Source organism: Pelobates fuscus, chromosome 4 (genome assembly GCF_036172605.1).
Source record: "Pelobates fuscus isolate aPelFus1 chromosome 4, aPelFus1.pri, whole genome shotgun sequence".
NCBI lineage: Eukaryota > Metazoa > Chordata > Amphibia > Anura > Pelobatidae > Pelobates > Pelobates fuscus.
This window is the reverse complement of record NC_086320.1, coordinates 36,401,223-36,462,170: the sequence shown is the minus strand read 5'-3', so window position 1 is coordinate 36,462,170 and position 60,948 is coordinate 36,401,223. Positions and strand designations below refer to the sequence as shown.

At 39.5% G+C, this 60,948-nt stretch overlaps 4 protein-coding genes and 1 long non-coding RNA gene across 7 annotated transcripts in view; 2 read left to right on the top strand and 3 right to left on the bottom strand.

The window, feature by feature from the left end:
• Positions 1 to 859: 859 nt before the first annotated feature.
• On the top strand, positions 860 to 14,789 carry RNF139 (ring finger protein 139). The gene is made up of 2 exons (XM_063451073.1): positions 860 to 1,188; positions 12,733 to 14,789. Exons 1-2 carry the CDS (start codon positions 1,041 to 1,043, stop codon positions 14,556 to 14,558), a joined length of 1,974 nt encoding a protein of 657 aa, XP_063307143.1. The 5' UTR covers positions 860 to 1,040; the 3' UTR covers positions 14,559 to 14,789.
• Positions 14,790 to 19,771: 4,982 nt separating this feature from the next.
• On the bottom strand, positions 19,772 to 38,245 carry TATDN1 (TatD DNase domain containing 1). The gene is made up of 12 exons (XM_063451072.1): positions 38,040 to 38,245; positions 34,692 to 34,757; positions 33,696 to 33,745; positions 31,921 to 31,984; positions 30,849 to 30,992; positions 30,333 to 30,375; positions 29,194 to 29,279; positions 28,345 to 28,385; positions 27,283 to 27,359; positions 27,077 to 27,147; positions 22,739 to 22,865; positions 19,772 to 19,969 (listed from the first exon to the last, which is right to left on the bottom strand). The coding sequence occupies exons 1-12, from the start codon at positions 38,059 to 38,061 to the stop codon at positions 19,867 to 19,869; spliced, it is 894 nt and encodes a 297-aa protein (XP_063307142.1). The 5' UTR covers positions 38,062 to 38,245; the 3' UTR covers positions 19,772 to 19,866.
• Positions 38,246 to 38,368: 123 nt separating this feature from the next.
• On the top strand, positions 38,369 to 46,926 carry NDUFB9 (NADH:ubiquinone oxidoreductase subunit B9). The gene is made up of 4 exons (XM_063450260.1): positions 38,369 to 38,516; positions 39,412 to 39,604; positions 41,649 to 41,762; positions 46,702 to 46,926. Exons 1-4 carry the CDS (start codon positions 38,428 to 38,430, stop codon positions 46,831 to 46,833), a joined length of 528 nt encoding a protein of 175 aa, XP_063306330.1. The 5' UTR covers positions 38,369 to 38,427; the 3' UTR covers positions 46,834 to 46,926.
• A 3,749-nt stretch (positions 46,927 to 50,675) lies between these two features.
• LOC134608347 (uncharacterized) lies at positions 50,676 to 52,330 on the bottom strand. The gene is made up of 2 exons (XR_010090736.1): positions 52,204 to 52,330; positions 50,676 to 52,171 (listed from the first exon to the last, which is right to left on the bottom strand). It is a non-coding gene; the product is annotated as an uncharacterized LOC134608347 (long non-coding RNA).
• Positions 52,331 to 54,157: 1,827 nt separating this feature from the next.
• Positions 54,158 to 60,948, bottom strand: part of MTSS1 (MTSS I-BAR domain containing 1) — a 172,584-nt gene continuing 165,793 nt past the window's right edge. For 2 of the 3 annotated variants that reach the window (XM_063451082.1, XM_063451083.1), the window contains exons 12-15: positions 60,067 to 60,252; positions 56,562 to 56,720; positions 55,694 to 55,856; positions 54,158 to 54,895 (exon numbers count right to left, since the gene is read on the bottom strand). In XM_063451082.1, the coding sequence (XP_063307152.1) occupies positions 54,207 to 54,895; positions 55,694 to 55,856; positions 56,562 to 56,720; positions 60,067 to 60,252 (1,197 nt within the window). In that variant the 3' untranslated portion in view covers positions 54,158 to 54,206. The remainder of the gene's footprint in view (positions 54,896 to 55,693; positions 55,857 to 56,561; positions 56,721 to 60,066; positions 60,253 to 60,948) is intronic. The other variant, XM_063451084.1, reaches the window with a different exon arrangement.

Here is a 60,948-nt window from a genome sequence, read left to right as displayed (position 1 = left end):
GAAGTAACTGAACACATAATAAAACTTTGTACAGGAATAGCACACACCAACTTTACAAAATACACATGAGAAGTTCTTTGTTATAAGTTTGTGTGCGAAAACCCCAAAAAACACAATTTTACTCCAATATTTAGCAGAGGTTGGCGGTAAAATGGCTACGTAGAAAGTGTCAAAACAACCTTAGGTAAATAGCCTGTGGTGTCTACTTTATATAAATATATACTTTTGTGTGGCAATTTTGTTTTCTTTTATGGCTATTAAGCTTACAAGACAAACATACCAAATTCTAAAATCGTTCCACATTAAAAGTTTATTTTACTCCTTGTGCTTTGTGACCTGTAACTACCAAAAAAAACCTTAAAATCCCAGACACATTATATATTCTGTAAATCAGAACAACTAAATGAATTTATTTTTCATTACTTTCCTTAACCTGCACTAATTGTGCACACATTATTACTGCAAAAACTGTAAAAAAAAATCAAGATTTTTCATTTTTTTTGCATTTTTCTGTATTTTTTTTTTTTATAATAAATAAGCATTTATGTAAATATATGTTACATCAAATTAAAGCCCTTTCTGTCCTTTAAAAAAACGGTATATAATATGCGTCGGTGCAATAAATTAGTAAAATGCAAATTGCAGTTGAACGCAAACAGCAAAAAATGCAAAAAATGCTTGTGTCATTAAGTGAAAGACAAGCTTCTGAAGCTCTGTCCTTAAGTTGTTTGTTTGTGTATTTATTTATTTATTTGCTGTGTATGTGCAGCAGGCTCAGCAGGCTGCTGTCTGTTTTGTTTCCTTTTGGATAAAGTTAGAACAAAAAAAAAAACCACATACAGAGTTCGCGTGACGCACGCGCAGCCGCCGTGACACGTGATAGGTCGGCCGCTGGCCTGAAGGCTCTCCCCGCATTGTGACGCAGGCGACGTCTGCCTGGCAACCGCGCCGCAGGTGCGATCAAGGGGCGGAGCATGGCTGCGGAACGCCGGTGGCGGTGACGGAGTGACCCCGAGCTGGGGAGCCGCTCTCCTCCCTCCATGGCGGCCCCACAGCGGGTGCGGGCCGTGCTGGACGTGTCCCTGCGGGTGCCCTCGGTGTTTGTCATCGACGCCATCTTGAACTCGTCCCACGATGACTCTGCCGGCCTCCTGGCCTTCCTCCTGCATGCCAGCCTCAGGCTGCTGGGTAAGAGCCCGCACTAACTGACTGACAGCCGCACAACTACAACTCCCAGCATGCTCTGCCAGCCTCAGGCTGCTGGGTAAGAGCCCGCACTGACTCACTGACTGACAGCCGCACAACTACAACTCCCAGCATGCTCTGCCAGCCTCAGGCTGCTGGGTAAGAGCCCGCACTGACTGACAGCCGCACAACTACAACTCCCAGCATGCTCTGCCAGCCTCAGGCTGCTGGGTAAGAGCCCGCACTGACTCACTGACAGCCGCACAACTACAACTCCCAGCATGCTCTGCCAGCCTCAGGCTGCTGGGTGAGAGCCCGCACTCACTCACTGACTGACAGCCGCACAACTACAACTCCCAGCATGCTCTGCCAGCATTCATTCTTAACCCACTGGGTGACACAAGTCTTATGGGGCAGAGCATGATGGGAGTTGTAGCTGGGGAACCTACCATATACTGTCTCCACCAGTCTTGGCTACCCCTTAGTCTAGCTTACTAGCAAGTGTAGAACTACAACTCCCAGGATGCTTTGCCAGCATTCATTCTGAACCCACTGGGGAACCTACCATATACTGTCTCCACCAGCCTTAGCTGGCTAAAGCCCAGATTACTAGTAATTGTAGAACTACAACTCCCAGCATTCATTCTATACCCACTGGGTGACTCAAGTCTTATGGTGCAGAGCATGATGGGAGTTGTAGTTGTGAAGCAGCTGGCGAACCTATCATATACTGTCTCCATCAGTTTTAGCTACCCAAAGCCTAGATTACTGTACCCACTGGGTGACATGCACGAGTCTTATGGTGCAGAGCATGATGGGAGTTTTAGTTGTTATACAGCTGGGGAACCTACCATATACTGTCTCCACAAGCTTAAGCTACCCCTTAGCCTAGATTACTAGCAACTGCAGAACTACAACTCCCAGGATGCTTTGCCAGCATTTATTTTGTACCTACAGGGTGACAAGCACAGGTCGCATGATGGGAGTTGTAGTTTTTAAACAGCTGGCGAACCTACCATATACTGTCTCCACCAGCTCTAGCTACCCAAAGCCTAGATTAGTTGCAAGTGTAGAACTGCAACTCCCATGATTTTATGTTAGCATTTATTTTGGCTGAGGATATTTGGCATTATATCACAGCACATTGAGGTGTGTGTGTGTGTGTGTGTATATATATATATATATATATATATATATATCTATCTCTAATGTACTTGATAATGTGAAAAGGGACTGCCTGGATTATTAAGTATAGAGGATATACCTTTTATTTTTTTTTATTATTATTAAATATATCAAAGCTTAAGAGTAGTTGCCAAAAAAAAAAAGTTATGCTATTTTGCAATTTCATGTTTTCTTTTAGGTTATTCATTAACACTTAAAATGTCATAGGTGCAAAGTGAATTTCATATTCTAGGCCAAAATAGTTTAACTTAAATCATAGCTGACATTTTATTTGAGATTTACTTTGAATTTAGACTAGATTCTGTGAGTTTATTACAATGAATTGTACCCGCGGGTAAGCTTAGCCAATATTGTGAATGACATTTGCCTTTCTGCATAAAAAGTTTTTTTCATTTCATGAGAAATGCAATCAACAATGGCTTTAGTTTCAAAGGTTAGACATCCAAATGCTATCTGATCTTTGAAAGCTGTCTGATACATGGCAGGCAGGAAGATAGTATGGACTCTGCACGTGTGAGTACCTGTGAAGCTGTTCTGGAATATTCCACAGGTTTTCTTAAGTGTACAATATAAATGTTTGACCACTCCTCTGTGATAGAGGCTGTTTTCTTCACATAAGGAGTCCTCCAGGCACAGCGTGAACCTATATGCGTTGTGTGACTCGGGGCTTGACAAACTTTGCTTTGAATCTCGGAGCCAGATATTGTATTTTATTTTTTTACTAACAAAGCTCTATCAACAATATAAATGCAATTCGTAAAGGCACACTAGTCACCAGAACCACTACAGTTTAATGTAGTGGTTCTGGTGTCTATGGCCTGTCTCTGAATGCTTTTCAATGTAAACACTACCTTTTCATGCTTAGTAACACCTCTAGTGGTAGTCACTTTGCCTCTAGAGGTTCTCCCTAGTCCAGGTGAGTTAAGTAGTATGCAGCACCTGCATTCAGCGTCTCCACGCTTTGCACGGAGGTGCTGATTGTTTCAATGCATCTCTATGAGGAGATGTCAATTGACGCGATATGGCGTTTTGCTGCACATGCACAATACCCTACCTTTCCTATGGCAAAGCATTGGATTGGTTGAGCTCATCAAGCTTGATGCTCTCAGGCAATGGAGATCAGCGCAGCATGGGGGGGGAAATGGGGAGTAAACACCTTTTCTATGCTATCGGAGGGGGACCAGTCATTTAAAAAAAGAAAAAAAAAAAGATTTTGTTTTTTTAGTATGCAATAACCTCATCTCTAGCTTTTAGTATATGATAGGATCCTTCCGCCTTATACCTGTACCTGGCTGAAGAATCCTGTCATATACTAAACGTAGGGATGAGTTTTTCATTTTTTTTACATATACCGTATATACTCGTGTATAAGTCGAGTGCAGTTTTGTGACCAACAATTGTGAAATATGCTATGCCTCGTGGATAAGTCGAGGGTAAAAATTCTGTCAGATTTTATCTAGGTAAGATCCTGGAACATAATCCTGTATGTATTATATTTTATTCTTGTCCCCCCTCCCTGCTTGTTACCTGGTCAGGGAGGGGAGGAGGGGGGGGCTATCCTAATCCCTGGTGGTCCAGTGGATGTGCTGTGCAGACTCGAGTATAAGTAGAGTGGTGCTTTTTCAGCACAAAAAATTTGCTGAAAACTCGACTTCTACTCGAGTATATACGGTACTTAATTTACAGAAATCTAGTTCCTTTAAAAGCTTGATGAAATGAGTATATTAAAGAGATGCTCCACTGCAAAAATGGGCGATAAATAAATCACTGTTTCGTAAATACAGCTCAATAAATACATGCATGTGTTCATTGGGGTATATCTTAATTGCTCCGGAACACTGCAGCCTTTCAGTCTCTTCATGGGGAAATAAAGGCTCTGAATTGGTGCCCTCGCGTGCATGCACGCATATTTGGTATGAGGTCTGGGTGAGCTGATCTGAAGTCTGTGTGGGAGGAAGTAGAGCACGCCTGCTACTTCTGTTAGCTCAAGGTAGCTAGCGGAAGGAGGATGCAATCATCCCTGGATGTTCCATAGTTTATTATAAAAGGACAGATCTCTCTTAGAACTAGTGTTTAAATAGAATACTCCTCACCCATGAAGCAATTGCAAGCTCTATGTGAAAGAGGACTTTTAATACATTTAGCCAAGTTGACATATGTTTCAATTGCAGATGTGAATCACAATTTTAATGCTGACAAAAAAAAAACACTACTGCATTCAATATATTATAGCCCTGAAATTAATGTGTTTGTTGCAGATTTAGACTCACCAGAGAACAATGGCACTCTGGTTAAAACTGGTTTAGTGAGTAAACCCCTATGTTTTGTTTTTTTTTCTTCTATTTTATCATGGTTTAACATAAAAATGCTGAAGTTTATAAAGTTTACCAGTCTATATCTACGAAGTTATGAAAAAGCATGGGGGAAAGTTTCTCTTACGTTAAGGTGTGGGCAATAAACCAGTCTTTCTTGTTTATGTTTAACCTTTGTGGCTTCAGCCTGGCTTATGTATAGTGGTAAGTGATCAATGCAAATTTATCTGAAAATCGTGTCGGTGAAGAAAGGAAAGGACTGCTCCAATATTTCTTATAAAAAGATAATGTACTGCTCTGATCGTTTGACAGAGTATATTTTCCTCATCATATAAGCCCATCGTTGTCAACCATTTGCAGAGTTTAAAAGCTTACTTGACATCATATAAGATCTACCCAGATTGATTTGTAATTTAGAAAGCTGCTCAAGCCCTGTTTGTATATAAATGATGGTGAGAATGCACCGACTTTTGTAGGGTTTGTGTGGGAGTTACTCTTTTTAAAGGGAATCTATAGTCCCAAAAATACTATAGGTATCATATAAACATAGAATGTGACGGCAGATAAGAACCATTCGGCCCATCTAGTCTGCCCAGTTTTCTAAATACTTTCATTAGTCCCTGGCCTTATGTTATAGTTAGGATAGCCTTATGCCTATCCCACGCATGCTTAAACTCCTTTACTGTGTTAACCTCTACCACTTCAGCTGGAAGGCTATTCCATGCATCCACTACCCTCTCAGTAAAGTAATACTTCCTGATATTATTTTTAAACCTTTGTCCCTCTAATTTAAGACTATGTCCTCTTGTTGTGGTAGTTTTTCTTCTTTTAAATATAGTCTCCTCCTTTACTGTGTTGATTCCCTTTATGTATTTAAATGTTTCTATCATATCCCCCCTGTCTCGTCTTTCCACCAAGCTATACATGTTAAGATCCTTTAACCTTTCCTGGTAAGTTTTATCCTGCAATCCATGAACCAGTTTAGTAGCCCTTCTTTGAACTCTCTCTAAGGTATCAATATCCTTCTGAAGATAGGGTCTCCAGTACTGTGTACAGTACTCCAAGTGAGGTCTCACCAGTGTTCTGTACAATGGCATGAGCACTTCCCTCTTTCTACTGCTAATACCTCTCCCTATACAACCAAGCATTCTGCTAGCATTTCCTGCTGCTCTATTACATTGTCTGCCTACCTTTAAGTCATCAGAAATAATCACCCCTAAATCCCTTTCCTCAGATGTTGAGGTTAGGACTCTATCAAATATTTTGTACTCTACCCGTGGGTTTTTACGTCCAAGATGCATTATCTTGCACTTATCCACATTAAATGTCAGTTGCCACAACTCTGACCATTTTTCTAGTTTACCTAAATCATTTTCCATTTGGCTTATCCCTCCTGGAACATCAACCCTGTTACATATCTTGGTATCATCCGCAAAAAGACACACCTTACCATCAAGACCTTCTGCAATATCACTAATAAAAATATTAAAGAGAATGGGTCCAAGTACAGATCCCTGAGGTACCCCACTGGTGACAAGCCCAAGCTTCGAATATACTCCATTGACTACAACCCTCTGTTGCCTGTCACTCAGCCACTGCCTTACCCATTCTGTCGTATCCCTTCTGTCCACACCTCCTTGCCCTGTAAAAATGACCTAAATAAATATTACTCCTCTCGTTTCCAGCTCTAGGACACTTTGGCTGCAGCACCAACTTCTGGTGATTTCAACAAGCCTGCTGAATTCACCTGTGGTGTCTTCCAGTTCAATGCTTCTCATAGAGAAGGATTGGATAGAATAGCACATGTGCAGTAAAACGCATTGCAGCCAGTTTTTTGTTTTTTTTCGGTTCCTTCAGGCAGCAAGCATCGGGCCAGGAGATCGGCTGCCTCTTCCCCCTCTCCCACAACCCGCTAGGCCTCGTCCACAAGCGGCATGGATCACCACACACGATCGCTGGAAGCACCTTGGTGCTGGTCTGTTAATGCAGGATAACAGACTGTCTCTGTCGGCTCAAGATATAATGCCCAAGATACTGGTGACTGATCTAAATACAAGCATCATGAAGGGCTCATAGAAAACACGTCCAGTCGCCATTAGCCAGTTCCTCTTCCCCCCCCCCCCCCCCCCCCACCACGGAATTCTTAATTACTATGTTTAAACTTAAAATATTATTATTTTTTTTTTTTTTTGGGTCAATCAATTTTTGTACTTAATGTACAGTAAACATTTTCAGCAAGGCAATATAAATCAAAGCGCTATTAAGGATTTCACAAGTGCATAGAACGTTGAAAATAAAGGATCCGAGCACTTCAGTTAGAAGAAATGTGGTCTTTATCAAGCTGCTGCTGTAGACTTTAAAGATAATTTAAATAATTTTTGCTTGGATATCTTGGTTTTCTGTTGTATTTTTGTTTGTGAGAGGTAGAATTGGCCTTGGGTGCTGCAAAAAGGAACATTTTAGCTGCATATTAAGTTTGTAGCAACTGTTTACGAAATGTACTGAAATGTAATTAAGACGTTCAGCGCAATATCCGTACTGATTGAATCAAGGGTGCTGTATTCTTATTATTTACACCTTCTCTGCATCCTGTTAAAGGAACACTTCATACACCATAACAATTACAGTCCTGCAGGACAAGTCTTAACTGCGCTGAGCCTGGCCAATCCTGCACTGTGCTAATTGGCTGCAAGTGCTAAGTGACATTCTCAGCCAGTGAGCGTGGCCCTGCTTAGCTCAGAGTAGATCATGGGATTTTCCTGAAAGGGGGCCTGAGAAGTTTATGGTTATACTAGGAAGGCACTAGGGCGCATTATTGGCGGCAGTGGTTAGTGCTTGGAGTGTTCCTTTAAAGACGACCTTTCTTTTTAAATGATATTTGATTTTATCACCCGCTTATATAGCAGGCTAGGTGTGTCTCTCCTCCCAGGGTCCTGTACTATACAAATATTTAACAAACACATGTAATGGGGTATTGCATGTGATTTGCTATTATTTTATTGCTAGGTTGATCTCAGGGCTCTGAAGTGATGCATTGACAAATTGTACTATAGAACACTTTCTGAATTTCCACTCGCCAATGGTCTCTGATAAAAATCCATTAACAAAATGGTGGTCAACTTCAGCTTGGTGTGTACTTTTAAACAGACGTCATCCTAGCCGTCATCTGCATCCATTTAACAACCATACACTTATTTTCTCAAATCAATCTGTGCAAGTTCTTATTATGCCTCTAGAACAGTGCTGCCCAACAGGTAGATCCCCAGATGTTGTAGAACTACAACTCCCATGATGCTTTGTCATTCTAAAGGCATGCAAAGCATCATGGGAGTTGTAGTTCTACAACATCTGGGGATCTACCTGTTGGGCAGCCCTGCTTTAGAAAGTATCACATGATTTCAGGTTGATAGGCACGAATACAATATTAGGTTAAAATGATATGTTATGTTTGTAACACCATCTTCTGTTAAATACCAGATCGTTTGTAGTTGTAAGTAATCTTTATGGAAATGTATGCTTTATTCCGCTGTATATAATTGTAGCAGCAAAGCAAGACCCTCGACGGTGGGATGGGGGGGGATGCGTCAGGCAAAGGTAAATTCTATTTATCTGAATCTGTCCACGTGTGTGCTGCTGTCAACTTCAGGCGGATCCTCTTCAGCTCCTGGTGCTTTTGCACCAAGAGCCGAAGTCACCGCTGAACTCTTGCGCATGTATGAAACTGCATGATCCTCCATTGATAAAGCCAATTCTCTGCAGCTGTCATTGGCGATGGCTGGGGAACTTTACACTTTTAGACACTGGTCGGAGCTACTGCTGTCTAGAATTGACAGGTGTAGAAATTCTACAGAGAGTAGTCTCTCAGCTTTTCTCTTGACTGGGTTGGAATTTTAGTTAACACACTTAATGAGTATTTCATAAACATTATATCTTTATGAATGCTAATTTCTTAGGGGGCAAGGTGGGGAATGACAGTCCCGCTTTAAAGCATGAAAATTAATCAAAAATCGAGGCATTTTGATTATTGGCTCTCGGCACACATACGCTGACCTGGATTCACTTACAGACAATGCTGCTTGGGAGCAAGAACCTACAAGTGTAGACTTGGCTCAGTCTGTTAGATTGGTGCTGAATACCCAGAGCCACACAATGCTCCAACAGACATCACAGAGACAGACAATATTTGGTCTTTGGGACAAGTGCCTGCAAGTCCATCTATGTTGGCAATGACATTCTAGTTCATACGTTGGCATGCATGCCAGGAATTGTAATTCATGGTTCCCCTCTTCAAATCCTATTTTATTAGTTTGATAAATTGGTCAAGTAAAAGGGTGCATGGTGACATTCTAGCACAGGGGTAGGCAACCTTCGGCACTCCATATGTTGTGGACATATCCCATAATGTCCTTAAATCCACAATGCTGACAAAGCATCAGGGGAGATGTAGTCCACAACATAAAGTGTCGAAGATTTCCTGCCTCTGCTCTAGCACCATAACTTCTCCAGTAAACTGAAGTGGTTTGATTGCATTGAATGTCTCTAAGTTTGCCAGATATTTAAGCTGTGTACATTTTAACCAGCTAGTGCAGTATGCAGCCAAACCTGAATTATATAGTGCTCCTGTCACTCAAATTATGAACATTAGACCAATCCCACCCACAAGGCCAGTACTCATGAGAGTTACAGCATCCTCATATGATCTGTTTAACCTTCATTGGATATTATCACTGAAGTGTAAGTTATTCCCCTCTATATGTAGTAAGCCTTGGGTTCCTTTTCGGAATTACCTTACTGTATTGAGTTAGGAAGACCTAGTTATACGAAAATGAGACATTCAGAGAATTTGCAAGCACTTAGATTGTGGAATTTCCTTATAGTCGAGATCAGTCTGATGCAAATGCTTAACCCCTTAAGGACACATGACGTGTGTGACATGTCATGATTCCCTTTTATTCCAGAAGCTTGGTCCTTAAGGGGTTAAATGGCACATGTGAGCTAAAAATCAGTTTGAGGAGACAAATCAAAGGACAAAGCTAATTATGTTTTTGCTCATTCGCATGTATTCTGGTTTTGTCCTGTATGCTTTGCATAGGAATCCCTGCCAAGCATTACTTTGCAAAGTCCAATTAGAAACATGCCTGTTTCAAAATTCCATAAACCTGGGAAATTAATAGACTGTCTTGTAGGACACGCCACAAAACTATTATGATAAATGATTAAAGTGTATTTGATGCCAAGTAAGCTGACTCCAGTATGTTCATCAGGTGTCACTTATCTACATTGAACAGCATTACTTTCCAGCATTTCTGTAATTAAAACATATATTCTTTCTTGAGTAAGATGGTGTTGTGTATAAATGGTGATTATAGGTGAAATGCTGTCCCAAAGTAGTGAATAACTTTAAATTGAATTTCCTACTTTATTTTTGGCTTATATATATATTTTTTTTCATATATGCAAATACTTTTTGGTATACAGGTAGTTCCCGACTTTACGAACTAATTGTGTCTATGGGAAATTAGTTCTCACTTTATGAGGCTTTGGAACCAATGTAATAAACACGTGTTCTGTTCCTGACCAAAACATTTTACCATTGAAAACCTAAATGATTCAGTACAAATAGAAAATGAAAGCATAGCAAATACATGTATGTTAAAGGTATACATATCATCATATTAAAATACCTTCATCAAATTATCATCAATCCTCATACAATTCAATGAAGAGACATGCTGCACTTGTTGAATGGGGGCACCTCTCTTAAGCCCTCAGATTTATTCATTTTCTTCATTATCAGCTTCCCCCTCTCCTTTATCACTATTCTTTTACTCCTTTTATTTTTACATCTCTCAAACTTTATTCCTGCTCCTTACTATTGCTGCCTGCAAAAACATGGCACGATGGCAAACATGCACACACAGACAAATAAGTCAAATCTATACTCAATAGCACACAGTGCAAAAATATTAATGGATTAATATTCGGATTGGCTGAGACTATCAAGGAGGCAGATCAGGGGCAGAACCAGTATGATTCAAACACAGCCCTGGCCAATCCGCATCTCCTCATAGAGATGAATTGAATCAATGCATATCTATGAGGAAATTTCAGTTTCTGCATGCAGAGGGAGGAGACACTGAATGGCCGTGCTGCCATTATACAAAATGCATTTTTAATTCAGGAAATTAAATGAATGTGCTTTAGCTTCATCCCCAAGGAACAATAATTACCCTTTTTAATAGAGTTGCAAGGCATTTTTGTGGTTATAAGGCCAAACTTAAAGGGACTCTATAGGCACCCAGGCTACTTCATCTTAATGATTGGCACCCATCAGAGGCATTTCTGTTCAAATAGATTTAAAGTCTATTTTTATCAGATGGTCTAAGATTGGTTCAGCATTGGATTGGCAGAGATAATAGATCTATATGATCTCGACCATGGAGGTCGAGCAACCCATGGGGACCGGCGCTACTAAGCATAAATAGTACGTAAAATATGCCCGGCAACCCTTTACAAGTGGGTCATTGCTGTTCATTGGGGATATAGCTAAACACGTTCAATTAATTTCCTGAATATATACATTTTGCAGTACCCATACAATGCTGTGTATAAGAAAGATAAATGCAAAAATACCACGTTAGAAGAGATTGGTTTAAAAAAAAAAAATGTAAATGCGCCTCTGCTTTTTCTTGAATACCGGTTTCCTTTTATTGCTTGTTACCTTTTTATGTTTATATTTTTATTTTTTAGAATTCACAGCTCTGTTTTACTGATGTATTCTTGGTCATTTGTCAACTGTTTCCCATGTTTTGTCTTCAGCTAAAAGGGACACTATAGTCACCAGAACAATTACAGCTTATTGTAGTTGTTCTGGTGTCTAGAATGTACCTGCAGGCATTTTAATGTAAATACTGCTGTTTCAAAGAAAAGGCAGTGTTTGCATTATTGCCTAAGGACTTCTCCAGTGGCGGTCACTCAGGCGGGTACTAGAAGTGCTTCCATTCTTTGCATGGAGACACTGAACATTCCCCATAGAGAGAGATTGATACAATGCATCTTTATGAGGAGATGCTGATTCTCAGAGCGGTGTCTTGCTGCGCATGCGTAATGGCCTCCCAATGTTCTCCTATGGGAAAGCAATTTTGATGACCTTAAGGAGCCAATGCCAACAGACCCGCACAGACCTGGAATAAAGGTAAGTAAACTCACCTTTCAAATAGCTGACAGGGGCTAAACATTGCTTTCAGAGCTATAGTGACATGAATACAGATTTGTGTTCCTTTAATATATTGCATTGCTTGAAATTGACATTTACATATTTTTGCATAGATCTGTTGCTTCTACTGTTACCTTTCATTTGAAAAAACAACTCTTAAAGAATGATTTTAAAAAAAAAAAATACCCTTATCTAAATGCCTTTTGAACGTCTGCATTTCAAAAAGATACTCTCATGTGTGGTCAAACCGGTTCCATGACAGCTAATAAAATGTAAAGACCAGAATATGAAATTCAATTGCTCTAGCTTCCCAGAGGCAGTATCACTGGTGGGATAGGGAGATTAGGTGGTGGTTGCATTTCTCTTCTGCACATATATCAAACTGCTTCACCAATTTCAGGTGTCATAACCGCATATACTTAATTGTATCAAGCGGTAAGAGAGGTACTGCTTCAGAAAAATGCACACATTGCTTGCTCCTACATTTGAACTGACCGAGAAAAACTATTCTGGTTAAATACACGCAAAGACGAAGTTTACTCTCTTGAGCCATTCCATTAGACATGTTGTATTATTTTGACCCTTTTAAGGTCCAGATGCTACACTAGGTTGTCAGTGTTCTGAAATGGAATGCTGTATATAATAGAGTGGTTTATTCTTTTGAAATAGGATTACTAAAGAAATATAACCTTAAATGCTTAAAGCTGTATGTCTATACAATAGTCATGGTAACGTGAGAAGTTTTTGCATGTTGTGGTTGGATCAGTATTTATTAAGGATATTTGTAATTTAAGAGTATTTTTGTAGTAAATATTTTTTCTTTTGCCTTTTTAGGTGTCTTGGCATCCACGGTTGTGCTGATGTTATCACGAAGAGCACTTTTCAAGGTTTATATGATCACCATGGCCCTCATAGTGGCTGCAAGTTCGGTGTTGGTGAATTACTATGCCACAATGCACCTTAACTTTCACCGTGCCTATCACTCGGTGGCATTTGGGGTGGACTTCCTTCCACAAAATGGACCCTCATTGTGGATGACACTCACTATCTTGCAACTGTTTTTTGGGATTGGATTCCTTACACTGCTGGAGGTCCAGTCAGTCTACTCTCAACTAATAATACTGGATCTTTTAATCCCTGTTGTTGGTTTAATATTGGAACTTCCAATCCTAGTGCAACAAGTGCTAGTGTCCATTTCTGGCCTAGTTGTGGTCGGTTTCACTATAGTATGCTTGTCCAGCCGATTTAAATGGTTCTACTATTCAACTCGCTATACTGTCCTTCTGTTAAAGCAAATGTACAGGATTTATGGACTACAGCTGATGATTGAAGATGCATGGAAAAAGATTCACTTCCCCGATGTCCTCAGAGTCTTCTGGCTCAGCAGACTAGCCACCCAGGCAGTATTTTTAATCTACTTGTTCAGGATGTCAGCCAGTGAAACGGGAGAAGCCACTTACTTCATACACTGGCATGACATTTGGGAACTTTTCTGCAACCTTATAATCAGTGGCTGCGACTCCACACTAACTGTTTTAGGGATGAGTGCTGTAATCTCTTCCATAGCACATTACCTGGGACTTGGAATACTTGCTTTCATAGGTTCAACAGAAGAAGAGGATAAACGGCTTGGCTTTGTAGCCCCGGTTCTTTTTTTCATTTTGGCCCTACAAACTGGTTTGAGTGGCTTAAAACCAGAAGATCGACTTGTACGCCTTTGTCGGAACATGTGCCTTTTGTTGACTGCCATTTTACATTTTATTCATGGAATGACTGACCCAGTGTTGATGTCACTCAGTGCCTCTCATGTGTCCTCTTTTCGTAGGCATTTTCCAGTATTGTTTGTGTCTGTCTGTCTTTTCATGTTTTCTGTTCTTCTCAGCTGCTTCTTGTGGCACTACTATGCACTAAACACATGGCTGTTTGCAGTGACCGCCTTCTGTGTAGAGCTGTGTTTAAAAGTAATTGTGTCTCTCACAGTATACACACTCTTTATGATTGATGGTTACTACAGTGTACTGTGGGAAAGACTTGATGACTATGTCTACCATGTGCGATCAACTGGTAACATAATAGAGTTTATCTTTGGAGTAATCATGTTTGGAAATGGAGCTTATACAATGATGTTTGAGTCAGGTAGCAAAATCCGTGCTTGTATGATGTGTCTGCATGCCTATTTCAACATTTATCTGCAAGCTAGGAATGGATGGAAGACCTTCATCAACAGGAGGACAGCTGTGAAAAAAATCAATTCTCTTCCAGAAGTTAAATTATCGGAATTGAGGGAGATAGACGATGTCTGTGCAATCTGCTATCAAGAATTCCAAACTTCTGCTCGTGTTACGCCATGTCACCATTACTTTCATGCCCTCTGCCTACGGAAGTGGCTGTATATCCAAGACACTTGTCCGATGTGCCATCAAAAAGTATACGTGGAAGAAGACTTGAAAGACACTGCTTCATTTTCTAACAATAATGGGTTTATTGTGCTAAATGAGGAGCCTGTTCAGGTTCCCGTAGAAGAAGGTGCAGAGCCTGAATTGGAGAACAGCCTTAGCGAAGACGAGAGTTCAGAGGGTGATGAAGAAGAGTGGAATAGTCAGCCGCGCACTTCCACTGCCGAAGAATCTGTCAATGACACTGACTCCATGGGGGATTAAATATTATTTGTATTTAACATTAATTTTGCTGTTGTCTAAATCATTGAGCGGGTTATTTTGGGCTCCAGAGCAGAGACTAAGCTTCCGCTGTTTAATTCTGAAAGCACAAGTTTTTTTGAATCTTGACGCAAGAGTTTGAACGGAACATTTCTGTTAAGTGCTACTGTAAATATCTCTTGGTCTCTTTTGTGACCTGATTAAATGTGTACATTCTTGTACATGGAATAAAAAGTTGATTTTGCATCACTTGTTTAAGACCCCTTTTCAGCCGTGTGCATCAGTCTCAGGGTCTTAACGTCCTATAACTAAAAAATATCCTTTTTGGGTTTTTTTTGCAGCAGAGTATTTCACAAATGAGCCTTGGTCTCAAAAATGATTAACACCACGGTGTTAATTAATAGTGTGTTAACTACAGAGTTTTAAAGCGTAAAAAGAAAAATTGGCCATTTCATATCTGTTAAATTACTGTTAGATTAGTGAACCACTTAACCTATGGTGTCCTAAAAATAGACCCAAATCTGGAACCTTGGGAAAAGTGTAAATGAAGTCGCACATTGCTAGCCCAATGAGAAACATCAGTCAATTCACTGCACTGACTGAAAGTCTGTACTAGAGAAAGAAGGGAGGGCTGGCAGTACTATAGTTACTGAAAGATGATTTTTCATATATGACCTAAATAAATGTACATGGGTGTGAAATTCCTATTGCAGTTCCGGGTGCGAGGCAGATTACATCTTTTCGCCCTGCCGCAGGAAAGTGGCTAGACAGCTCCTGGGAGAATGGGGTCTGAGCAGGGAGTGTGAGGTCTTTACCTCCATAATCGCTACCTTGAGGTCTGACCCTCTCAAGTGAGCCAGAATGCAGCTGTCAGAACTATCAGCACACACTCTGAATCACTGAATGCTGAACTGCAAGGGAGAGATTCTGAAAAATTCAGTCCACAATAACCCCCTAAATCCCTCATGGACCACTAGATTAAAACCTCACACATTGCATGCAAAAAAAAGACCATCCATAAAATCCAAGTATATAGAAAAAGCAGATTGCTCACTTGCATGTGACTGTTTTGCTTAGGATTGTTCGGTACTGCTATTCCACACAGCACATGATCCAAATGAAAAATCCTACACTCTTGAAGAATATCTCCCCAACCCCCCCCCCCCCCCCCCCAAAAATATTTCCTGTTGAATTATTTAGTGTGTCAGAACAAGTAGATAGGGCTACTTTTTTTTGCCATCCATGCTGTAATCTGTTATTGACACCAGGACTGCATTTGTGAACCACTGTCTGTAGACTGGATAAGCTGCAGTCTATATCTTAGTATTTGCTCTTAACTGAATGTTAAATTTTACCTTCTCTAATGCCATAATCGGTTCCATTTTATTTTATACATTTTTGAAATTGGATAAAATGGTACTGGTTTGGTTTCTTTCTATGCCAATATATAAAAGTTTACTAAAAAAAAAAATGTGATGGGAGCAACATAAAAAGATCTTTTTCATTAATAGTGGAAACATGAAATTTTAAAGTGGCACTCTATGTAGGACTCCCCTGGTGCTGTCGCACTCCATGGATCAAACCATGTTCTAGCAGTTTTATATTTACCTGCGTCCCCCATGTGTCTATGGTCATGTCTGTCTGACAAATATTGCTAGATCCGCAGTTCCACTTTCTCATTAGCTATATCATTTTTGTTCAACAATGGATGCAATACACTGGCTGATACTGAAATTGATACTGCTAATACAGAAGTAGGAGCTTGCGTACAGAGATGGATGTCTGAGAAGAAGGGCAGAACCTGGCCACCTACAGGACCCAGCTTATTGTTAAACTGTTCAAAAATGATTTGACACTTAACAATGGGACAGTTCCAGGAAACTGCTGGCACCATAACCATCACACCATGCTCAGCCCATGTAACCATTTGTGGGCGATCACTTCATCAATTGGAATCAATGACTGTTGGGTTCCAAAACCGCCTCAAGGTACATCAACAGTCTTGGATTTAGACATTTCACAAACCCCTTCCAATGAGGATAATGACCATATATGGACTTGTTCATGTGCCTTGAGGACTGGCTTGGGAACCTCTGTAGTAGTAGCAAAATCATGATGACTATTGGTATTCCTGTTTCTAAAATAAACACATGGGTTTTGTACAATAACTGCTACTGTGGGAAAGTGTCTGTCATTAGATGCATACGTGAGAACCACTGCTTTTAAGGTATTTTGAACTGCACAGAGTGTTTTAGGATTTTTTGGGTGGAGTAGGAGTGAGTGAGTTAAGCATGTTAGTCTTGACTATGAGTTGCGGGGTGGGGGGAGCACACACAAAAGCACTTTTTCATATCGCCAAAGCAATGAGTAATAAATCTGTTGCTTACAACTCAAAGTCACAGTTGTTGGGTGTGCACATTCTGTATCTTTCTTTGACTGTCACTTTGAGTTTACCCTCAACCTGTCTAGAAAAAAATGTCTCCGATCCCTTCTAGATTAAGAAGAGATGCAGAACGCTCCTGGTGTTGACCACTTTGTATTGGTAGTTCACAGCTAAACAGAAATTTGTAGTGAAGTAATAAATGTAAAGTCACATGGATAGAACTTACTGACTCGCTGCATAGACTACTGTGCCATTACCAAAATAACATTATATTGTGAGGTGCTGTATAACGTTTACCTGGTTTGAAGGGTTTTAATAATGCCATTATCATGAAATTACTTTATTATATTGGGAATATATCTCAAATTTCACAGCACACATCTATTATATAAAAGGGACAACTTGGTCCATGGAAGCAACATTAGATGGCAATTCATATCATGTCCTCATACTGTTAGCCATCATTGTTTTGCTACACAATAAGTGTATCAGTCATGAAAGAGCATTGTTTGGAATTAAAACTGAATTGTAATGTTCAGTCTTAACATAACCAAGCTGTGAAACTGAGAGACTTTTTAAAATGGCAGTTTTGGCAGACGTGTGTAGGTATGTATACGCTTTTTTTATTTTTAGTAAACAGACTTGAGCAAGCGAAAGCAAAAAAAACAGCAATAACACATTTGTGACGAGTCTGCTTTAAGATGCATTCTTTCTTGGTAACGTCCCATTTAAGTAAGATGAGGAAAATGTGTCACTAGTCGAAGCTATGACACTGGAACAAATTGCTGGTGACCTATGTGAACGTATCAGGACTGTGAATGGATGAGGTATACCAGGGATTACTGTCCACCGCCAGCCTGTAGGCCTTTTGTGTGCTTCTACTCCAAGACAATCTGTTGACATTCTAAGTGAAGGTTAAAGGCAAGTTTCAATAAGCCCACATGCAAAAACCCATAAACTGTTTTGACTAAATACATACGTTATAAATAGACTCTATTTGGACAAACAGCCCTACAGGGTAAACAAGGGTATGGAACTTTTAATTTTTGCTTCTTCCTTCTTTCATACAGGGCTGTTTATTGGAGTGAATCTCAAAGTTAAGGCCAGAGTAGTCCAAATAAAAGCAATGCGAACTTAGAGCTTTTTTCCAGTTTTCTATATTGACCTTCATTTTAAAACACACTTTGAAGTCTCACTTTAGTCGAACACCCAGTTAGTAGAGATTTTGATACATACCTGCTGCTGAGCTCTATGAATACTGGATTCTGTGTCGTTCTAGCTATTGCTTGGCTTCCTTCACAAACACTGCCACATGGCGACTAGCATGCTAATTGATTACAGTATCAGGTTCATTGAAAATAACAGACCCACTGCTGATTGATAGTGTAGAGAAACTCAGAAATTGTGAATACATTCATAGGTAAGTTTTGTTAGGATAGAGATTATAATATTTATGACGACATAAATGGGAGCAAGCTAATGTGATAAATGAGTAATTTAGCTACATATATGTAATCGCAGTTACTGGCGGTACAGTTGCCCACTCTACTTTCATACATTAAGGAGGGGCCTTTGTTTAGCAAAAAAAAAAAGTATTTCTGCAAGTTCTATAGGGAAAGGGAAATCACTTCAATTTATCAGCCAATCCTGTTACTTTTTTCACTTCTGTGCAACACCCATGAACCACTTTTGAGCTGTGCCTTGTCTTCTGTCAATCTAGTTGGATCTGAACTTGGTGAATATAGACGTGGCCTTTAAGGCTTCTTGTTGCAGTGTACTGCATATATAGCTTTAAGAAAAACTGGGTTTATTTGTTATTATTCTAAGCAACGGAGTTCTGACTACTGAAATTATCCATATAGTGAAACTGATTAACAGTACACAAGTAAAAACTTGTATGTGCCGAGGATACGGATGGCTTGGTCTGGGCCGGACCGTGTATAAACGTGTAAAATACATATCACGTCTCAAACTATGCTAAAAAGGATGGATTTTACTGTGTGACTTATTTAAATTATTCACGTGCTACCAGGCACATGACCATTATATGGAGACACTGTATAGACCATACATATCAATATCTTGGGTTGAATATTCATGATTATGTACCACTGTCATCTGAGTGATAAGCGAGATGTACTTTCACTACACAATGTATAGTAAGTATTGTGTTCTGAACAGTGGTCTGAAATACTAAGTCAGGCAATTTCACTCCCAGAATGAAAGCAGAGGAGTCTGGGATTGAGTTCTGAGCATTGTGGGATGAAAGCACATCTCAGTGAACGGATTTACTTAAAAAGGAACATTTAACTACAGGTTTAATTAGAACAATGTATAAATGACATTATGTAACTTACCGGAAGCTTATGAAGTCCCCAACAGGTCTCTATGTACTGCTAAATAACAATGTAATGTGAACGGTTTGAAATACATGTTCACTGCTCAGGGATGGAAACTTACCATATATTATAAGAAAATACAAATTCAAAAAAGGGAAAAATGTCTAATAGAATTTGTTTTAAAATCTGTTTACTACTAAATTGAAGCTAAAAAAAAAAAAAAAAAGATTTTTAATATATTGTATAAAAACTGCCTTAAGCACTGTGGCATGAATTATTGTATAGTTGCTGATCTGTATACAACTATGTTGTATTGTTAGCATTAAGTTACCATCTGCCTTTGTTTGCAACACTAAGCCCTCAATAAATCTATTTCCAGCGTTACTTTACAGTCAACCAAACTGTCTCAGCATTATTAATTCCCATTGGCTATGCTTTAGCCTACTACTATCAATATTTTGATAATGTGCACATAGCAAGACATGATTTCTCCATGAGTGTCATAGATCCGAGTAAAATATGATTGTGTTTATTGGATTATTGACCACGAATGCAACAACTCAGACATTTCTAACGATCCTGTACAGTTCTACATGTGTGGGAAAAATACTTTCATAGTGTTGCTGTGGAGGATCTTCGATAGTTCTAGTGGGTCCTCTTCTCTAGCCGAAGCCATAATTTCGAGCACCTGTCTGCAATGTCAAAGGCAGTATTACCAACATGGAAGGCGGTTTATGAACACATTACTTCGTGCTCAGATTATTTTTTTTCCCTCTATGTAAATGTGTGATGGTTATTAAAGTGGCAATTTCACACCCCACCCCAGAAAAATGAGTTTTTCATAATGATAGAATATTTATGAAATACTAATTTTGACTGTTGGAATTTCACTGATATTCCAACCCAGTCCAGATATAGACAGACACAAAGTAGGGACTATATTGTCTCTGTATTTCTCTGCCGACTGAGACTAAGTATCAATCCTGACACCCGGCTCCAGTGACGGCTGCATGGAATTGGTTTTGTCTATGGAGGATCTTGTGGAATCCTCCACAGACTTCAATGCTGAGAGTATAGCAGTGACGTCAGAGCAGACCGAACAAGATAGCTGCGCCCGTGCGGGACAAGTTCAGGTAAGTAAATCTCACCTGTACCTGTCCTGCCCCCACCCGAAATTTGTCAAACTCTCCAGTTGGTGACAGTGTCACTTTAATGTGCAAATACCAAAGAATGGCGAACCATTTATTGCCTATACGTGGCTAAAAATTTCCACTTTGGTATACTTTGCAGTGACCAGTAATGTTTAATTACAGCATGGCTAGTAGCATAGGACTACAAGTTTTATTAAGTCCTACCCTACACTGATTACCCACAACATTAAAACAGCCCGCCTAATATCGTGTTGGTCTCCCTCGTAGTGCCAAATGCTCTGATGCATCGAGGGTTGGACGCCACAAGACCTCTGAACGTGTCCTGTGTTATCTGGCACCAAGACATTAGCAGCAGATCCTTTAAGTCCTTCAAGTTGTGAGGTGGAGCCTTCATGGATCGGAGTTGTTGTTCCTGCACATCCCACAGGTGCTCAATCGGATTGTGATATGGGGAATTTAGAGGCCAAGGAAACACCTTGAACTCTTTGTCATGTTCCTCAAACCATTCCAGGCCAATTTCTGCATAGTGAGTTATCCTACTGAAAGAGGCCAGTGCCATCAGGGATCACCATTGCCATGAAAGATATGCAACAATCTTTAGGTAGGTAGTACGTGTCAAAGTAACATGCACGTGAATGCCAGGACCCAAGGTTTCTAAGCAGAATATTGTTCGAAGCACAACACTGCTCCGCTGGCCTGCCTTCACATAATGCTGGGGTAGGCAACATTCGTCACTCCAGATGATGTGGACTACATCTCCTATAATGCTGGTATAGTCCACATCAGTGTGAGTGTTGATGGTTCCCTGCCATAGTGCAGCTTGCTGCCATCTCTTCCCCAGGTAAACAACACACACACCTGGCCATCCACTTGACTTAAAAGAAACAGTGATTCATCATACCAGGCAGCCTTGTTCCATTGCTCCATGGTCCAATTCTGACGCTCACATGCCCATTGAAGGTGCTTTCAGAGGTGGATCATGGGCACTCTGCCCAGTCTGCAGTTACGCAGCAAACAGCAATGCACTTTTTGGTCCTTGTCAATGTCACTCAGATGTTTTGGCTTGCCCATTTTTCCAACACATGAAATTCAAGAACTGACTGTTCACTTGACTTCTAATATTTCCCACCCCTTGACACGTGCCATTGTAACAATATAATCAATGTTATTCACTTCACCGGTCAGTGGTTTTAATGTTGTGACTGAGCATTGTAAATGTTTTTCTACAGCCTACAAAGTGGTCACTTTATACTTTTTTTTTTTTTTTTAAGGGGAAAAAAAAAATCTAGGTTGAGGGTTGTTATATACTGTTTTTTAAGTCTTCCTTGCAGTTAGCAGCAACAAGGACTGTTTTTGTTATAAGGGCAGTACATCCACCATCTTCAATTATGTCGCCTGTATTAAAACTATTAATGACAGTTCTATTTTAAGCTTTTTGCCTTTGGCATGGAATTGAATTAAAACAGTTGCAATGGGTATACAGAAGCATCTCAGTATCTCACAAATGTGTTTAGTTTTATAATCAGGTCTAACAAATGCTTCCAGTCATGGCACGTATGGCAGTTAAAGGGACACATTGAGAACTACTACAGCTCAGTGCAGTTGTTCTATTGCAAATTGTCTTAGGTCACATTGATTAAATTGAATTTACGTTAACACATTATCAGTGTCAATGAGTTCTAGAATAACCCCTTAACCAATCACTGCTCTCCAGGTTTAATGGAATTGGCATATACATTATCCGTGTCAATGAGTTCTAGAATAACCCCTCTCAGCCAATCACTGCTCTCCAGGTTTGATGGAATTGGCATACACATTATCAGTGTCAATGAGTTCTAGAATAACCCCTTAGCCAATCACTGCTCTCCGGGTTTGATGGAATTGGCATATACATTATCAGTGTCAATGAGTTCTAGAATAACCCCTCAGGCAATCACTGCTCTCCAGGTTTGATGGAATTGGCATATACATTATCAGTGTCAATGAGTTCTAGAATAACCCCTCAGGCAATCACTGCTCTCCAGGTTTGATGGAATTGGCATATACATTATTAGTGTCAATGAGTTCTAGAATAACCCCTCTCAGCCAATCCATGATGATAACACTCCGTTAGTCCAAGCTAGTGTAAATACTTCTATCGTCCTCTAACACTCTTCATTAGTTAATTTGGGCGAAATATGCATATTTTTCTATAATTTTCATAAATTTTGTAAAAAGCGGGAAGGTAAATTTTACCATGGCAGCGAAACACTTCAATGTTGCCAATATTATTTCTACGTAAGATAATGTTGAAGTCATTTATATACTTACATTATATGACAGGGCTCATTCCTATCCTTCAAACAATGGCCAGCTTCCCATTTCTTTTTTGTTGGGAAAGTCGTTTTAACATATTTCGATCCTGCATGGGTATTCTTTACTCCGCACCAGGGAGCATCTGATACACAAAAATGAGAAGTTATTTCAAATCATATTTTAATTTGCCGCAGGTGAGATTTCAGACTCCATTTATTTTTTATAAATTCTTTATTTTGAAAGATTTTGTTGTTTGGGGTTGGGGTACAGAAAAGAAAACTTGGGGATGCATAATTGGTACCTGTTTCACAGAGCAGGTATGTTTTAACATGACAATTTATCAAGCTTAACAGTTTTACATGTCTGTAACAGTTTGTTTCATACATTATTTGCAGTGGTCGTTCTTGTTGTTCAAAATACAATACAATTGTTTATAGAGTTAGTTTTTGGGCGTTTGTTCATTGGCCCAGTGTTACAGATGTGTTTCGTATCATCTTTTCCTTGTCTAATGGTTGGGGTGGGGTACAAAAAGAAAAGAAGAAGGGGGGGGGATTGGATATCCTAATATTTTGTCCTTTTGTCTTTGCTCTGATGTCGTATCCTCTTACTGATTTGTGGGTCGGGTTTGTCTGGCATCTGGTGTGTGTGTGAGTTTATGGGGGATTAGCTTAGGCAATTCGGTTGTAGCACTTCTCTGTAGTGTCTGTGGGTTTTGGAGGGATTGGGTTGGGGGGTGTGAGTCTGATGTTTGCTTGTCGTTGCGTCTGTGGTGGGTTTTTGTAGCCTTTTGGAAGGTTGTGCGTGTAGTCGTATGTGGTGACGGTTGATCGTGTGTGTGGGTGTTGGTTCTTGTTGGAGTTTCGTTTCGAGGTGTTTTGAGGTGTCATTGTGTGTCCTGTGGGATGGGTCTGTTTGTGTTGATCTCCCCTGGTTAGTGGGAGGGTGTTTGTTGTGTAGTGGTCCTCCTCGTGAGTCCACTTTCTCTTCCTTTCTTATGTGTGGGCTCGGTGTGAGTGCGCCCTTGGTTAATGTCTTTGCGGTTTCGGGTGTAGGTCTTTATCAATTAAGCGCTCTCCGTAGAGGGGTTTTGTGGGTTTTGTGAGTGGTGGGTTGGGTTGTGTTTTGAAGGTGGTGGTGGGTGTGTGTGTTTCGCCAGCGGGTGGGGATTGTTCCCTTCTTATTTCTTATGGCAGGGTTGGGAATTCATAGAACCAGGGGTCCCAGATCTTGTTGTGGTGTTTTGTGGTGTCATGGATTAAAGCGGACATTTCGTCCATTTTTATAGTGTCTTTGATTTTCCGCTTAATTGTGTCCATTGTTGGGGTATCTGGGCTACCCCATTTTTCTGCGATTGCTCTTCTGGTGGCCAGAGCTATTTTGGCGATGAGTTTGTTTTGGGCCCGTGGTGTGTCTGCCAGGGGTTTGGACAGGAGCCATATCCATGGGTCCAGCGGGATGTTAGTGTGCAAGATCTGTGAAACCATAGTAGCAATTTGGTGCCATAGTTGCGCTGTGTGGGGGCATTCCCACCACATGTGAAGGTATGTTCCCTTCTGTCCGCAGCCCTTCCAGCATGAGTCGTTGTCTGACCTGCCCATCTGCTTGAGTCTTAAGGGGGTGAGGTACCACCTCATGAGGGTCTTGTAAGCCTGCTCTTTATGGTTGACGCAAATTGAGATGGTAGCTATAGCTTCCCAAATGTCGGCCCAGTCTGATGGGTCTTCTGCCGGGCCTAAGTCCCTCTCCCAAGCCGACACGTACGTGAGTGCTCCGTCTTTGGTGTGTTGTATTATGTGTGAGTATATCTCTGAGATTTGGCCTTTACGTGCTGGGGTTTGTAGGCATTGTTTTTCAAAGAGTGTCTGCTTTCTGGTCCCTCCCTGAGTTATTGTCGGGGTTTCTAGAAAGCTTTTTATTTGTATGTGGCGAAACATGTCGAAGGTGCGAAAAGGAGTGTTTTGTGGAAGTTCTGCGAATGGAATCGGGCGGCCGTCTTTGTAAAAGTGTTGTAGTCTCGTGAGGTCATTATCTTCGAAGCGGGTAAAGTCTTTGGGCGTCATGCCCGGTGGGAATTGAGTGTTCCGGAGTATGGGGGTTAGCGGGGAAATTTGGGTTGTCAGGCCATGTTTGTGTACGATTTTATCCCATACCTTAATAGTGTTTAGGATTGCGGGTGATGTTTGAGGGAGGGGGGGTCTCGCTGGTTTGGGCAGCCATATATACATTGAGGGGAAATCCCTGCCAAAAATATTGTGTTCCAGGTCGACCCATCTCTTTGCCCCTGGTGGAACGTGCCAGTTCTGTGCTTGTGCCAGCTGTGCAGCCTGATAATAATGAGTGAGGTGCGGGAGGCCCAGACCTCCTTGTTTGTTGGGTACATATAGGGTCTGTCTTTTTATTCTAGCGCGTCTGTTGGCCCATATAAATTTATCGATCTTTGACTGCAGCTGTTTGAAGTCTGTGGGGCGTATTGGGATCGGAAGAGTTTGGAATAGGTATAAAAGTCGCGGTAGGGCGTTCATCTTGACAGACGCCAACCGTCCTAGCCAGGATATCGGCATGTCTTGCCATCTATCTATGTCGCGGGTGATGTTTTGAATTGTAGGTGTGTAGTTCAGGTCATAGCAAAGGGAAAGGTCTGCCGGGATGGTTATACCCAGGTATTTAATGTGATTGAGAGTAAGGTCGAATGGATATATGTTGTGTATAGCTGTTTTAGTGGTGGGGTCTATGTGTATTGGTAGTACCTCCGTTTTGTTAATGTTGAGTTTATATCCCGAGACCTTGGCGTAGGCATGCAGGGCGTCTAAGAGTGGTGGTAGGGATGTGACTGGTTCTGTAATTGTTAGGAGCAGGTCGTCTGCGTACGCCGCCGTTTTGTATTCTTCCCCTCGTATCGTCATTCCTTTTATGTCCCTATGAAGTCTGAGGATTTGTAGGAGTGGTTCTAGGGACAGAGCGAAAAGTACTGGGGAAAGTGGGCATCCCTGGCGAGTACCGTTATGGATTGTGAAGGTTGGAGGGCGTGTGAGTGGGAGGAGGAGGTGTGCTTGTGGTGAGGCATAAAGCACGTGCAGGGCATTCATGAATTTTTGTGGGAGTCCAAATTTTTCTAGTGTGGCGAATAGGAAGGGCCATAGGAGCCTATCAAATGCCTTTTCGGCGTCTAGTGATAGGAAGAGGGTTGGGGTGTGTGTCTTGTGGGCTGACCAGATGAGGTTGTATGTCCGTCTCGTGTTGTCGCTTGCCTGTCGTGTCGGTATGAAGCCCACTTGATCTGGGTTTATTAGTGTGGTTAGGTTGGGGCTTAGGCGGTCTGCTAGAATTTTGGTGAATATTTTAATGTCCACATTTAGGAGTGAGATTGGTCGGTAATGTCCAGGGTCGAGGTTAGTTTTGTTGGGCTTAGGTAGGAGGCATATATTCGCCTGTAGCATGTTATTCGGTAGTTGGTCTCCCTGTAGCAGACTCCATTTATTAATACATAATACTAAAAAATATTCAGGCACTTATGCATGGCATCCGTCTTTTTTTTTTTTTTTTTTTTTTTAAATTCTTTATTTTGTCTTGACACGACATGTTACATACATACATTTGCACGGAATACCCATAAGTTAGCTGGTTACAGATATGGGTTAACAGAGGGCAGCTTGACCTGAGTGTGGGCCCGCCCCCGACGAGCCGCTGGTTCCCCAGGTTTACTTTACAGACAGGTTTGCATTACATATAACATTCTGGGGTTGCCCCCAACCTGGCCTACAAAACTATGTCTCTGGCCATTGCGGCCCCCACATTTTTGTGTTAGTGCTGGCTGAGTTGTGCGCCTCATCCGCGGTAGGCCACACTAAGTTGTGGCGGCCTAAACCGTCTTCTCCCCCCACCAATTTGTTGGGTTGCCATCTGTTCTATGTGTCTGTTTCCGTGAGAGCTATGCGTTGGTCAATTGGCATCCGTCTTTTTAAACAAATACGATCTTGCCATTATGCCATGTCGGCTGGGAGTTGTGAACAGTAAAACTCGGGGTGGACAGAAATGATATTGATAATGCGGAAGCTTTAATTATGTGTATGGCTGAGGAGGGGGCTGTCTGTGACTGCCCATTTTATGTCAACTTCTAAACCATCCCCGGATGGAGCTGTAGAGGTTAAGTTGCCCATTTAATTCTCATTATTTACCCTTCATATTCCTCATTTTTTTTTTCTTAAATTACAATATGGTTGTATATTCAACATAATGCTCTGCCAGGAAACCTGTCATGGAAATTAAATATTCCATATCATGGTCTGCCCATATTATTTTTAAAGTGTAAGAAAACTAATTGCAAACATCCTTCAAGTTTATCATTCGCCATACCTGTTTCAATCATTAATCTTTCAGCAGGTATAGACTTCAGAACTTCCAGGTTAGACTCTGTCTTCAATGAACTATAATACAAGAAAGGGATTTTAAATATAAAATAAAAACTACAATTAATACAGTAGGAACCAAAAGGAACACGTGCATATGACACCCAAACAATTATTGGAAGAAGACAAATTAAATTAAAATTATTGACTTACCATCCATTAATTCCAATGTAAAGATCTAAATTTATTAAAGCTTCAGCATCTTCCTTTGTTCCATCAAAAGAATGAACCTAAACAACGGGACGTTATAAAGCACTTGTCCAGTTGAGTATTAGTTATAGCAGTAATAAAAGTAATATAGGAACAGAAAATGACACACTTAATAATTTTGGAGTGTATTCACTACACATAGGTGTTTTTTTTATATTTTTTTATTCAAACTCCGCCCTTCCCACTTGGATGTGATGATGAAGTTTAACATCTTCACTAGATATCAAAATACCGTATTTTTTGTAAAATAATATTATATAATATTTAGGTTTTATCGCTTTATATACACGTCAACAATCAGACACAGTGAGGGAAATCAAATAATTTCAACAAGGCTCCATTGTAAGCTTCTTTAGGTAGAGAGAGAGAACCCGGCTTGTCTCATCAGTGCCGCTGGTTATCACAGCAACGCTACAACTATGCACAAGCTCCTGATAAGAGCTTGCACCTGGCAGAGGTGCAAGCTGGGTCCTCACATTAGCTCTGGGCGAATAGGTATTTTTACCACCAGGGAATTCTGTGTCCCTCTCCCTGAGCAGAGGGACCAGGGAGAGGGAAATAACATATGAAATATTAATAAAATATAAAGCTGCTCTTCTCACTCCCCCCCCACTCCTCCAAAACACACAGGTCACAGCCACTATCCCACCTCACAAATGTACACACCCACTGTGTTTCCTTACACACTACATGCACTAAACACATTGGATTCCTTACACTCAACCACTACATACTCTACACACAAACTAACATTTACTGTAATTATGGTACAGGTTGGTTTATTTTTCCTAAATTTGTACTAAAAAAAAAAATATATGGGTGTGACTTATATTCCCAAAAATATGGTAGTTAAGTAAGGTTCAGCTGTAAGCAATTTAGTCTGGTTTTACCATACTATATCAGCCAACAGTCAGTACATCCCAGCACTGCACAATTAAATATTAAAAGCTAATTTCTGTATGCACTGCAGGAAAAAAAGGCTATACCACCAATATTTGTACTTACCACACCTCCAACACAACGATCTCTATTTCTCTGCATTATACCTATACACAGAAAAAGAAGGTGTCATAAATAAGAACTATAGATTTATTCAATACAGAGGGATTCATTTATGGCAAATTCTCAATGATTAGTGTAATCTCAGTGCAGTAATAGTAAACTGTGGTCCAACCTGGTATCTGTGAACCACATTTACTTTAAAGGGACACTCCAGACATCTAACGTACTTTAGCTTGCTGAAGTGTTTTATTTGTAAAGAGTGTACCTTGTTTTTTTTTGTTTTTTTTTAATTTTACAAAATGCAGATTTCAATAGAAATAAGCTTTAAAAAAAAAAAAAAATATATATATATATATATATATTTATTTATATAAATTAACTTTGTTACCCCCCCCACCCCAGCTGACAATAAGACAACTAGTCCTGTTACGTACTACTCGTTTAGCTCAGTGGAGCTAAAATCAAGAGGAAGCCAATTGCCCAGAGCACCGGCCGTGCAAAGACTTCTCATTGAGCAACACTGGGAAGTTTGTGATTGGACAACCACAGAAAGTCTGGGCGGGGTTAGAAGGGAAGGACTTGCAAAAGCTGTTTTCAGATATATCCCCAATGAAAAAAAACTAAAAATGTGTTCATGGTTTTTATTGGGCATATATCTACTAAACAGTAATGTATTTGTTTCGTTTGGGACTGCCCATTACATATTCAGGTACTCTTTAGGTTTAAGGCTGGCTTAGCATCACATTTTCCAAGGCTGCCCAGGGTTACCATCACTAATTTACTTTATGTTTCTTGTGTTATTTTCACAAAGCCCTACAAAATGCTATTTATTTATTTTTACATCCAACCTACCTAAAAATTCCTTGTGTGAGTTCCTGCAGTGAAGGAACATTGGTAACTTGGTATGTTCAGCTAGATCAAACTGTTTTTCAAAATACCTGTACCGAAACAGGAACAAGAAACTTAAAAAGAGGTTTATTAATAATAAATTACATTGTTACTAAACATAAAAGTAAAGACCCCCTACTTTAAAGTGGACCTGTCACATCTGAGATGTATGCACTATCATCCTGCCACAACTGTCTTTCAACTAAACAATCGATAAATGATTACCTCTCTTTATTACCAAAGAGCTCTCAAAATTCTATTTTATTCTTAAGGACAGCTTTAGATACCCAAAACATCTTAATGTTTTTTTTTTACTCTACAAAGTCCAGACAGTTCTTATTAACATGTTATGAGTCCAGAGATGTATGTTTGTAAACCTCACATTTGTTATACAGTAACCCATGAAAACATCTAGATAGAGGTTTTCCATTTCTGACATCACTAGATGTTCCAGGAATTCAGTTTCTCGATAAATGCTGCAAAATCCTATAGTGAACTTTACAAACATTCAGCTTTGAAAAGCTCCCTGGAGAAGGGAGCTGAATTGGAAATCACATAAATAAAAGATATTGTGCTTGTTTGTCTAACAAAGCAATACTTGCCAGGTACTGCTCGGATATTTTGCCCTTAAATTTTTCCTTTACGGTCGAAGCGTTGCATTTTGTTACAATAAAACTGCTTGCGGCTTGAATTCGGAGTGCCTGTGATTCTTTCTTCTTTACATATGATTTTGGGATTGCTGGTCCTGATCCGGAGCACCCGTGGCCGCTGGGATTGAGTGCGGTTCCCACTATCTACTCTGCTTAAATTTTTCAATCACATATTGGTAAATACCCCTGTAAATGTGAACTGTGGAACACATGACTTATATTGGATATGTTTACAGTTTGTATGTGTTGGGCATGTAACGCTCCACAAGTCCATCTAGTAAATAAACTAGTTAGTTACAATAAACGCATTGCACTCAGGGTGTAATCGGGAATAGAATGCATGAGAATTTTATCATAACATTAGCCTGTTGGACCAGAGATCATTTTCTTGAAAACACACAAAGGATCTTAAATTCCAATCTTTTTCTCTGTATTCAAGGTCCTGACACTTACTTGAGTTGAGTTTCCTTTGGACAAAATTCCAATCTGTCAAAATCTGCAGCAAAGAAAAAAAATGTTTTGTTTTTTTTAATTTTGCATATTAGCATTGTTATCACAGTGATTAGGTAGTTATGTCATACACCCCTGCCTGGATGACCAGGTCAGCTTCAGGTAAGTTATACGATCTATTCTATACCTTTCACAAGTGAAATCGGTGAATGTATGGATTATATTACCAAACTAAAGTTTGGAACCCCCAGTCTATGTTGTGGGTTCAAGCAATCCCACAATGCACAAGGCAGCATTTCAAAATGCCTAGCACATGATCACACTGCAGCTGGCTTAGAGATAAAAGTATTAATATAACAGAAAAATCATCTATCTACGAATATGCTGGCAATTATGATGTGACCATATATTTCTGCGACAAGTATGCTTTATATTATTCTTACACATTGAAAATGAATGACAAGTTAAAAGAGTTTCTGTTTTGTAAAATGATACCCCTAGGTGAAAGCATTATCTTACCCAGGCCGCATTCCCCAACTGCTATAGCTTTGCCTTTGTTATTTTCCAAAAGACTCTGCAGATCTGTTAGATACTTGTCCGGATCTCCCTGTTCAAACTCGCCGCATCGTGTCGGGTGGCAGCCAACAGTGCTGTAAAAACGATCTAACAAAGAGACATCTGTAGTAAACCACACAATATAAAACAATAATGGTTCATACGGCTGAGTTTCTGCAATCCTTCTACTGAGGCAGTAACCACACGGAATATAAAATGAGGACAATCCACTAGTATATCAGATCATTGTATCAATCAAACAGAGCTGTTTATAAATATCTTCAGACTAAATACAAGCCCATACCATTTAAATCAGTCACAGTGCACCTTAGCATTGCAGATTTAAGTGAAGCACATTTCCCAGAATTCCAGGCCAGTGTTGGCAAAAATATACAAAGATCCATCATCAATGTTCTGGAACTCTAAGCCCATGGTGTTTTGATGGGGTTAGAACTGCCAAAGCATGATGAGAGTTATAGTTCTAGCTTGTGGTCACCCCTTTAGAGCAGACAATTTAAAGGGATTCTATAGGGCCAGGAAAACAAACCCGTTGTCCTGGCACTATAGGCGCCTGCAGTGCCCTCACGCCCCCTCCCGCGGTGCTAAAAGGGTTAAAACCCTTTCAGTCACTTAACTGTCTGGTAGACAGCCACTAAAGGAGGAGCTAACACTCAGAGGGTCAAGTGACATGGACATTGCACCCAGATCACTTAAATGAGATGGAGTGGTCTGGGTGCCTACAGTGTCCCTTTAAACTCTGCGCCCTGAGATGTTGCTCTACCACAACTCCTGTGATTGTGTGGCTATTGATTACATTCAAAGAATTCTGGGAGTTGTAGGACATTGATATTGGGAGGGGAAGAGGGGGGATTGAGATCCCTGCTCTAGAGTATTTTATAGTATACATGTCAATTTATGATCCCTTTAAAAAGAGTGTTAGCAGCATTTTACACAGGCGTTCCTTTTGTACAGCACTATGGACTATGTTTGTGATTTGCAATTAAGGACTACAAACTGTGGAGAACAAAGTAAATACCATTAGACTGTGCTAGCTGAATTGCTTCCTTGCTCTCTTGCAGATTTCCTCCGGTGATCATGAACTAAAAAAGTGGAAGAAATTGTTAGATACACATAATGTTAAAACTATATTTATACAAACTGCACATATATTATAATGTTGTGAATAAAGCTTATATTTTCTTGTGCACGATTACTGCAAGGGTGCGTGCGCAAATGTAGCACTATACAAAGAATAACCAAGTACATATAATCTCACCTAAGTACCATAAAACGGTGATGCCCACAACTGCTTCTAAGGTAGGTGTGTTTACCTGTGCTGCACTCACCTCAGTTAAATACTATCACACTGAAACATTGGGTTATGTATACAAAAAGAAAATACGGGTCCACACCTGGATAAATCACAATGGAAACCGAAGGTATGTTCCTGCTGAATTCTGCACTTTTACAACTTTTGTAAATTACCACTCATGATCAGCACCAAGACTCCTGAGGTTCTTATTAAGTGCTGGGAAACACAAGTGCCGGGAATTTTAAATAGAAAAAATAGGAACATGGCGTACAGATTGCCAAGTGTTGGCCGAATCTAAACACATGGCTTCACAACAGGAGGATAAACAGTACAGTTATTGTATCTAAGCTCTAGGAGTTATTCAGAGATACTGATAGAATTGCCAAAAGGGTACTCTAAACTACCCCCTCAACCCAATATTATATAAATAACTAAATTCCTCAATTGGGAAGTTGTGGTCTATCAGCCATCTTAGTACTGCAACTGGCATTATTCTCAGCCAGAAATAATGATGATGAAATTACAGTGTTCACTCCGGTCCATTGGACCATCCGCAAAAGTAAAAATGGTATTCTAATGTCTGCTATATACGCACTCAGAGTTTCTAGTTCAGCTAAAGTCCCTCCTTTAAGGGAGCTGTCCATGACATCTCTATCAATTCATCTCTTTTTTCCTCTTAATTAGCTTCTACACCAACAGAAGATATTAAGATAATTACTTTTCCCAAGTCTTACAATTGAAGCAGGGTTATTTACTAAAGAGAAATTCAAAATTAAGGCCAGAGTAGCCAAAGGGGATTCTATAGTGGAATACAAATCTGTATTCCTTACACTATAGCTGCCTCTGCCCACTCATGCTCCCCTCCCTGCATTCAAAAGGGTTCAAAATCCTTGGTTGCAATGCTTTCCTATGGGGATTTGACAGACACTGGATGTCCTCATGCAGAGCGTGAGGACATCCAGCGTCAGTTAGGCAACATAAAAGTAAGTAAGCCACCAGGAAGTGTTTCTAGTGGCTGCCTGATTGACAGCCACTAGATGCAGTCTTGGTCCTGCAATGTAATTATTGCAGTTTCTCAAAAACTGCAATGATTTACACTGCAGGACTATGTGGGACAGGGACACTGCACCCAGACCACTTTAAAGAGCTGAAGTGGTCTGGGTACCGATAGTGTCCCTTTAAGTTTGAAAATCACTTTGAATACTCACCTTAGTGAATAACCCTGACAGGCACAGGGCTAGCAATGTAACTATGATAGTTTTCTTGTAGGCTAGATTTAGTAACAGTTCCAGTCTCTGCAACATCAGTACTTCTGTCACTTCTCAAAGGCCACTAAGCAGCATATACTTTACTGTCTCAATACAGGTGTGACAATTCCCAAAAATTGGAGTCTACCTATGTGAAACCATAAAGGAAAAATGAGACCGTTCTCATAGTTCCTTATTACTGTGGTTTATCCAGTAAGATGGATAGGAAAGGAATCATAAACTGCACCTAACCTTCTGCACACCAGTCTTGACAGCACGTTCAAATATATCTGCAAAGTCATCTGTAAAAACAAATACGCAGCATTACATTTAAGTGGCATTTTCAAGTCATTTTTCTATTGTTTAAAAAAAAAATGAGAACTAGGTAATTAAAGCACCATGTGACACAGGAGAGAGGTGGGGTTCCGTACAGACAGAATTAACGCAATGTTTTATAAAACGTATGAGATATATGGTGTGCTCACTGTTTACATGAAATAGATGTAAAACGGAAAAGAAAGAAGACCTTCGATTCTAAAAGAATGGGATCAATATGGAGTTATTGTGTGTACAATAAAAAATAAAATATCCTGTAATGAAGACTGTATCTATCTCTATACAATGGGGAGGGTCACAAACTAAATCAAACATATACCTAGGAATATTGTAACCCACACACAGACAATAAAACCATTGCATTGTGTGATTGGAGGAGTTCTATTTAAAATATATAAATGTTAAAAATCACTATAAAATTCACCATTATTTCGGCACCGGTTCAGTCTCCATGGAGCAGACATTCTGCCTCGGGAAAAAGTCACCGGTAATGATGACTTTTGTCATGAAGACATAGGGCACATGCAACACAGTTACCACCTCCTGCCAATCATATGCGTTCAGCACAGAGCACTGATCATGATGACACCGGACGGGAAGACTTTCTGCTTTTTGAAAGTCTTCACTACAGAAAAGGTTTTCAACAAATGCAAAAATTGTCCAAAACCAGATCTTAAAATAAAGTGGTTTTGAGGCTTACAATGTCCCTTTAATGAAGCATGGCACCAAGGAGAGATGCTCCTTAGCTGCATACAAAAACTCTGCAAAAAACACCAATGTAGGAGTGCTAATGCTTCTATATGCCAATAGTAAGGTAGACGGACATTGAAAGTCACCTAATTTATTTGCATTTTCTATATAATTAAAAGAGAGCATGGCACATGTATCCGGGTGCCCTTTAACCAGCCTTACCTTGATGTTTCTTTGTGCCTCTATATATTCCTCTAAACATGGGATCTGTTAGGTTTATGCCAATGTCTGAAAGCAACGAAACAGAGAGATTTATGATTACAAAACACTGATTTAGTTACAGTTGACCAGAATCCAATGTAATCCATCATAAAAAGCTAATGGCAGGCTAGCTACAGTCCCAGAAACAGTTACTTTGCAGCCTTTCAAGATAATACTACTGTAAGTAATAACATTATATACAGACACAATATCGAAGCAAAAATGTGAATATTGTTGGATTAAAAGTAGGAACAGAAAAGGTGGCTTTATGGAACAAAACTATTATCTTTTTAACAAAGATTCATCAAAATGCCACAAAATCCAGGCAATGATCAGTGTTTTTCAATGGCCAAATCTGCTAATACGGACTCCAAATTAAAGGAAAACTATAGTGCCATGGGCACTGGTTCAGTCTCCGCCTAGCTCCTCTCCCACCTATGTCATCTGGCGTGGGGGGGCTAATGCACATGCGCGGCAATTGCCGCAGTCGCATTAGGACTTTGCACCTTGGAAAGCATTGTATAAAGCTTTCCTATGGAAGTTTGTGTGACGCTGGATGTCCCCATGCATAGCTTGAGGACGTCCAGCGTCAGTAAGGCGAACCCTTCTAGTGGCCTACTAGTTGTTTGGTAGACAGCCACTAGAGGTGGAGTTAACCCTCAAATGTAATTATTGCAGTTTATTAAAAACTGCAATAATTACCAGTGCAGGGTTATGGAACCTGGGACACTGCACCAAGATCACCTCAATGAGCTGAAGTGGTCTGGGTGCCCATAGTGTCCCTTTATCATGAATGTAGTCTGGAGTTTACCTACAAAACTGAAATCCAGAGCTAAATGATGGAAATACACAACTGACAGCTGGCACTCCGACCGAGTACCTCCACCAATCGATGCTCCTAGTGCTTGCCGAGGACTCCAGTCTGACACCATCAGCACTGCAGACCTATCCCATCCCCCAAGCATGAGCCAAGGCTTCAAGAAAGGGTCAAACAGGTCTGTTTAATGCAACAGCACTCATGCAGCAAAACAACTCCTCCTCAGAGGAAAACAAAAATGACAGTTAAAAGGGTCAGTCAGTGTTTGAAAATATGACAGTTATTAAGGGTTTTAACTGGTGTTCTAAGAGGGGGGGAATAAAACAGTCAAATTAAGTCCATAAAACAGGGGTTTTCTTCACACTCTGCATCCGAAGTGCATAGCAAAACTGCAGATCCTTTGTCAGAGCATTTAAAGGGCCAGAATCAGTCTAATAAAATTCACTATGCCCAAATAAAGTATCTAAAAGGGCAAAATCTTCCAGGGGCCATAGTCACAGGGCAGGAGGCTGGCAATTAGTCCTCTCCAGGCACAAGTGGCGAAGGGCACTTCGTCACAGGGTTAACTCCACTGAGGGGTGAAATATACCCCAATTATAGAAACATATTAACAAAGTTATTAAAATGTACATTATTTCATTACTTTATTTACATTATTGATTAAACACCTAGTTTAAAAAAATAAAATAATAATTGTGTCATATTAACTCTGCCTGCTGAATGCTTGCGGTGACAGTAGACAAATATAGCAGACTTCTACAGGTTCACCCGCATTAAAGCATGCGATTTTATTTTGCAAACTTGACTGCTACTGGATTTGTCACCTCAATATCATGCGTGCGATACCTACATCAAGGGAACAATTTACTAAATCCATGGGAATGCTTTAACAAAACAGTCCCTCATTTAAAATCGAGACAGGTTCCCTTTAACATCAGTCACCTCCGAATCTATTGAATAAATCATAACACAGACATGTATGATGTATTCAACTTAAGGTTTCAAGATAGTAATTCACCTCCGATCCAGAGCCGCCATTTCCTCACCTTTGTGGGTATTAGTCTTCTGTAACCACCACCACTCTGCCCATGCCGGCTGTTCTCTTCTTCGATTTGCCCTGCTAGGGGAGCAGAAGGACTACCTGTGAGCAGTCCCCCTTTGCGCTCTCCGTCAGTCAATTCTTTTGCATAATGCCAGAGAACTGACTGACACGTGTCGAGAAAGACTCATTTAAACATTTTTTTTTCCTCTCAGATTATACATTTGCTAGCAAATCTTCTAGTACAATGTGTGACAAACTACCCTTTGCCACTGACTTTTGGAGAGGCCTGCTTGCCAGCCTCTTGCCCTGCGACTATGGCCCCTGTGGTGTATTGCAATTTAAAAAGACTATTTGGGCTTATTGGCTTTTAAAAGACTGTTTCTGCCCCTTTGATTCCATGGGAGAATGTGCCTCTTCCCCTCCCCCTTTAATACCTACCCCATTGTTCTCCAGCAGGGCGTTGTCCCAGGGACACTTCCAGACCAGTTTAAACTGGCTGCTTTGTCCCTCCTCAATCTCTCATCAGCCCTTGCAAAACTTTAACCCCATGGCAAATGTACTCTGTTTGTGGTATCTGAGCGCTGTTCACCTATATTGGGCGCTCAGATCCGCGAGCTATCTGGGATAGGTTAAATGTGGGGGTTCTGTGTAATAGAAGTTCCTTAAGCCATTACTGCAGTTCCTTAAGCCATTATCTCCAGGATAGTGGGGAGGGATTTTACTGTGTATGTGGGGGTGTTATTTTGTTAATTAGTGTTCCCATTGGTTTGTGTCCCTTTTGTCACAGTTTACCACCAGGTCCAGGGGGCGTGCCTCTGGACTGAAAACTTGTATAAAAGAAAGTCCTTTTGTATGCATTAAACAGACCTGCTTACCCCTTCATGAAGTCTTGGCTCATGTTTGGGGGATTGGAGAATTGCCTACACTCTGGGAATTGCTATATCACAATACTCCCCTGAGTTTAAGCTCTTGTAAGAGCTTGTTCTTGTTCCTGCTCTCTGGATTTAGGAGAGGTTCACCCACTGGAAGCTGAAGCCCGGTCGGCGAGACCCCAACCAAACTGCGGTGGTTCGTGTGGTCTGCAGTGGTTATGGTGTCTGGTGGAGTGCTTGGAGCCCTCGGTGAGCACTAGGAGCATCCGTCAGCGGAAGGTACCTGGTCGGGGTGCCAGGCGTTAAGTTACACAACGTATAGACAGAATTTCCTGGACTTTAACACCAGAATGACAGCCAGTGCCCACACTTTGGGGAAAGATTTCAGAGAGATCCTTGTACCAGTGACATGTGGTGACACTTTCCCATTCATTCTATACATGTGACAAGGAATATGACTCTATACATGTTGCTAGGCAGTGTCTCCCCAGCTGCTGCATAATGTTAATGATAATAATAATTAATGTTAATAATAATTAATGTTATATTAATGGCTGCAGCACCCTTGCCCCTCTCACCTATGAACCTGTAGAGGGACATGTTGGCAGGCTCAGCCAATCTTGCTGCACACCTTCCACGACCCACAATTCCTCGCGCCTGGGCTTCAATGGGGATGCCGCCATCTTGGTACACCCACCAACCGAGAGGGTGGCAATGACACCGTCACAGGGAAACGGATTGACCCGCCATTTTGGTGCACCCTCCGCAGGGCGCCGAGCAAGCAGCCATTGTAGCCCGCCCACTAAGGAGGGGAAGTGGGCGTGTTTGAGTCGCCATCTTGGTTCACCCCCCAGTAAGCGCCCTGTGCGTCACCAGCAGCTGGCGAGCGGCGGTTCGTGACGTCACGGCGGTCAGTGTGTCTTTGCGTGCGCGCTCCCGCGACGTGCTGCGGCCAGAGGTGGCAAGATGGCGTTGGCCTATCTGAGCCATCAGCAGAGGGTGCTCCGCCTGTACAAGAAGTCCCTGCGGCACCTGGAGTCCTGGTGCATCTTCAGGTAACCCCCTGGCCCCCCCTCACCGGCCCCCAGGGGCCACAGGAACCGGCCCTCAGTCCTGGGGGCCCAGTGAGTGTGCTGTACCCGGGTAAAGGGCATCCAATGACAGCAGAGCTAACACAGAGGGCAGGGGGGTAATGGCAATACAATATATTTGGGCTTACACAGCCTTCCTAAACACTTCCTGTAAAGAGACATCTAATGTTTAAACTATTGCATAGTCTGTTAATAGCCTTCTAGACCCTGCAGGTGCCTTCTGTGTGTGATTAAACTTGAATTAACAGAGAAGAAGATAAAAACTTCTAAAGCAAGTTAACACTTGATTGAAAAAAGAGCGTTTTTTTATTTTATTTTTTCCATTTCAACTATTCTTAAATTTGTGATTCACTGATCAGCTTCTCGCAGCTCTTAGTTTATTGAATAAATCTTACTGATTCAAATTTATTTTTGGTTTCTTTATTTTGCTACAAGTACATTTGCTTAAAATAGCAATCCCATGGTTTATATCCTATCATTTTCTCCTGCACTCAAACATCTTTTGCAGGGGGCTAATTTAATGGTTACAGACAGAAATACAGTACTTCATGTCATTCTAATTGACTTTAAATAGAGTTGACTGTATACTGCAACACACTCTCTGTTCTGAGGGTGCCAGAAGGTGTTATCCTACGTGGGATCACACCTTCATAATTCTCTCATATTGGAAGCAGTGCGTGTTTTACATAAGGTATTGATGTGAAATGAGCATTTTGCATTTTAGATTTTACAATGTGAAACAAAAATATATGACATCCCACCATTTCAGTGCACATGAAATGTTGTTACTCAATGTCTCCTGGGTAAACTAGTGATTGCATTTGTACGCTGGCTTAAATCTTCCTTCATGTTTGTCCAGGGACCGATACAGATTCTTTGCTTGCCTCCTGAGAGCCCGTTTTGATGACCAAAAAGATGAAAAGGATATGGTCAAGGCAACTATGCTGTTGAAGGCTGGTGAGGAAGAGTTCTGGTCTATGCAGCATACTCAGCCCTACATTTTCCCAGACTCCCCTGGGGGAACATCTTATGAGAGATACGACTGCTACAAGGTAAAACATTGCCTAGCTGTATCCTCTGCTAAATATATAACATATACAGGGCTATAAACTAAAGGGTGAATTGTTGGAAATTACAAAATATAAAAACTGAAAATATAGCTCATTCTAATATTTATTTATTCATTTTTTTTACAATTTGAAATTCATTTTGAATTTTTGACAATTCACACTTGTGTTGTATCACATACCAAGGGCAATTTGCATATTTATATCAACATAACCTTACCTTAATTGCTGCAAATCTCTTACACACAAGATCACACTCTCCTGAGAACTGTAGTCATCAAGGCTGCAATACCTATCACACTGTATTTCAAGAGACTACATTGCATTAACTGCTTTACATTTTAAGGGAAGTGGGATTAAAACCACAGGGTAAGTTAAGAACCACGTAAGAAAAGTAGGTTACTAGGAGAGATTACAATAAAGTCCTAACAGATTTTTTTAAAAAATCATAAAATCAAGAGGGGCGGATTAAGGAATTGCTGCCAATTTTTTTAGACAAACCCTCATATGTATTCTATGGTAAAATCTCCGACTGGTATCCTAATTAACTAAGAAACCTGTTTTCTTTTAGTGGTTTTCTCCAATAAAAGTACAAATTATAAAATATAAATATATATATTTTTTTTTAATATATATCGTATATACTCAAATATAAGAAGAGTTTTTCGGCACAATTTTTGTGCTGAAAAACCCCCCACTCGTCTTATACTCGAGTGAGTGTCTGTATTATGGCAACTTACAATGCCATAATACAGACAAGGACCGCCGGGCTCATTATAAGCCCGGCAGGTCCTGTTCGGATCTGGCAGAGAGCTGTTTCTTACCTTTCCTGCAGCTCCTGTCAGCTCCCTTCTCCTCCACTGTAAGTCTCGCGAGAGCCGCGGGGTCAGAGCGTTGCCACGGGTTACCGTGGCAACTCTCCGCACGGCAGTCACACCGCAAGACTTACACTGGAGGAGAAGGGAGCTGACCGGAACGGAGGAGAGAGAAGGGAGCTGACAGGAGCTGCAGGAAAGGTAAGTAACCGCTCTCTGCCAGCCCCCCTCCTACACAGCCCATGCCACTGGACCACCAGGGAATGAGAGCCCACCTCCCTGACCATGTATCAAGCAGGTAGGGGGGATGAAAATAAATAAATAAAATTTTAAATAATATAATAAAAATATTAAAATAAAATAAAAATAATATTCAAAACAAAATGTAATATTAAAATAATAATAATTTAAAAAAATAATAAAAATGCCCACCCCTACCAAGGTTACACACTCTGCATCACATACACACACACTGCATTCATATTCATACACACACACACTGCATTCATTATATACACAAAATAAATATTCAATTAATGTAATTTTTTGGGGATCTAATTTTATTTAGAAATTTACCAGTAGCTGCTGCATTTCCCACCCTAGTCTTATACTTGAGTCAATAAGTTTTCCCAGTTTTTTGGGGTAAAATTAGGGGTCTCGACTTATATTCGGGTCGACTTACACTCGAGTATATACGGTATATTCCAAGTTTGGAAACATGCAAATGTTGCATTCATAGATTGGGTTGGGCTTTATTTTAATTTTATTTTTTTCATTTTAGTTTTTGGAATAAGTAAACATAATATATATTCATTTAACGCTAATGAGAATTTTATATAGAGATTGAAAAAAAGAGGAAATATAATGAAGAAATACGGCTTGATGTGTATGGCACGAATGTTCTTACTCATAACCCTTAAAATCACTCTATATTGTATTGTAGTGGTTATGGTCCATGGAGTCTTTAAGAACTGATCCCTGTTTTTGTCTGTCCTTTTTAGCAGTCTTACAAAACAAACGAACACTGCTGACCCCTCAAAACTGCACAGATATTTTGGAAGTTTCATTGCTAAAATCTGTAAACTTGCCTAACTTAAACAATAATCATAAATTGAGAACAACTTGACTTTGACCTCCATTTGGGAGAAGCAATAAAGTGCTTCTGTCATCAGATATTCTGTTTGCATTATTATTTATTTTATGCTTCACTATAGGTTCCGGAGTGGTGTTTGGATCACTGGCATCCATCTGAGAAGGCCATGTACCCGGACTACTTTTCTAAGAGAGAGCAGTGGAAGAAGCTTCGAGAGGAGAGCTGGGAACGAGAGGTCAGTGCTAACTCATGGCATGGGAGAAATCCGCTATTTCTATATAGATATCTCTTATTTATGAAGAGAGGAAACTTTTATTTATTGCCGAGATTTCTAATGGGTGCTGGAGACATACAATTCAACATGCGTTTGACTTTCAGAAACAAGAGGTAACAAGAACCCTAGTAAAATAAGCTTGCAATCTAAAGAGAATGGAGTAAATTGACACAAATAGTAACCGCATATATAATGTATAAAGATAAAATTATTTCATATTTAATCCATAAACATTTAGAGAACATATGGAGATGATAAAGAAAAGGGGAGATTAGGTAAATGAGTCTGGCAGTGGCATTCTGCCTGAATTGTAATGGGATTTGAGCTTGAGTGAGACCAGTGAGGAGCACTTTGTAGTAGTCCTGATGGGACATAAACATTATACAAGCATTTTAGTTGTATCGTGTTACAAAGGAGTAGATGCAAGCTATGTGTTAAAGATGGAAGTGTCAAGGTTTGAAGAATGACTGGATGTGGGGTGTGTGTCTGAGAGGTTAAAATCAAAGGACACAGAGGTTTCACGCCTTAGGCTTGGTTGTACCAACACTGACCTGAAAGTATATTGATTGACGATGACCACAAAAGAGGGAATACAATATCTTCTGTTGTTGAGAGATTGCATGTTATAAGGTGAACGATCCAGTCAGATGAAAGACAGTGGTGATACGATGAAGATTAGTGCTTGGGAGAAGAAACATTGATCTGGTTGTTGTTGGCATTAAAGTATTATAAAACCCAAAAGGAAATTAATCAAGTCCTCTAATGAGGCATTGTAGTGTGAGTACAGAATATGGCCAAAATCAGAACCTTGAGAAATGCCAATGTAAAGAAATGGCGTCACAAAAACTGGTGGGAAAGTTAAGAAGAAAACCATGAAAAAGTCACATGCACCATGATTACAGAGGTAGGCAGCGGCTGGTTGTCAACAGTGTTGAAAGCAGCAAGAACAGTGACCTTTAAATTGGAAGGCAATCCAATCACCTGTCTCCTTCTTTAAGATGTTTTATTGGATTGATGAGGATGAAAAATCGAAAGGGAGGGTCAAGTTAGGAGTTGGAATAGCTTAAAGGCAAAATTTAGTAGTGAGATCGAATGGTAGTTTTATGGTGTTAATCATTGAGTGTAGGCTGTTTTAAAAAACAAAAACAAAACAAAAAACAATTGGAGTGTTCATTTAAGCATTGTAGTTGATATACCCCCAGTTAAATTCTGCACTTTGTAAAATTAAAAAAAAAACTAAAGAGGCACACTTCACTTCAGCAAGCTAAAGTGCTTTAGGATTTTTGAGTGTTGCTTTAAAAAAGTGAGAGGGACTGTGGCATGTTTTAAATTGAGCGCAAAAAAAGTGTCGGAGGGGAGAGTGAGATTAATGTTTTTGTGAAAGCTGGTACAAGAGCAAATAATTGGTGTGTCTGTCTGTCTGTCTCTTTTTTTCTTTTTTTATTTTTTTATTAAGGGAACAATTTGGTAGGAAGGAAGATGAGTGAAAATCTCCTCAATGGTAGTTGATCAGGACAGAAGTAAAGAACGGCCATTTAGATTGAGGATGGCGAAGTTTGGTTCTTGCTTCTGTTTGGCAAGAACTTTAGCAAAGTAGGATTAAAAAGCTGAGGCTGGTGGGAGAGAGAGCAGCGATGAAATGAAGTAATGTATTATAAACTTGGTAGATGTGTCTTGGATCATGCGTTAAGGTGATCTTGTCAGGTTCGGTTTAAAATATAAGCGCTCCTAAAGCACAAAATATATCATTTATTTCAAAAACCTTACCGCTTAGAATTTAATATATATTTAGCCTCTGGCCAGTGATCCAGCGTTGCTATTCTTGGGGATCCAATGGCTGCTGCCAACATAATAGCTGTGTATTTGAACGCGATACATTCTGATTTTGTGTGGTAGCCACTATTTAGATTCATTCAGATTGCTTAGTTTCCAGTTTGTTATTGTAGCCGGGGGTGTCACATACAGTATGTAGGAGAATTGGATCGTCTTGAAATTGGGACCTTCACAGGGTAGATGGAGGTTTTGATTTAGCCTCTCCATGTCATTTAGGAAAGTGGTAACTTTAAATATATTAATTCCTTGTTCTATATAGATATTCCATATTGTTATGAGAGCTTACCAGGTCACTGTATGCCAAGGTCTAGCTCACTGTGCTGGAACTTTTGTTATATTAGCTGATTTGTAATTCGTGTCCTGCAGGCTTATCTAAGTTAACGGCTGGATACATTTGTATAAGTTCTCGCTTTTGTTTACTCTTTCTCTATTTACCCCTCTATCATATGTGTGTATTTAGTTGTTTGGTTGGTTTTTGTATTGTTGTTTTTGAAGCATTCAATTATTTTCATTTTTTTCTTCCATTTTAGTTAATTTTTGCCACATTAAGTGATTTATAGTAGCTTTAATTTTTTTAAAGGAACACTATAGTCACCTAACAACTTTAATGAAGCAGTTTTAGTGTATAGATCATGCCTCTCAGGTTTTACTGCTCAATTCTCTGCCATTTAGGAGTTAAATCACTTTGTTTCTGTTTATGCAGCCCTTGCCACACCTCCCCTGGCTATGATTGACAGAGCCTGCATGGAAAAAAAAACTGGTTTCACTTTCAATCAGATGTAATTTACCTTAAATAATTGTATCTCTTTCTCTGTAAATTGAACTTTAATCACATACAGGAGGCTCTTGCAGGGTCTAGCAAGCTATTAGCATAGCAGGGGATAAGAAAATCTGAATTAAACAGAACTTGCAATAAAGAAAGCTTAAATAGGGCTCTCTTTACAGGAAGTGTTTATGGAAGGCTGTGCAAGTCACATGCAGGGAGGTGTGACTAGGGTTCATAAACAAATAGATTTAACTCCTAAATGGCAGAAGATTGAGCGGTGAGGCTGCAGGGGCATGTTTTATACACCAAAACTGCTTCATTAAGCTAAAGTTGTTTTGGGGACTATAGTGTCCCTTTAAAGTCTAAATAAAGGTTATGTTTTTATATTCATTGGGGTGTTTTTCACCTTTCAATCTGTCATTGGAGATTTAAACATTCAGTCCTTATATAGCTTGGGTTATACATTTTTATTTTTGAGTTACCCTGGATGCAACAGTGAACATCTACTGCAAGCACGTCAAACTCATAGGCTAACACGGGCCAAATAAACAAGGTTTAATTTTACGTGGGCTGCAAAAAAAAAAAACAACTTCTTCAGTTTTCATAGAAACGTAGGTTTATTTTGAAAAGTAGAGTATAAAAAAAGTTGCCAACTGGATGTCCTCGCAGGGCTTCAAAGTAAACACCAGAGCGAATTTATTTTAAGGAGACATGCCTTTGCATATAACCAATGTTTCAGTCAACTACCCTTGACATATTATGAAAGGTTTGGTAATGGGACTGAAATGGTGAATGTATGCTGTTGCACATCTGTAAAAAACAAATTATGTTGTTATCTTGTTGATTTTGAAGTCCTATAAGTGTGTTCTTCACTTTGGCTGACATCATCAAACTTGATGATCTCAACCAATCCAATGCTTTCTCATAAGAAAGCATTGAGAGGCTATTGTGCAGGAGTGGTATAAAGCTCTGCAGTCAGTCAGCATCTCCATGGGGAACGTTTAGCACCTCCATGCAGACCCAATCTAATAAGCTGCCCCCAAATCCAATGCACTGCCTCCCTCCGCTCTAATACACTGCACCCTCTCCGAATCTAATACACTGTCCTCCTTACCTTCACTCTAACTGAGTACACTGCCCACTCCCTCCCCCAATTTAACACACTGTCCTCCCCCAAATGAATACACTGCTCCCCCTCCCCTATTTAACACACTACACAGACAAATCCCCCAAGCCCCTCTTCTCCTAGCTTAAAATGAGCTGCCCGTCCTGAAGTTCCAGCCCTGCTCTGCTCGCTGGTACTGCGAATAGGAGGGAAGGGGGAGTTGCTGGTCTGCTCTGCAGACAGACAGCCACTCTGCCCTCTTGTGGCTGTGAAGACAAGGATAAGACAGGTGGGCCGCAAGTTTTTATAGAAATGGCTCATAACCTATACATTTGGTAGTATTTCTGCTAGAACGGTGTATAAATTACTTTTTTTCTGATCTCACAATAGAGCACAATGTGGATACCCATAGCAGTAACTACTCTTAGGCATGGGAGTGTACTGAGCAATAGGATAATGAATGTAAAGTGAAATAACGTGCAATGTAGTACAAGAGTTCCCCCACCTACGCTTGGCCTTTCGGCAGAACCTTTGGAGGTTTAGCATGAACTTTGTGCCAGGGTTGGAGTTTTGGCTCTTGAAAGAAGCAAGTCGTTGTTGGTGCTGTTTTTCCCTTTATGGAGAACAAGGTAGAGTTGCACAGGAGGGTTGCTGAATTGAGACTTGAGATGAGACCTATTTGTGCTGTATGGTGCAGATGTGGACATTGCTGCTCTTAATATTCTGTCTATAATCTTTGATTGTGATGGCATGTTCCCAATAGGAAATGCTGTAATTTTGCATAAGGAACAGAAATCATAATATCCTGACGTTAAGCTAAGCACCAAACTGGGAGAATGTATATGCTGTATATATCAATATACATGTTGGATGACTGAGAGCAATCCTAGTATTTGTCAGAGCTGCTTTTTCATTGATTTAGATATGTTACAAACAGACAAACATGTTTTAAACCCGGAACAACTATCAGCCGTGTTTAGTACTGGTCTCCAGCTATTGCTGGAAAATAAGCCATCCATATTAAGCCCAGGGGAGATGCGTTAACTGGAAGGAATCATAACCTAACTCCTCCTCTTCTTCTTTTTTTTTTTTTTCATATACCTTTTTATTTTACCTGTTCGATGTTTTTGGGGTTTTCTTTTGATAATTTTTTTTGTTTGTCCCTCTCTCTCTCTCTCTCTCTCCCCCAACTTCAGGTGAAACAACTAATGAGCGAAACTCCGGCTGCTGGTCCTAGAACTGAATTGTTGCCACCTGCCCGTAAAGAAGGGGACTTGCCTCCTCTCTGGTGGCAGTACGTGACAAGGCCACGAGAGCGCCCCACATAAATGATTGCTTCCGTGAATCAGACCTTGCTGCCTAAATAGGCGTCTGACAAGATAAACTATGAGAATATTAAATATTACGTACTGTACAATAAACAGGGTGTCTTTTTTCTTTTTGTATCTCATTCTTAAGTATTTAGTATGTTCTGTTGATTATTAAAAGGAAATCTCGTTCTTTATAGTAGATAGAAGAATATGGTGACCCTAAAGATACATAGTTACATAGGGTGAAAAGAAGACTCAACACTCTTAAGTTTAACCTTTTACACATCTGTTTCTGCTGTTGATCCAAAAGAAGTGGAAATATAGCCAACTTGAAGTGATTTCTAATTTTGCCACAGAATGGGTGAAAGAAAATCTTTCATAACTCCACTTTGTCACATTTCTCCTTGGATTAAAAAGCTCTTGACACACTCAACACTAATATCCAAGAATATTCTGCTCCACCAGAATGGTTTACAGATTTGTTCAGCACTTGACATAATGCCCACTTTAGACAGAGAATGTCACATCTTTATTGATCTGGTTGTTGGTAACCATATGTTCTGGTCTAGGAGACATTTCCTTTCTTCAAGTGTTCATTGGTGACATCTGTAAAGTGATGTTAATGTCACAAGAGTGGTGTGTACGAACCTGGTATGTATATGTATGTGTGTATGTGTGTGTGTGTGTGTATGTGTGTGTGTGTGTGTGTATGTGTGTATGTATATATATATATATATATATATATATCATCTTCCCCCTGAAAAGAATTTTACTTAAAGGGACATTATAGGCACCCAGACCACTTCAGCTCATTGAAGTGGTTTGGGTGCAGTGTCCCAATTACCCCTCATGCTGCAGTGTTAAAGGATCACTATATGGTCAGGAACACAAACATGAGGGACATCGGCGGTGGGATCCAGTAAGTAAATATTTAACCCTTTGATTTTTTTTACTGGGGAGCGGTAGTGCCAGGGATACAGCTTTGTATTTCTGGCACTATAATATCCCTTTAAAGAAAAGTGCGTGCTTTTCATAACTATAATCTTAAATTCCCTTTCAAAGCCCTACTCTGCACCTTCAAGTCGGATGATAGGAATTAATAAACATGTTCATTAGAATGCACATACCGCTTTATTTCAAGTTTCACCTTTAAATCTACTCTACACCCTTTCCTATTTCTGCTATCCTTTCTAAACCATGTATACCTTTAATTTACCGGCCTGTTGTATTACATCACATTATGTATAATGGCATATTGTTATATTGCATTGACTCTCATTTTGATATTCGGGCTCCAACTCTGCCTTTGGTACCGTATTTAAATTTTATATATATATATATATATATATATTTTTTAAATCATATTTCCACTATGCTGAACTAGTCAGCTAATGTCATTTTTGTCTCTTTGCCATTTCTAGTCTCTCTCTAACCCCCTCATCATTGCTATAAAGATTGTACTCAAGTGAAGAATTAGCCATGGGTTCTAAATCCTCCTTCCTACACCACAACCTCAGCCATACATTTATATTCAAAGATCTACCACTGTAGCTCCTGGCAATTTGTATCTCAGAAAATACCACCTTGGAGGTCCTGCTCTTCATATTGCTTCCTAATGCCCTGAACTCATTCTTTAGGAATCTCCATCTCTTTAACTTCGTCATTGGTACCAAAAGAGCATGAAAGCCGGGTCATCTCCAGTTCCTCCTAGCAATTTATCTCAGGAACAAGCAAACCCAAGCACCTGGGAGTCAGCGAACTGTGCATTTGAGGCGATCAGAGCAGAAGATTACGTTTTCTTAAAGGGTAGTTCAAAGCACTAATCACCACGTCTGCTTTTTGGAGTGGTTATGGTGGTAAGAGTCTGGGTATGCAGTGTTTCAGCTTGAAAGCTGCACATCCAGAGTAATTTGTGTTGTGGGCTAGTTGCATCAGCAAGTTACGTGACAATAGCTGGATGGAATTCTGTGCTTATTTTACATCAGTTGTCCACACACACAGAACATGCTGCCGACAGCTTAAATGTGATTATCCCCTTCTGTCCCCCCTCCCTGCTGGCAGTCCACTCCACCACCCAATTCCATATATTGATGCCTGCCGACAGCCCTCCCACTTCCTCTCATGTTGCGTCAGAGCACACGCTCTAGGAGAAGCCTTTGAGTGGACCATGTGTTGGCTGCCGTGACGTCACTAGGGGACATGGAAAGCAACACACTTGTTCACACTTACAGCAGAAGTATGGTCGAAGGGGCTTTTCAGGCAAGCTGCAAATTGCTGTGAGCTGCTTCCTAGCACTCATAGAAACAAATTATACATGTATTAAAAGGGTTACCTGCTTTGCTGTAACTTGTGCGATTGAACTCCTACATAAAAATATATTCCTTTCAAAGTGTGAGTAACCCACAGTGAGCAAGCTCTCCGAATATGTGCTCTGAGATTTAAAGCATGCAGAGAAATTATTTAATATTTCAATTTATATCAGGCTCAAAAGATGTAGAAAATTCCCAGATCTGGACTGATGATGCCCACTAATCCCACCAACAAATGTTTTTTTCAGTGTACAACAAAACAGACACCATTAAATGCCTTTATCCAGAATTTCTTTATTTTGTTTTTTTGTTGTTTTTTTTTATGTAGGCTGAAGCAATCATAACTACAATGTAGAGGGAGGTACAAACACAGCAAAAAGTTATTTAAACAATTAAAAACAAGATGCACGAGGAGAGATCAACTCTCTTTACAAACTAGCTACTAAACACAACTTACCAGAAGAAACATATTAAGATAATTTTCCCCATGACACTGCCTAACAGTATACAAAAAAAAATATACAAAATCAAAAGGGGCATTTTCCTACTCTGAAAGTTGGCAGTACGTTACACTAAAATTTTTACTACTCTCTACTAAAAGTGTTTTTGTTTTTTTTATTTATCTGAGAAAGTAAAAGGCTGTATTAAGTTTACAATAAAACCTTTGGGGTAGAATAAAGTATGTGAGGGGGAAGGTTGGTGCGTGAGGAATGTGACTCTATAGATGCATTTCGCCTGTTGGAAAATCAAGTTCCATTGGTAAACACTGTGAATGTTTAATCTCGACCAATGAAAATGGACCTGACAACCAGTTGGTTTGATGATATAACTAGCTCTCCTCAAACAGCCTGTTTACCGTGCAAAATATAGGGTCCATTTAGAAGTCTTTTGACGTAGCGTTACTGTAAATAAATGAAAAATTGTAAAACAATTTAAAAAAAATAAAAATCTGTGGCCTGCCCAGCATGATTTAAAGTCTATTCTCAGCACCAGATTAATGACCCAGCCACCCAACCTCCTCCCTCCATGCCCCAAATACAAGCGGAAGGTTATATGGAACAAAACAAAGTGTGTTTTAAATTCTATTCAACTGTCTTGCAACCCCTTATGTGGTCCGTCTGTAATGCCTTGGCGGTCTTATTACGTATGGTAGGAATACACTGGCAATTACATAGTATTAACGTTTGCATAATACGGCTTTATCCGTGCCCTTGAGTCACAATTATCCTGTAACACATTTGAAAGGAACCATATCAGTGTAAATCTTTATACAGAAACACAACAACTTCACATTGTACAACACGTCATCAACAACAACAGCCAACAAGAAGTCTGAGTTTATTGGCGAAGCTTAGCACCATTGTGGCTTTATTTTTGGCATTATTAAATCAAAGAGCATGTCCCTTGCATTCTTGACAATCTAATTTAACAAAGGAGCATGTATTCATTCTGGTCTACAAAATGCAATCAAGTCCGGTGCATGAAGCTGTGACTAAAATATACACTGACTGATGAGTAAACAAAAGTGATACTGACTGATAAAAAAAAAAAAAAAAAAAAAACTTTTTTAAGAATACTCGCATGCATCTCTGTCCGCTAATAAAAGGTCGACAAAATAATGCACCTTGTGTTTGGAGAAACATCGTCCGTGAAGGGGTCTTATTTTTAAATAATGAAATCTGTAATCACTCTTGGACCTCACCAGAATACTTGGTTACATGCCATGTAAATGAAAGCCTACTTAAATGTGGAACCAAAGCAAATATCAAGAAACAATTTATACAAAAAGATTTGACCGAAAAATGTGCTTTGGGTAAGGGGAGCTACGGAACAAAGGCAGTCATGCGGGATATGTCTTAATTCAATACAATAATGCAAAATTATGGGTAAGTAGCAATGGTATAGACACACTGGACACAGCTTTCAAAAGAGACTCTTTGCTATGTATTGATTATATCTTCGCCTACAAGATCTTCAGCCTTGGACCACCAACCAATAAGCTCCATATCACTCCACACTGCATCTTTAGCATCTGCCTGGACAACTGCAAGACAATTGAGTTGGACAACTTTTGTTTTTGTATAAAGGATAATTGTAGCAGCTGTAGATTAAAATGTATGTGTAGAGGTGGGAAATATAAATATCTATGTTTCACTGAAAAGAGAAATACTGATTGGGTGGCTGGCCAGTTCAGTTGTAGACATTCACCCAAGAACCAATAGCAGACCACGTTTTAAATCACGACATAGTATTGGTTGATCACTTTGTGAGTAATCGTACGCTACACTATTTATTACGTACCCAGAACTCATTTTGAAGTTAAAATTCCATACCTTATTGAACGTTTAAGAACACCCCCAATGTCTCTAGTATTAAAACACCTTGGGGAAATGCAAAATTAAGCAAGAAGGGTATGCAATTTTGCTGTTTAGCCCTGCCAATCTTGTGGCATGAAAACAAGCTGTATAAAAAAGGAAATGTTACTTAAATAGTGTTTAAGAACAAAATTAAAAAAAAAAAACTAAACTTTTTTTTTTGGGTGGGGAGGCAGTCACAGCATTTATATGTAAATATATCTTAATCAACATTTGCATTTTGACGGCAAATAATATAATCAATATTTTTATTTAGAATAGCTAGAGATTAATGTACCATAAACGTTACGGTAGAAGACAAATCAAATGCTCCGGTTACATACTAACGCCCGATATATAAACATTTGAGGCTCTAAAGTAATTTGATTTCATTTATAACATGTACGTAGTTTTACTGTATAAGAAAAACAGAAATTAGTTTTAGAAATCTCTCAATTATTCTCAATATATTGTTTATCCTTTAATCCTATAATATAGTGTGACATTTGTATACTGTCCTCTTGTATTGTAAAGTGCTTCTCCCAGTGCCACTTGCTACAAGCAAGGTTTTTCCTCCTGGGTTTGATTAAGAAAAAAAAAAAAAGTACAGAAGTAATTTTTTTTGCTTCTCAAAAAAAATAAATGTTTTACATTATTTAAATACTTTATTCCAAATATGTTCTCGGTTTAATGCTTTTAAGCTACAGAAAATGTTATGCAACCACATTAAAACTTTAAAATAAACTCAAAGTCCCAATATGGAAAAAGTACTCTTTGCACAGTATAATAACAGTACCAAAAAGTCCTAATTAATAATTTTGGAGAATTTTTTTCTTTTTCTTTTCTTTTTTTTTTTTTTAATTCTTTTTTTTTCTTGGAGGCCACTGTAGCCATTAAATGATAAAAAAAAAATAAAGAGTGCTTGATTTATTCTTAATTATTTTCTAGTATATTACTATTTTTTAAACTTTAACCGCAGAGCTCTGTATACGCCAGTACTATATTACTGTAAAACATCAGTTTCTATTCATGAACTATTGTCATGTCTACATACAACGCACGCTGTTTATGTATTCTCTCCTTGTGAAAGTGGTAGCAATACAAGTGTTTATATTCATTAATACAGAACATACAGGGTTTAAATTTTTAAAGAGACAAAAAAAAATCTGCAATACTATATTCAAATTAGACACACACACAAAAAAAAAAAAAGGATAGATCACAAAACAGCAATTCACATTTATTAGATTCTATGTTCCTTCCGTTAATATACGTCCTATGCCACATTGACACTCCTTTGAAATCTGAGAAAGCAGCCTATTGCTTTGGGAACACAATAAAAGGAGAAAAAATGTTATGTATATATATATATATACACATATATAAACATATATTAGGAAAGTCACTTGCCTCCACAATTAAGAACACCATTTAATTTTTTTTATTTTTTTTTATTTTTTTTTTTTAATATATCTATATTGACATAATTTTGGGGTTTAATAATGGAAGCCAGCCAGCTGGACCCAGTTTCGAATAAGCGATTCTTACATAGAAGAACTCCCTGCTACTGTATTGAAATTTATTAATAATTGCCATAGCCTATTTTTTTTTTCTTAATTATTATTATAATGTTAATTATAACTAGTCCTTAACTTGTTAGTACGTGGTGAAATAACATGAGCACACAATGAAAAATAAAAGATTGCTTTGAAGAGTTTTAAAATCAAATGTTGTGATGCAGACAAAGGGCCTATATATCAGGTTGTGCTGCAACATCCTTCAGTCCTTTAGAAATAATTTTTAGATATTAAGAGGCATGCAGGGTGGAAATATTTATTAAAAAATGAAGGAAAAAAAAAAAAAAATCTCCAAACCTTCACAAATTAAGAACAGATTAAACTAGGGTGTTGGTGGGGATAAATGAAAAATCTGACCAAAGCACTCTATAAAACAGGAACACGGCAATCTCGAACGACTTACTTTGATGCATATGGTATGGTGCTACTATCGATGATCTGGAGATTACAAGAGTGTGTATAATATAACAGTATGTGCGGTGATGGCATTCTTGACCCCTAAACCCATCGTTACATGCTTAACGGATTCAAACGTTTATTATATTGCTCTTAGTTATCAATAATTTATAACGTCCGCTCTATAACATAAAAGTAACTTATCTAAAATAATAATAAAAAAAAAAAAAAAAAGAAATCCTCTTTCGTGGTAAACTTTCGTATAGGAAAACAAAAAGTTTTAACGACTGTGACGCATTTTCTGCACTATACAAGCTGGTGAAAATAAAAATACCAGTTCTTTTCACTGAAGGAAAAAAAAAAATCATTCTGCTCTCGCTTATTCTTTCCAAAACTTTCAAAATTTACAAAGACATACAAAAATTGTAATGTGAATTTTGGCACCTTATGGGGGAAAATTTGAACCAAAAAAAAAAATTAGGAAGAGGAAAAAAAGGATTATGTGCAGAAATAAAATCTATTTACAGAATTGGAACACCAACATATATTAAAGTTGCTTCTCTATGCAGTTTGCTTTAGCATAATATTACTTATTTCTTTCTTTTTTTTTTTTTAGAGTACTTTTTGTCAACCCTGTTTCTGCTCCTACAAAATCCTTTGAACACACAGTGGAATGGACAAAAGATAAGTAAGTGTCAGGGTGCAGTTCTTTTTTTGAACGCCAATCTCTCCCTTTCAGAAGGTCTCCTTTTCTTCTAAGAGAGTCGAGGAGCTGAACGATCATTGGTGGTGGTTTTCTTCAGCCTGACACCACGGCGAATTGCGTTGAGCATGTCTTCACCTTGGACATCTCCTATGGGAGGTTCTGCCAATTCAGACTCTGCTGGTGCTGTGGGTTCTAGGGTAGGGGAACAATCCTGTTCATCCTCTTCATCTTCATTTTCTGGTCTTCCTTGCCTTTGGTCTGCTGCAACCAAGCCTTGTATCCCAGGCACTGGAGGGTTGACAGAGGCTTGCCCACTCCACAAAGAAGATGGCATGTCGCTGGTAAGCACACCACCTTCAGAGGCAGAAGGTGAATCAGGAATTTGCTCTGAATAATCTTCACTTGTGCTGCTTGTTGGACCACTTGGGATGTCCGGCACTGTTGGTGTTTTAACAGGAATCACAGGTGTTTTTATTGGAATAGGACCTCCTCCAATGGTGCCACGTCTCACGGATGGTTTGGTAGATGGGGTCCTTCGGATGGTGGCCACTCCAGGAGTGACAATAACAGGTCCAAAGGTAGCTGGCAGTCCAGCAGTAGAAGCTGGGCGCTTAGCTTGAAACATCCTTCTGTAAGACTGGCTGATATCACTGTTTCTTGGGATGGTGGAGGATTTGTCAAAATCCTGTTGATCTCCCTCCTGATCGCCACTAACAGAGAAGTAATCGTAATCTGAAACTAAAGAAAAACAGATTAAGCTGAAAATCATAGCTTTCATCACATGACATCACTCACTCAATTTTTGGAGACTGGACAAGGAAATTACAATTCTCATTCAAATATAAAATTAAAAACTATTTCTTAGAACTCAGCCGTTCAGTTCTCTTTTTGACCCTGACAGTTCACCATTACAGCCATCACCCCAATATCTTGTTACTGTCGCCAATATTAATCTAGTATTTCTCAAACAGAATTTCACTGAAGAGGGTATTGATCTGAATGCCAGGAGAATCTCCTTGCTCCAACAGTGACAGATATGAACCAAGCTGCCCAGTATCTCCAAGTAAATTGAAATTGACATTTTAGGTTGTTACAGTGCATGGCATTACCCTAAGTTCATCTTAACTTCACATAGGTTATGGCACAGGGAGTCCCCATGTTCTCTGCATACTATTGCTTTTAAGCAATTTCAAAAATATTTACAAAGTCATGAAATTCATGATTCTGTCCGAGAACTCTTTTCATAAAATTGTGACTGGAACACTCCTGTATAGATCCAGATTTTTTGGGGGGGTATTTGCAAATGCATTATAAAAAAAAAATAGGAGTCCACATTAGTGTGAAGTGTCCCTTTAAGTGCAAGTACAATTGTTATGTGTAATGCAAAATATTTCACAATATCTACTTTTCGGTTTGTTTTTGAGTCTTCAAGCACAAATTTGGAGAGTTTGGAGAACTGCAACAGAATTTAGAAAAAAGAAAAACAATTTTGTTTGCTTTGAGCACTTATCTTCATCTTAATGTTACAACAACTACCTTGTGATGGGATGGTGTCCTCCGAGCAGCACGGAGTGGTTGTCTGGGTGCTGTAGCCACTCGAACACTGCAACGAATCCCGACTGCTCCTCTGGGTGTCTAGCTGCAAACCCCTACTCAGTGCCAGTGCCAACTCATCGCAGTTCTCCGCTTCCTCTCCCTGCTGCATGGAGCACATACAAAACACACAAATTAATACAATGTACCGCACGCTCAAGGATACACAAAATACATTAGCAGGATATTTGTAAACAGTAGTTCTGAGGCAATGTTCGAAAACTGGAGAAATCCACAGGAAAACTTCAATCATTTCGACGGGGTTTGATCCAGTTTTAGTATATGGTCCAAAATTATCTTTATAAATAAACTCAACTGTGGTGAATGGCCCATCCATTTACACCACTAAATTTCTCTATAGAGGTGAACTGATTCTCTAATTTTATTTCTCCCAGTTTGACTGGAATCTTAATGGTATACCGAGTATACACCATCTAGAGTTAAACAGTCCCATGCAAGAGATAAATGCGTGCTAAAGCTGTGCATGTACCAAGTAAAGAGCTATTCATTCTATGTAAAGCATACTGCCTTATGTCTATCCATCTATACATATCCTTTGCATGCTGTATTTTATAGAGATACAAATAAAGCAGATTTAAAAAAAAAACAAATTTAATCAGCTGGTGCCATAGAGGGCACACATTGCCACTCCAGTTTTTAGAAGACAGTATTGCAGGTGACAGCAGGAGACATATTAGTAACAGCAAAGGGACAACAGCAGTATTTAGGGGGATAAGTAGCCCTATGTGTTCTTTGTTGCTGTAAGAGAAGGGTTAAATTAGAGCTTTTTTTCGATCACATCACTCTTTACCCTGGATGCGGAAGATACACTTGTGTTCTTGGGACTCGGAGCATCATCGGTATCTCCTGGAGTTACAATTTGGGCTTCTCCATTTGGGTCGGCTTCACGTTTGCGCCGCTGAAGGGTGTTCACCAATGGCTGGTCGTATGGACCTGGCTTAGCCCAGTCCTGAATGAAAGGTTATAGTCTGTATATGTATTGAAAACACATTTGTGTGCCTTTTCAAGGTAATGCCAAGTATTATTTGGCTTGCAAAACAAAATGAATGGCTCTTTATAGAGAGTAAAAGAAAAGAATTAGAAGTCAGACTCAAAGAAGAGAGTAGGTTCAAAAAGACATGGAAGGTTATCGATTATCTAAATAAGTGTATGACTGTGTGTGTTTAGAATATGGTATCAACAGATTACCCCTAGCTCAACTGCAGGTAAATACGCACACCCGAAACTTGCCACATCAGATTTGAAAGCTACAGGTTTGATAAGTAATATTTTAAACAAACAAAAAAAAGTAGGTAGGTTAAAAAATAAGACTTACACTTGTACCTAAAGCATATTTAAAACAAAGCACTGACGATCAGTGTCTGCACACTCTGCATAGAGACTCTGAACTTTCTCCATAAAATGCACCTTTATATGGAGATGCTAAGTGACCAACCATACATTTGTCCCCGCCCCTTCCTTGGCTGAGATCAATCAAAACTGATGATCTTGACAATCTCAGCCAATTCAATGGTAAAGCATTGGATTGGCAGAGAATGTCAAATCTGATGATCTAGGCCAGAGTTTCCCAATTGGTTTTCCGCGGCACCCTAGGGTTCTGCCAAAATGTTTAAAAATAAAATGGCCGCAGGCAGCGAGGGAGCAGTGGGCAATGATCTAACTGCTCAGCTCCCTCGCGCGCACAGCAGTAATGCTGGAGCCGAAATATGGCATCACTAAGAGGCGCACACGGGAGCTGAGCAGAGAGATTACTGCTCCCTCGCCGCCTGCACGCCAGCCGCTCAGCAGCCCCACTGGACCCCAGGGACCGCACGCTCAGCCCAGCAGCCCCACTGGACCAATGGGACATAGAAACTCCATGCCAGCACTGGGTAAGAGTTTGGTTGTGTGTGTATATGTATATATATATATATATATATATATATATATATATATATATATCTGACACACAAATACACACTGACACAGAGGGGAGTTGGGGTTTCACGATGTCAAAGTGTTCCACGGGAAAAATTAATTGGAAACCCCTGATCTAGATCAAGGAGGTGCATCAGTGGTGGAGCCAGCACCGGCAGACCTGTGCGGCGCTGAAATAAAGGAATTGTAATTTATTTAAGGGGGAAAAGGGACCTAAATAGTGTTTTTTTAACACTATAGGGTCAGGAATACACGTTTGTATTTCTGACCCTATAGTGTTCCATTAAATTATTGATTTGACTTAGATTTGACAATCAATAACGGTGGTCTGGGGCAATATAGGAATCACCTGGCTTGCATGAATAACTTTATACTGAGCCACCTAAGGAATAGTCCCTTAAAACATACCTTTACAAGCATTGCCGCAGTGCAGGGCTTAGCTGATTGGCTGATAGTGCTAGGGGAGATTCTCAGCCAATAAGCTGACCCTGCACGGCTTAGCTCAAGAGGGCTAACAGAAGATCCATGCAGGAGTTCTGGCCCTCCTGGAGACTGCGACTTGGTGCCTGGCGGACCGCAACAAAGTTGTCAAATAATTTGTAAACGGATTGACTTCTTACCCTAGGCACTAAAACGTACGTGTTATGGTGATTGGATTGGTCCATTAAGAATTAAACTCCAAGAGTAAAATAAATTTTAAAAATTCCCAATTTAAAAAACTTAGCAAGGGGGAAAAAGAAAATTCCCTTTTCTGGAAAATAGGAAACTAATTCAACTAATTAACTCACACAAATCCACTGATTGCTTAAAGAGCAATATCACTCACAGTGAGAAGATCTTTCGTCACTTGTGTTTTAAGGGTTTCTGTGGTTGGAGAGGAAAAATCGACTATCAGATTAGATGAGAATGATGAGATTGGTTACTTTCACATTCCTTATAAACAGATCAGGTGCATGTCTTTAATTACGTGAGTGACAAAGCGAATTAAAGTGAACCTTTTTGTGGGAAAAAAAAAATCAACTTACCTGAAATGTGTGTTTTTTTAAATTTATAATAATGTAGAAAACAAACTCCTATATTTTAAATGCTTCTTCATGAAGCTATATTCAATGACTACGCAGTGAGGTCAGAACTGCAAAAGGCAAACCAAAGTAACAGTTTTTAAACTTAATTTGGTGAACTGACTGAACTGGAGATTTTGTTTCCCCCAACTTTATTAATTTAGGCTGCAGTTCCGTTGCTAATTTACCAAAACTCACCGTTTAAATACTAAAGTGAGAATTCAAGGTGAATTTCAAATTTAAGGTTAGAATAGGAAAATGGGGAAATACAAATCTCTAAGTCAGCTATGGGACTGAGTGTTCAATTCAGCTAATCTGGCCTAAATTTAAAATTCACTTTAATTTCAGTTTTAATTCTCACTTTAGTAAATAAGCCCATAATGTGAAAATCGCAGTACTCCTACTTGAATATAATATGATGGGCATTAATCAGGAATGACAATTGGAATATAAATGATATACATGTCTAAAATAATGTTGGATGATGGTCGGTCTGAAATTTAAAGGAAAGGTATTAAGAGCAGTGCTTCCTCAAAGAGTTTAGGCTGGAAGTGTCTACGTGAGCACAGGCACCAAAATACCAATTAATAAACAGAGTTTTTTTTATTTTAATGTAAAAGTCAATAATAATTCAGAATGGGAAAAAAATAATCTATTGGTAGGGGTGTCTTTCCTGAATAATACCAATGAACTCCTCATTAGAAAGTTTAAGGCATTTTAGAGAAATCTGGAGTGTGTGATGGTCCCCAATTTCTATGTACCTGGTGGTTCTAAAATTTTCAATGTAACTTTTAAATTGGAGCAACGTTTGAATGATAGTATCGATCTCCTTTAAAATGCTTATTTTCTCAGTTAGAGAGATTTATTTTGCGTGCATCAGTTTTACGGTACACTCTTTCGAGGAAGCACTGTTTCAAAACGCCTGACTTTATTTAGCAAGAATTGTCCAGGACTGATTTTGTTCTATGTAGATAGGGTGTGTGAGAAACTCAGGACGAATCAACAAGTATTCTTGCTCTGTCTGACTAGACCCAGGGGTAGGCAACCTTTGGCATTCCAGATGTTGTGGGCTACATCTCTCACAATGCTGGCAAAGCATCATGGAAGGTGTAGTCGAAAAACAACTGGAGTGCCAAAGATTGCCTATCCCTGGACTAGTGGATCCAGTCTGTAACTTTGTGAGGACAGAAGGAACATCGAGTCAAAAGATGGAGGTAACAAGGTTGCATAGTCCTGGATTGACGTCATAATTTGAGAGATGGAGAGATGTAGAGAGGTAGAGAGGAGAATGAAGCTTACACAAAATCAAACACAAACCTTCCAGGAAGGGATCTTAGATGATGGTAAAATGCCTGGACCAATGGTGTAATAGTGATGGCATTCTGGGAGGACAGAACTAGAGCGGGTCCAGGGACGGGATGCGGGAAGCGGGTAATGGGTGAAAGGGCCTGCGGATGAGGCCAGGTCACTGGACAGACTATTGTGATAAAACCCATTAGATAACTGGAGACACACAACACACAAGGAAAGGAAACAAAAAAACAGGGAGAAAACAAAAATCAATGCAATGGTCAACAAAGGAAATGTGATAAAAGCAACAAAATATGCAACTAAAACGGGGACAAATAATTGAGGCAAATGATAAAACATCCAATAGGGAAGATGCATATACATTTCAAACAAAAGCAATGTAGCAAAATACATGTCGGTGCTTAATTATAAAATAATGTATTCAAAATTAATAAAAAAAATAATAATAAATTATATATCTATATCTATCTATCTAGATAGATATAGATATATATATTAAAACAACGTGAAAGCAATGCCAAGATAGACACACACAAAAATTGGCTAAAAAAAGAGTATGAAGGTTAAGTGTCATATTTCATTTGTTATATTTATACTGAAACCTGCGCTGTCTCTCAAAGAATGGATTAGTGAATACTATCACTACTTCATGCTGATTTTCCCTCAACCAGATTCCAAAATGGAACTGGCTCAGGATTTTGTTGCAAATGACAAAGTTAGAAAAAAAGGTAGTTAAATTAAACAGAACAATAAACACTTAATTTAACATGAATTAAAACATTAATTACCAGTAAATTTACAGAAACATAAGGTGTAGGAGGCATATTTAGAAATTTGTGTGCTTTAAAGGGTTATTCCAGACAAAAAAAAACGCCACTGTTTTTGGTC

Bases quoted from the DNA above. Each gene is read 5' to 3' on its own strand.
- RNF139 (XM_063451073.1), top strand. From the start codon at position 1,041: ATGGCGGCCCCACAGCGGGTGCGGGCCGTGCTGGACGTGTCCCTGCGG. The intron at 1,189-12,732 runs GTAAGAGCCCGC...TTGCCTTTTTAG, and splicing joins TGCCAGCCTCAGGCTGCTGG to GTGTCTTGGCATCCACGGTT.
- TATDN1 (XM_063451072.1), bottom strand. From the start codon at position 38,061: ATGTCCCTCTACAGGTTCATAG. The intron at 30,993-31,920 runs GTATTTACTTTG...TCTCTTTGTTAG, and splicing joins TCAGCTAGCACAGTCTAATG to ATCGTTTTTACAGCACTGTT. The intron at 27,360-28,344 runs GTAAGTACAAAT...CCCGTTGTTTAG, and splicing joins ATCGTTGTGTTGGAGGTGTG to GTTCATTCTTTTGATGGAAC.
- NDUFB9 (XM_063450260.1), top strand. From the start codon at position 38,428: ATGGCGTTGGCCTATCTGAGCCATCAGCAGAGGGTGCTCCGCCTGTAC. The intron at 38,517-39,411 runs GTAACCCCCTGG...ATGTTTGTCCAG, and splicing joins GAGTCCTGGTGCATCTTCAG to GGACCGATACAGATTCTTTG. The intron at 41,763-46,701 runs GTCAGTGCTAAC...CCCCAACTTCAG, and splicing joins AGGAGAGCTGGGAACGAGAG to GTGAAACAACTAATGAGCGA.